Source organism: Daucus carota, chromosome 2 (genome assembly GCF_001625215.2).
Source record: "Daucus carota subsp. sativus chromosome 2, DH1 v3.0, whole genome shotgun sequence".
Classification (NCBI taxonomy): Eukaryota; Viridiplantae; Streptophyta; class Magnoliopsida; order Apiales; family Apiaceae; genus Daucus; species Daucus carota.
The window spans coordinates 19978973-20051061 of NC_030382.2; the positions used below are offsets into that span (position 1 = coordinate 19978973).

Consider the following 72089-nt stretch of genomic DNA (forward strand, 5'->3'; position numbering starts at 1 on the left):
TTAGGAGAGGCCTCTGGATTGGATACTTCTCATCTTTTGAGATGAGGTCCTTGAACACCCTTTTATGAAGCCTAAAGGGCTTGATCTCATCATCAACAGCAAAATCCACCTCACCAACAGTGGCATTAAACAGTAATTGACAAAATCCTGAGAAATATATGATTTGTCTATTTTCATGCATTCTTTCACCAATATTTCTAAGAACTAATCTACCAAAATCAAAATTAGTAGAGTAGATCAGAGAATACCCAATTTGTAGCATATCCATGGGTATAGCATCCCAGTTGGTGCTTTTCTTCTGGAAAGCCCTCGTGATACAGTCAAAGAAGAAGCTCCATTCCCTTCTTAGTCCTGGACGCTTTAATTGTCCCAATTTATCAAGCGATTCACTGTAGCCCAGAGCATTCATCATGCCCCTGAGATTGGTATCTCCATTTGTGATGTAAGCTGCATTCTCTGGCATATTGAATGCTTGACGAACTGTGGCTGGAGTAACAGCATACTCCTCCCCTTCATATTCGAACACAATAGATGGTGATCCATCTGCACCACCATTATCAAATTGCCCTGTCCTCCAAAAAGTGATGATTTGGCTTCCAGAGAGTCTGGCAGGAGCGGTAAGAGCAGTAGCCAGGGCACTCTGTGCCAGGATTTGCTAGATTGGATGATAATCCCTTGGAGCATCTGCTGTGTTAAGAATGGCAGCGTGGTTGTTGGGAACAAATTCCACACCTGCATGAGTAAACGCTGAAGTCGCCATTAGAACAGAGTTTGTAAAGGAAGAAAGGTGTTTGAGAAAGTGTGTAAGAGAAGATTTCAGTTGCAGAGAGAAAAGCTTAAGAGTTTGTTGAGAGAGTGTGTGTAAAGATGAAGTGTATAAGTGAATAACAAGCAATAAAATCTGATTTGATAAACTCTTCAGATTTTGTTTAGCTGTACACGCTTGGACTTTTGTTCAGCTGTACACCTGTCAGATTTTAACTGGTATATGAGTGTTAGTGGCATGGAGAAAAGAAAATAGTAATCATGAGCGCAGTAAAACTTGTGCAGTTATAAATGCTGATTACACGTTCTCCTATTAAAAAGTTTTACATGTAAGCCCACTAACAATACAGCCGTTTGGAACACTCTCTTCACATTCTCTGAATATTTAAACTCCTGAGATGTACAAGATTTAAAAAAAATCAAGATCAAATCCCTCGAATTTTAAACTCTGAGATTTAAAACAAAGAAAATAAATTTCTAAGTACCTCAGAATAAGACATAATGTTTAGAAAATTCATCAAAAATCAGATTTTGTCATAAAATCCATAGCTCAATAATGTGCTTGTGAAATAATGTGTGTGATTTAACATATTAAATCAGAGACTAAAGAATTTCATAATTTCCTAAGAATAAGGAAGACAAATATAATCTGTTCAAACTCTCAAGACATAGAGAAGTGACATACTCTGATGAAGAATTATGCAATTAAATACCCCCTATATATATATATATATATATATATATATATATATATATATATTTTTAATATAAGGACGCTTCTCAGTGCAAATGAGGCACGACCTTTAAATATAATATTGCATCAGTATTTCTCCAGTAATCAGAGATTGTGACTGGTCACCATAGATTGTAAAATCTTAGCAATTACTTAATACCAGCAAATGTTTGGGTCTTCCCAGTCACTGTCATATAGACATCTACGATCTCAAAGGAGTACCATGCTTATCATCTGGGGTGTATTGGCTTAGATATAAAGTCAACAGAGTTTATAACCACTGTGCATCTCTAATTTAATGAGAGAAAATTCAAATTAATCAGTCTCACTTATAATTAAGATATGTGAAGTAAAAGAGTCTCAATGATATTAACATGCTTCTTGTGTAATACAGTTGCACAAAATTGAGATCAAGATTGAAGAACTTAACTGAGATTCATGATTACTAATTCAGATCATGCTTCATAGTATCTTCACAGGTTATTTTTCTCAAAGAAATAAAATGAGATCATTTATCAAGATTCAGAGTTTACAAACATCAGAGAATATCGTCAGAGAATGACAATCAGTGTATAACAAACAGAGTATATCATCAGAGAATGTCATCAGAGTTTAACAATCAGAGTATACCATGGCAAATTTGTGAGCAATACATATGGTAATTTGACAGTTTAAACTTGAAAGATCTGACCATTATGTTTACTCAGTTCCTGATATCATTCCTAGCTCATTCACCAGCCTAGTAAAGGTTGCTTCACATAGTGGTTTGGTGAATATGTCTGCTAGCTGCTGTTCAGTGGGAACAAAGTGAAGTTCAATGGTTCCTTCCAGCACATGCTCCCTTATAAAATGATATCTTATACTGATGTGCTTTGTCAGAGAATGTTGAACTGGGTTTCCTGTCATAGCAATAGCACTTTGGTTATCACAATAAATAGGAATTTTAGAAAAGGATAACCCATAGTCCAACAATTGATTCTTCATCCAAAGAATTTGAGCACATCAGCTGCCTGCAGCTATATACTCTAACTCTGCTGTTGATGTTGATATTGACTTTTGCTTCTTGCTGTACCAAGAAACAAGTCTTCCACCCAGAAATTGACAGCTCCCACTTGTGCTTTTCCTGTCAATTTTGCAACCTGCAAAATCTGCATCAGAGTATCCAATTAGACTAAAATCTGATTCTCTAGGATACCATAATCCCAATGATGTGGTTCCCTTGAGATATCTGAATATCCTCTTTACTGCAATCAGATGAGGCTCTTTTGGATCTGCCTGAAATCTTGCACATAGACATGTGATATACATTATGTCTGGTCTACTTGCAGTCAGATAAAGCAAAGATCCAATCATTCCTCTATAGTTTGTGATATCCACTGATGCACCAGTATCTTTGTCTAGCTTGGTTGTTGTTGCCATAGGAGTAGTTGCAGCTGAACTGTCTTGCATACCAAATTTCTTCAAGAGATTTCTGGTATACTTGGCTTGATTGATAAAAATCCCATCTTCAGTCTGTTTAACTTGTAAACCCAGAAAATAACTGAGTTCCCCCATCATGCTCATTTGGTACCTAGACTGCATGAGCTTGGCAAATCTTTGACAGAGTTTAGCATTAGTGGAACCAAAAATGATATCATCAACATAGACTTGAACTAAAAGCAGATCATTACCATGATTCAAATAAAACAAGGTTTTGTCTATGGTACCTCTAGTGAATCCACTTTCAATAAGAAATTGAGCTAGAGTTTCATACCATGCCCTTGGAGCCTGCTTTAGTCCATAGAGAGCTTTGTCCAATCTGTAGACATAGTCTGGATGCTTTGGATCCACAAATCCTGGAGGTTGTTCAACATATACCTCTTCATCCAGTTTCCCATTAAGAAAAGCACTCTTGACATCCATCTGGAATACCTTGAATTTCTTGTGCGCAGCATAGGCCAGAAAGATTCTAATTGCCTCCAATCTTGCAACTGGAGCAAATGTCTCATCATAATCAATACCTTCCTGTTGTGAATACCCTTTTGCCACAAGTCTTGCTTTATTCCTTGTAATGACACCTTCACTATCAGTTTTGTTTCTGAAAACCCATTTTGTACCAACTATGGATCTATCTTTAGGTCTTGGTACTAGGGTCCAGACTTTATTTCTCTCAAACTCATTTAGCTCTTCTTGCATTGCTTGAATCCAGTCAGCATCTTGAAGAGCTTCCTCCACCTTTTTAGGTTCTGTTTGTGACAAAAAGCAATGATGTAAACACTCATTTGCTGTAGCTGTCCTTGTTTGCACACCTGCTTCTGGATTTCCAATTATCAAATCAGGTGTATGAGATTTTGTCCACTTCCTAGCATGTGGAAGTTGGCTACTTTCATCATTGGATCCTCCCCCCTGATCCATGCTCTCTTGATTCTGTTGATCTTTCTCTGTAGCCCCCCCTGAATTTGTGCTATCAGAGTTTGAATCAGTATTCTCTGATGAGTTTGAGTCAGCATTCTCTGATGAGTTTGAGTCTTGGGTAGAGTCTGAAACATTCTGATGCTCCCCCTCAACATATGCTTCATCATCACGAACTTGTAAATTTTCACCAGAGTTTGCTGTATTTTGCTCACAGTCAGAGTTTGACTGTTCATCAGAGTTTGTCGAATTAGAGAATATTTCTTCATTTTCAAAATGCAGTTCTTCATGATCATCCATATCTGCTAAACCCATAATTCTCTTGTCATCAAATGACACATGTATGGATTCCATGATCACCTTGGTTCTTAGATTATAGACTCTGAAGGCCTTTGTTGTCAGAGGATAACCTACAAAAATGCCTTCATCAGCTTTTAAATCAAACTTGGTAAGCTGTTCTGGATGAGTCTTCAATACAAAGCATTTGCACCCAAATACATGAAAGTACTTCAGATTTGGCTTCTTTTTCTTCACCATCTCATATGGGGTCTTGCCATGCTTATTAATCAGTGTTGCATTTTGAGTGAAACAAGCTGTTTGAACAGCTTCTGCCCAGAAATAAGTAGGTAATTTAGCCTCATCAAGCATAGTTCTGGCAGCTTCTATTAGAGTCCTGTTTTTCCTTTCAACTACACCATTTTGCTGTGATGTTCCAGGTGCAGAAAATTGTTGCACTACACCTCTTTCTTTGCAGAACTCTTCCATTGTTGAATTTCTGAACTCAGTTCCATTATCACTTCTAATGATCTTTACTTTGTCTTCAGATCCATGGTCCAGTTGCTTCACATGATCCATCAGATGCAAATCTGTTTCATCTTTAGAGTGAAGAAAATATACCCAAGCGTATCTAGTATACTCATCAACAATGACAAGAGCATATTTCTTCCTTGCAATGGATGGTACATTAACTGGTCCAAATAGATCAACATGTAGAAGATGATATGGCTTCTTTATTGAGAATTCAGTCTTACTCTTGAAGGATGTCTTTCTCTGCTTGGCCTTTTGACATGAATCACATAGACCATCTGAAGTGAGTAGTGATTCAGGGAGTCCTCTCACAAGCTTTTTCTTTATAAGCTCATTTATGGAGTTGAAATTGAGATGTGAGAGCTTCTTGTGCCACTTCCAACTTTCTTCTGCAGAGATTCTTGTAGATAAGCAAATTGCTTTTCCTTCAGAGTTTGTAGGCAAGTTGATTTCATAAGTGTTTCCATGTCTGTGAGCAATCACTGCCACCTTGCCTGTTGACTTGCTTACTATCTCACTGTGTTCTTCATATAAATCAACATGATATCCTCTGTCACAGATCTGACTGACAGAGAGTAAATTGTGTTTTAGCCCTTGAACAAGAGCTACATTTGAGATGATGACATTTCCAAGATTGATGTTGCCATATCCCAGAGTCCTTCCTATGTTGCCATCTCCATAAGAAACACTTGGGCCAGCTTTCTCCACAAACTCTGACAGCAGGGCCTTATTTCCAGTCATGTGTCCTGAACATCCACTGTCCAAGACTAGGATATTCTTCCTGTTGCCCTGCAATCACAAAGACCACTAATTGTTAGTTTTAAGGACCCAGACTTGCTTGGATCCCTTGGCCTTATTAAGTTTGTTAGCTTTTGCAGCGGAATTATTATTATCAGAGTTTGAGCTAACAGACTTTGGAACAGAGTTTGTACTAGAAACAGATTTTGTACTTGCAGAGTTTTTATTAACCTTTTGCAAAGAAGGTTTCAATTGATAATAATCATAATACAAACTATGATATTCTTTGAAAGTATAAATAGAATGCCATAAACTACCACAATGAAAACATGGATCTTGTGGTTTATATCTAATACTACTTTTTCTAACTCCAGACTTTGTAGGTAAGGAGTTAATGTCCTTGTTCTTCCTGCAAAAATTAGCAAGATGATTAGTATTTCCACAGTTATAGCATGTCTTCCTAGGTGCATTTGGAATAGGCATGTAGTTATTACTCTTGTCTATTCCAACCTTGCCATTTCTATTTTTCCTAGGCTCCTTGTCTTTGTTATCAGACTTTACCTCTTTAAACTTATGCTTAAGCTGTTTCTGAGTCATCAGTCCTATGTTAACCTGTTTGGGCTTATCAGATTTTAAATTGTTGTTAATCTCTGATTCTGGTCTACTCTGTTTAGACTTAGAGGATTCAGCAACAAATTTAACAGGTTTAACCTTAGGTTTTTCAGTTTTAACAAACTCTGTTTTTGATGACTCAGCTTCTGAGTTATCAGTGTAACCTAGTCCCTTCTTCCAGTTTCCACTACCTAAGATATCCTGAGTAGTTTTGCCTGAATTAGTCCATGTCTTAATAATATCCCTTTCCTTAGCAAGTTCTGATTGAAGAGATGCATACCTCTTTAATAGTTCATCTTTGACAATGACAGCATCATCTCTCTCTTTCTGAACTTCTAACATCTGAACTAATTCTTTTTCTAGATAATCATTCCTTTTCTTTACACTTAGAGTTTCAGATTTTAATCTTTCATTCTCTAAAGTCTGATCTCTAAAGCTGATATGCAAAGTTTTAAGGAACAATCTTAACTCAGTTATATCTTCAGTATCGAAGGCAAGAGTAGAATGAGGTACCTTAGCAGTAGATTCAGAGTTGTTGTCAGTGTTTGCCATCAGAGCATAATTGATTTCTTCCTCTGAATCAGATGTATCTGTCCAGTTTCCTTTCTTGGTGATAAAGGCTTTTTCCTTTTCTTTTTTGGCTTTCTTGCATTCAGATGCAAAGTGACCCTTTTCACCACAGTTGAAACAGGTATACTTGTCAGCTTTTCCAGCTTTTCCTTCCTTGCCCTCATTCTTCCTGAAGTTCTTCTTATCATAAACTCTGTCAGAGTTTCTGTCTTTCCTTGAGAAACTTTTGCCTTTGTTGAACTTTTTGTAAGCCAACTTCTTGAAGCTTTTCACCATCAATGCTGCTAACTGCACCATCTCATCATCACTGTCTTCAGAGTCTGAGGGAACATCAGAGTTTGAGTCATCAGAGTTTGATGACTCAATGTCAGACTTTGTGACATGAGCTTTTCCTTTGCTCTTAGCAGCTTCCTCTTGAACTTTTAGAGCAACAGACTTTGATTTGCCTCCATGACGTTTGCTCCTCTGCTCCATCTCAAGTTCATGAGTCTTCAGTCTTCCAAAAACATCATCAAGAGACATTTCTCCAAGATCAAGATTGTCTCTTATTGTAGTGACTTTCAAATCCCATTTTTCAGGAAGATCCAGAAGGAATTTGAGGTTTGAGTCTTCAAGATCATATTCCTTGTTCACCAGAGATAAGTCATTCAACAGTTTGACAAATCTGTCATACAGATCTGTCAAGGACTCACCAGATTTTGAGTCAAAGTGCTCATACTCCTGTGTAAGGATGGTTTTTCTGTTCTTCTTGATGGCTTGAGTTCCCTGACATCTGGTTTCCAGAGCATCCCAGATTTGTTTAGCAGTTTTGCACCCAATCACCCTATTAGACATTGCATTAGCAAGGGCACTGTGCAGAAGGTGTTTCACCTTTGAGTCTTTACCAATTGACAAGATGTCCTCAGGGGTATAATCTTTCTTGTCTTTTGGAACCATCTTCTGAGGTTCATCTCCAAGCCCAACAGAGAGCTTGGTGGGCATATGTGGTCCATCATAGATCCTGTCAAGGTATTCTGGATCGACAGAGTCTAGAAATATAATCATTCTCTCTTTCCAGACTGGATATTCAGATGCCTTAAGGACTGGAACTCTAAAAGACGAAGCTTGTGATTTTTCAGACATGATTGTGATTAAGATCTCACTGTAGTTATCTTAACAGAGCTGGCTCTGATACCACTTGTTAGGTCCTATAAACTTACTATATTAGTTTATATAATGAACACAATCAATCACATAGAATGACAATATAAGAGATTGAAAGCAGTAAACTCTTATTCACAAAGCTTAATCGGTTACAAAAACTCTCTCAGTGATTTATATATTATCACTAAGAGATGCTAGGGTTCTGTGAAATATACTCGATAACTCAACTCCTATAGAGTAACCCTAATCTGTGTCTATATATACACAGTTACAAAATCAATCTCTGATTTGATATCCTATAAATCAGCTATGTATTCTATCAATCAAAGATTGCTACTGTTTTCTGTTTGGTTTCCATAGTCAGCAAATCACTCCTCCGCTTCTATCCTTCCTTGAAGTATATCCGCTTCTGAGCTCTTTCCACGTGTAAACTCTGACGAGTCTTGACTATGTAAACTCTGATCAGACTTTATTAAACTCTGATCAGCTTCCAGCTTAAACTCTGATCACTCCTGTTCTAAAACAAACTTTAAGAACATTAGTAATCATCAATTATATCTAACAATAACCATGATAGTATGCATGTGGACTTCGAAGAAATAACATAGGGCGATGCATCTAGATTAAAATCCTCAAAGAAAATTCTAAGTGGGAGAGGGAGTTAATATTGTATTAAATCCCATGGTCTCCATCATTGTTTGTATGTAATTTAACATATAAGGCGAATATAAATTATGTATACGTCACCCATCGTGGCATGTAATTTATGGTGTCTAGAATGTTATAGTTATTACTGGAACAAACTTCTTAAATTAATACGAATAGGTACGGATTTTCTTTATCTCTGATTTGGGGCGATTTCGAAGGCTTATGGGTATTAAGTGAGACCGATGTGAGTCCTCCACTGCCTAGAAGTCAAACCAGACACGAATATTGAATTGAAGTATTCTATTTGAGAAATATTGGAAGGTATACATGCTGCCCATCGTGGCGTACCAAGTTCCATAGGTTTCGGGTAATTTAAGATTTGATGATGGTATACACTTAGCTATGAAAAATAATATAGACCACCCCAACGTGGCTTATTGTTTAGTAATAGGACCGAAGTAACGTTTAAACAAATTTAGGTGGTATACATGTCACCCATCGTGACGTACCAGAAACTTATGGTGTTTAAACGTTAGTGCATTTAATTTTAATAATTGTTAGAGGAACCAATAGGACTTAATTTTTTATGCACCCTTCTTTATGTGTAATGTGATTTTTTCATGCATGATTCTCAGGATATAATGGGGTTTAATCCACTGTTCACCATACTTAAGGATAACAAACTTACCGGACCTAACTATATTGAATGGAAACGTAATTTGGACATTGTGTTGACTGCTGAGGAGTACAAGTTTTGCACTTATGAACCCAAGCCTGAGCAGCCCGCTGCTGATGCTCCTGATGAGGAGAAAGAGTATTATAAGCGGTGGACAAAGGCTGATGAGATGTCGCGATGTTACATTCTGGCAGCAATGTCAGGTGTTTTGCAGCATCAGCATCAGGCTATGGCCACTGCTTCGGATATGCTCTTTAATCTCAAAGAACTTTTTGGAGATCAGAATAGGGCTGCTAGGCAAGTAGCCATGAAGGCTTTAATGAACACTCAGATGGCTGAAGGTACACCTGTAAGGGATCATGTTCTCAAGATGATGTCACATCTGAATGAGATAGAGATCCTTGGTGCAGAGCTTGACGGGGAAACCCAGATTGACATTATCCTTATGAGCTTGCCCAAGAGTTTTGAGCAGTTCCGCTTGAATTACAACATGAACAAGAGGCAATATAGTCTTGCGGAACTGCTGACAGAACTTCAGGCAGCTGAAGGATTATTTCGCCAGAGTGTTCAAGTGAATGTGGCTGAGAAAGGTTCTTCCTCTAAGCCGAAAGGCAATAAGAAGAAGAAAAAGGCTCAGACACAGAAAGCTGTGAAGGCAGTGGGAGTTCAAGGTGGTGTGAAAAAGCCTAAGGGGAAGTGCTACCGGTGCAAGCAGTCGGGTCACTGGAAAAAGGATTGTCCTCTTCCTAAGAAGACAAACGATACTGGTATGTCTCTTTCTCTAGTTACAGAAATATTTGTAGCGGCTATATCTACGAGCACTTGGTGTGTAGATACTGGAGCCACTGATCATGTTTGTAACTCTATGCAGGGGTTCCAGCAATCCAGAATGCTTAGAGATGGTGAGATCTACGTGTTCATGGGAGATGCTACGAAAGTAGCAGTAGTTGCAGTAGGAGTTATTCATTTATCTTTTGGTTCTGATAGGATTTTGGTTTTGAACAATTGTCTTTATGTACCTTCTTTTAGAAGGAATTTGATTTCGGTTTCTAAACTTGCTATGGATGGTTATAATGTTTGTTTGGATCATAATGTTTCTATTATGATGAATAAACGGATTATATGTTCTGGTACATTGCAAGACAATTTGTATATAATTAATCCTAGTCAACCCGCACTGCAACTACAACATAGGGTATTGAATAACACATCTTCTACCTCTAATAAAAGAAAGGAACCTTCTAGTTTGAACCAAACATATCTTTGGCACTTGAGATTAGGTCATATTAACTTGAGGAGGATTCAAAGACTGGTAGTAGACGGGCCTTTAGGCTCATTGGCAGTGGAGCCATTTCCAGTTTGTGAATCCTGCTTGGAAGGTAAAATGACCAATAGGCCTTTTAAGGCAAAGGGGAATAGAGCCAAAGAAGTGTTAGGATTGGTTCACTCTGATTTATGTGGACCTATGAATATCCAAGCAAGAGGTGGTTATGAGTATTTCGTCACTTTTATTGACGATTATTCTAGATATGGATACGTTTATTTGTTGCGCCGTAAGTCTGAGTGCTTTGAGAAATTCAAAGAGTACAAAGCTAAAACGGAGAAGCGACATAATAAAAGTATCAAGTCACTACGATCTGATCGTGGTGGCGAATACTTGCTTGGGGAATTCAGGGAATATTTATCAGAGAATGGGATAGAATCCCAGTTGACTGCACCAGGCACACCCCAGCAGAACGGTGTAGCAGAGAGAAGGAACCGGACTCTTTTAGAGAGTGTTAGATCGATGATGAGTTATTCGGATTTACCCAAGTCCTTTTGGGGACATGCCTTAGAGACAGCAGCTTATCTTCTGAACTTAGTACCTTCTAAGTCGGTTCCTAAAACCCCTTTAGAATTGTGGACCGGGGATAAACCGAGTCTGAGACACATTCGGATATGGGGTTGTCCAGCACATGTGCTGAACAAGAACGCGACTAAGCTAGAATCTCGTACAGAAGTAAAGGTGTTTGTAGGCTACCCCATGGGAACAAAAGGTTATTTATTTTATAGTCCTAAGGATCGGGATGTCACTGTTAGCACCAATGCAAGATTCTTAGAGGAAGACTATATAATGAATCACAAACCCAAGAGTAGTATCGTTTTAGAGGAACTAGTGGGAGGGACGAATAATGAACCTGTAGTACAAGTAGAACAACCACAGCAGACTGTGCAACCGGTCACTAATACCGCACCAGTTCCTCGTCGTAGTGGGAGGGTTGTTCGACAGCCCGACAGATTCATGTTTTTGGGAGAGTCTTCGGACTTGGTCTCTGGTGAACATGATGATGATCCCCGGACATACGAAGAGGCAATACAGGACAAAGATGCAAGTCTTTGGCAAAAGGCAATGGATTCTGAGAGGGAATCAATGTATTCTAATCAGGTCTGGGAGCTCGTGGAACCACCCAAAGGTGTAAAACCTATTGGATGTAAGTGGGTCTACAAGAAAAAGAGGGGATCAGACAAAAAGGTGAAAGCCTGGAAAGCAAGACTTGTTGCGAAAGGGTATACTCAGAAAGTAGGTATCGATTATGAGGAAACCTTTTCGCCAGTAGTCATGCTTAAGTCAATCCGTATTCTTTTATCAATAGCAGCTCATCTCGATTATGAGATTTGGCAAATGGATGTCAAGACAGCTTTCCTTAATGGAAATCTTGAGGAAACCATCTATATGCAGCAACCAGAGGGATTCATTAAAGAAGGCCAAGAGCATCTTGTTTGTAAGCTGAAGAGGTCTATTTATGGACTTAAACAAGCTTCTAGGTATTGGAACATTCGCTTTGATCAGGCAGTCCAGTCATATGGATTTGATCAATGTCCAAGCGAAGCATGCATGTATAAGAGATGTGAGGGAAATGCAGTGGTTTTTCTAGTGCTTTATGTTGATGACATTTTACTCATTGGAAACAATGTTAAGATGTTGTCTTCAATAAAGGCATGGTTGTTCAAACAATTTGAAATGAAGGACTTAGGTGAAGCAGCATACATCCTTGGGATCAAACTTATAAGGGATCGCAAGAAAAGGATGTTGGCTTTATCTCAGGAGCCCTACATAGATGACGTATTAGCTCGTTTTAACATGCAGGACTCCAAGAAGGGTAATTTACCCTTCAGACATGGAGTTACTCTATCAAAGAGGCAGTGTCCTTCGACACCTAAGGAGATAGAGAACATGAAGGCAGTTCCTTATGCTTCGGCATGTGGGAGCCTAATGTATGCAATGTTATGTATGAGGCCTGATATCTGCTTTGCCGTAGGCATGGTTAGCAGATACCAGTCAAACCCAGGAAAAGAACATTGGAGTGCTGTAAAAGCAATACTCAAGTACCTGCGAAGGACTAAGGAGTATATGCTGGTTTACAAGTCCTCTGATTTATTGCCTCTGGGATATACCGATTCGGATTTCCAGACGGATAAGGATAAGAGAAAGTCCACCTCGGGATGTGTTTTTACTTTGGGAGGTGGAGCCGTAATATGGAGGAGTGTGAAGCAGAAATGCATCGCAGACTCAACCATGGAGGCCGAATATGTGGCAGCCTCTGAGGCAGCCAAAGAGGCTATATGGTTCCGAAACTTCCTGCTGGATTTGGATGTGGTTCCTAATCTGCCACAGCAAATCACGATTTATTGTGATAACACTGGTGCTGTGGCGAATACCAAGGAACCACGGGCCCATAAGGCAGCGAAACACATAGAGCGTAAGTATCACCTCATACGACAGTTCGTTAAGCGAGGAGATATCATTGTGGCTGACATAGCATCGAAGGATAACCGGGCAGATCCTTTCACGAAGAGCTTACCAGCTAAGGCTTTTCAGGAGCACGTGGAAGCGATAGGAGTCAGATACTTGGTCACATAGTTATTATAGTTGGTAGTGGATTGCTTGTAATAGACACTGATATACTTAAAGAATATCTTGAGTATAAGTGAGAGATTGTTAGGGTTATACTGAAATATTCATTTGAAGTATATAACAATTATTTGAGAATCTTGAATGCATGTTTTCACATTGTCTGTATATTATATATTGTAGACAATCTAGTATCAAATGGGATAGCAGAAGATTAGATTGTCAGATTCCTTATATAATATAATAAAGGTTCACAGTCGAGGTGGTGTTAGACAAACCACTGGAACGGCTGAAGTATTATTTGGAAATAGTTTATCTTGACTATTGAATAATACTTATATACTTTGTGTATATTGAACGGGATCAAAATAGTAGAATAATTGTTTCTTTAATTCTGACAATAAAGAACTAAGATTCTATGATGTTATTAATGCTTAAGTTCTTAATCCGGATATAGTGATTGACACTTGTATTTAATGCACATGCCTTGACTCATAAATTAAGTAATTTATTTTAAATTACGAATTTATGTATTGGGCAATGACATTATATACAGAGTGGGATATTGACTATAGAAGGAAACCGTGTCCGAAAAATATATTCGGGTGATGATGTCCTCTTGAAAGCTCATAAAGATAATTATGCTTTAGTCCTGCAGGCAGATTTGTTCTTGCATAATTATAAGGTTGAGTGGATGATCAAGGATAAAAGATATTAATTAAATTAATTGTCAGAAATTAATTTAATTAATGGACATGCGATATCTTAAACATGGGGAATTTATAAGCAATTAATATGGGAGCCGAATTAAATAATTAATTTACGGAATTAGGAAAGGTAGTGCAAATATTAGTTCTTTAGTGGATAGAATTAATATTTAATGACATTGGGCCTGGCCCGGAATGTCATTGGAAGGCCTGACCTAATGATCCATGATCCCTGCTGTAGCCTATATATATTCTCGTTCTCCTAAAGCTGAAAGACACACCAAAATGAATTAATCCTAGAGTCAGAGAGAGGCAGACGTTTTTCTCAAGGAGACAGCTAGGGTTTTGGGTTTTCGGAGCTTTAAGGAGAGGCACACCTTGGGAGATCGAAGGCCACACTTCGTCCAAGGAGAATCAAGGAATACAGTAGAAGATGTGGATTTGAATCGCTTGCGCCGTAGCGATTAAGGTTAATATTCTGTTCGAACTTTTAATTAGTATCATAAAACGCAGGACCAAGGTCCGTTTGTTCCTACAATAATTACATCTATTCCTTTTCCACTTAAGTCACCTACATTCTCCATCCTAGTTTTTCAGCTCCAGCCATAGTTGCTCCTTTTATCTTTCTCCCTTTTTTTTTCCTAGCCTGCAATGGAAAACATCTGGGAAGTGCCGGATAAGGAATTCGTGAAAATCAATGTTCACTACATTCTGTCTCCGGATCTCTTGCCAAACGGTAACATTGTTGGAGTTGGCGTGATCATTAGATATGAGTACGGAGAGAAACTATGGACAACTATGGGTTCGATGAATGCTCTGGCGGAGGAGGAAGCTATCATGGCAGTCCTGTAGGCGGCATGTATTGAGTGTCAGAAGAAGAAGTGGGATCTTACCCACATTGAAACAGTTATCGCAATGTCTTCGCCACGATGAGGCTTCAAGAACACCTTATTTTACAGGACCACCAGTTGGAAGTCTTTCGTCTTTCAACTATGTCCATGCCAACAACTAAAAAAAGGGGAAGACTGATAGGAGCATATCCTGTGGGCCTCATTACATGAACTCATCTGCAAGTTACTTGGTAGACTATGGCATGAAGAATTTGAAGGTCTTTGCTGAACCTCTAGGTTTTTTCGGCGACCTGCAGTTTTATCTTTGACAGAGACATGGGGATGGTGTTACCCTACCCCATCTCTGAGGTGGTTGCAAACTTCAGGGACGGAGAAATAATTGATGACTCTCCCTCAAGACACACTCTAAAAAGAAAGCGCCTTGAATATGATATGGGATGTTGTGGCTTTGAGGAGCCTGATCTCTGGCCTTTCCTCAACCATGAGTTGCACAGTAAATTGCTCTATGCTCTTGCATACCCTCCGATGTGGCCAGACAAGCCGACAAATGACTTTTCATCCTCTAAAAATGGTCTGGCTAATGGAAAGTGTAAAGAAAAACTCTATCAAGAGTATGCTTTCTGTGACAATGGGACCTTATCCATGGATGCTGTTAAGTTTCTAGACGAGGGTTTTCTCTTCATTAGGTTTCTAAGTATTTTGGTTATGAGGTGGTAGATCTTGAAGCACCCATAGGTAAAGGGTTATTTGTGAAGGATATTCTCCACCATGCTACTCAAGGATCCCTGCAAGACAAAATCCCTTCTGTTGTCCTCGAGCTCACAGACATGCCGTCAAAGGATATTCCCAAGGAGTTTATGCAAGTGGATGCAGTGCTGGATGCTACGGGTCTACTAAAGCTTGGACACTCCTCAGTCTCAAGTGCAGAAGTAAAAAAGCTCCGTCGAGGAGCTATTATCTAACCTCCCTTTGATCGCTTTTGGCCCTGAAAGGCGTATGTAATATATTCTAGACATTTTCATGCGAAGAACTGTTTTCTGTGTCTAGTTAGTCAGATGTTTTGTCTGGGCATTTCTTGCGTAATGCTTATAAGATGGTTAGCTGGGTTCGCATGCAGGTCATGTGCCTTTTTTTATGGATGTTTACATCCTTTGTAAGCTTTCCCCAGATCAATTATCAACTTTCTACTTATCATAAGAAACTTCTCTCTGTTGTAATAAAACTCACAGTATTTACTTAAAAAAATTTAAAATATGTTGGTTTGCTTATTTATCCCAGCGAGTCACCAAAGTAGAAGTGGACAATGTCCCGTGACTCAAACACACACAATATATTTGACATATTTTGATTCAGTATATCATTATTAACTAATAAAATTAATTAAAAATCATTAAAACTACTACTCCCTCCATCCTATTGTTGTTTGATCTTGTTTGACTAGCGCTGCTTGACTCATTTTCAACCAAATAAAAAGAGTTAGTGGCTATTAAATGAATGTAGTTTATCAATGTGTGATTGTAACAATTTTAAAATGCTACAAAATAGAAGGTTCATTCTTTTTGAGACAGTAAAAAAAAAGTAGTTCGCATAAAATGAGCCGCGGGGAGTATTATTTAGAAAAATCCGAAATCAAATTTGTTTAACAATCATATTCATATCTAGGGGTGTGAAACGGATATTTAGGATACAGACTATTTGTATCCGTATCTGGATCTGAATCCGAAAATTCATATCTGTATCCAGATCCGGATCCGAATCTGGAAATTAATATCCGTACTCAGATAAGAAATTTTTTAAAGGATAATATCCGAATCCGAATCTGACGGATACTGTCCGGATACAGATAATATCTAGATCCGTATCCGAATTTTTTTAAAAAAATTATTTTTATATTATAAATTCAAAAAAAATTAAAAAATAGTAAAAATTAAAAATTAAAAAATTGAGTTAAGAATTAAAGTGGTTAAAGACAATTTATATTTATTCAAAAATTAATTTATATTTTTCTTTCAAAATAAATTTTTTATCTTCAAAATATTAAATTCAAATGAAATTATGACATATATCTATCAGGTCCTGGTTCCCGGCAACTGGTTGCCGGGGAAGGTTTATATAACATACATATCTAGGGGGGTCGGATCTATATTTCAAGGGTCCAGATTTAACCATTTTTTTTTGCCATCCGCTATAATTTTGCGCGGATTGGACTTCTTCCTTTCCACATGGAAATTTTCCGCGAAAAGGAAGAACTTCGATCCGCGGAAAATTATAGCGGATGGCAAAAAAAAAGTTTGAATCTGCACCGTTCAAGTTCAGATCTAACGATTCTGAAGCTGTGTGTTGGTTAAGGGTTATATGATATATGGGGGCTGTGGAACAAAACCCATATCTATAATCTTTCACAATTATATAAAAGTTATATAAATATATTATTTTATGAATACATTATACATATATAAACATACACACCATAATACACATTCCATATATATATATAGTCCTACTCCCATAGAAACTAAATAGAAACCAATACGATTAAGTAAAATGATGCGGGTTTTGAGACCGGGGATGGACCCCGAGATGAGCCTAGACGGGGTCTAAGTGGGGCCTAATGGGGCCGGGTCGAGGCCTAGTGGGACAATGATGGGGCCAAGGTGTGGCTCTTTAAGACTGTCATGAGCCTGTCCAGGGCTATGAGGAGCCTTGGCGAGGCCCTAACGGGCCCGGGGTTGATTGAGTGGTGGTGAGGGTGGGCCCTAGGTGGGTGATGACATATAGGGGGTGGGTGATGACATATATGGGGTGGGTGAGGTCATTTAGATATAGCTTTTCTCGATTTTCATTTTAGTTTTTAGATTAGTGGTTTCTATTTGAACAATTGCCTTTATATATATATATATATATATATATATATATATATATAGGCTCATGATCAAATAGAATCCACTCTTAAAATAAAAACTAGAAAAGCAATACAAGTTAGTGATATTCTCAGTACAATTTAGTGATATTCTCTGTAGGATTTACTGATCTGTGCTGCAGGAGTTAGGGAAAACTTGCAGGAACTGCCCAGAATCTCTGGATATGTTCCTAAAACTGCTAAGAATCTCCAGATATGTTCACGTTTTCGATTCAGATGGTGGTGAAGGTGGTGGAGATGGTGGAGGTGAAGGTGGAGCTGGAGGAAGGATGATTGTCGCGGAGGTCTGGGCGGCTTGAAGTAGGGGGTTGGAGCGTTGCTGGAATAGTGGCGGCTCCGCCGCATTTTGAAGTTGAGTCGAGGTGGGGAAAGAAGTATGAACGGGGCTGAAGGAGGTTGAAGCAGCGACCAATATCGGGCCAGTGAAGATGGAGGTGGAGATTGTGTTGTTAGAAAAATAATGGAGGTGGAGATGGATGTGGTGGTTATAGAGGGGGCGGGCGACATACAGGTGGTGGTGGTTATGGAGGAGGCGACGACGGAGGTGGTGGCAGTGGCGGATGTGGATGTGGGGTTGGTGAAGATGGAGGTGGAGATGGGGTTGTTTAAGAATTTATTGGTATTTGCTTTACGATTTAGTGATATTCCAGCTTGGTTTTTAGTTTCTAGAATAAGGAGTTTTCTATTGGAGTATGACTATATATATGTGGGTTGCACTCCACACAGAACACTTTAAAAAAAGAACAACACTGAACACTATCGTAGCACTTTATTGCACTTTATTTTTCACAAATAATGATTTGTTAAGATTATAATTATATAGTTAAACACCATTTAAACTTAATATATGAAATCTAACATTCAAATTCATCCACGTTATTACTATGAAATATTATAGAATCCAGAACAGAATCCAAAATAGAATCCAGAATAGAATCATATATATAATTTTTTGCACGAATAATTTTACATAGCATCATGGTATATTTAACCCAAATTTATTGTTAAACATGACGGATTCTATTATTATTCATAATAAAAAGTTAATCAACTTAAAATTTGAAAAAAATTTTAAGTTTTAGATGAGATTCCATATTTGATTCTAAAGTGTTCTGTGTTGTTCTTTTTTTAAGAGTGTTCTTTTTTTAGCAATGCCCCATATATATATATATAATATTTATACAACATATATATTTAATTTCGGATCGGATATTATCGGATACGAATATGCCTATATCCGTATCCATATCTGAAATTGCCGAATTCGGATGCGGATAATATCCGATTTATTTCGGATACAGATATTATACGAATACGGATTTTTCAAACGCATGTCAGATCTTTCGGACTTTTTTAACAGTCTTATCATATGTTTTTTAACAGTATATTCATATGTGCATGAGGAACATAAGGCGGGTATGGCCGGGCGCGGGGACCCCATGAGATTGTTGACCTTAGTTATGTCTTTTTGGTCCGGCCTATGTATGAACGTTAATCACTTCAGTTTATCAGATTTTGTAATGTGTTCATGTATTAACAATTATTTTTTATTTAAATCGCGGTTTTTTTATCTATCTCTATTTAATTAATAATAATGGCTATGTTTACTTATGATGATGACACGAATCAAAATGCTCTGTCTATAGTTGTTATGTATTAGAAAAACTCTAAGTTTATAATCAGGTTTCCGTAAATTATGGTTGTATATATATTTTAGAAAATTATATTAAGAATATATGTTTATATGTTAGCAAATAACCAGTTTTAGAGAGACAGAAAAAATAGTTTGATAGTAATAACTTAAAAAGTTACAGACGCACATTTGTAACATAATTGAAAAGTATAGTAAAAGAAATTACAACTTACAATTTGCTTATGACTCATTTAATTGTATATATTAGACACAGCTTATTTGTATTTGCCTAATAAATATAAATCATCTATAAATTGATTTCGAAAAATGAAAAATATTTATATATATTCTAATTGCTTATCGTTAGTTCTTTTTTTTTTTTTTTGAAAATCTTATCGCTATTTTTAGTTTAACCTCATAAAATATAAACAAGTCCTTACAAGATACCTTATAGTATATTATTATATATTATTAGTTTAATATGACATATAATAAAATTATTAGTAAATTTATTGGTTAAAGTAATTATGTTTATAGATAACTCAGATAGGCCAAAGCAATAATGAACGTTCGTTATAAGTTTGCAAAAGTGGTCAGGGGCAGGTATATTGTCAGGTGTGTGTAGACCCACAGGAATCTTTGGACATTGATGTATCTCTTTTTCTTTCTTTTTGATTCCATGAATTTACTAAAACTACAATTTCCTAATTTTTTTGTGATTTTTGTCTTTTGAAAATATTTGCTAAAATACTACTCTTTCGGTCCTCTTATATATGTCCATTTTGGTTTTCAAGAAGCCAAATTGACCGATTTTTGACTAAACATTCCCAAGTATTTATATATTATTTTTAAAATCTAAAAGTTGCATATTAAAATAGACTAAATATACTTTCTACTGGTATAATTTTTGTTATATTTTTCAATTATATGACACATGTAAATTTCAATCAAAGTATAATTAATTTGATTGTTCAAAAGTCAAAATGGACACGTACAAAAGAACGGAGGAAGTAATTTTTTAGAAAATATTTGCAATTATACGTTTTGCAACCACATGCAACTACGGTTAATTGGTGACGCAGGGGTTACAAGTATGATTGCATCTGGACATTTGGTTGCATAAAATATCTTTACAAATATTTTCAAAAGTTTGGTATTTTTGCGAAATATTTGAAAAAGATGTAGTATTTTTGCAAGAAAAGTTGTGGACTTGAGTTTTAATGAGATAACCCCTTGAAATAACGCCATCCTATTGAAGCCAAATAAATATGAGAAAATTCTTATCTCAATTCTAATAAAGTTTTAATATTATTATTCGGTACATAATTTTTGGGAAATTTATCAAGTATACTAAATTTTGGATTTTAATTTTAAATACCTTCTCCAAAATCTTTAAAATATACTACGTATCTTTTATAACATATAATCAATTAAATTGTCAAAATACTACCTTCACCTTATTCCTCTACAGTCTTTGTTTCCTTGCATACAAAACAACACACACAACTACATATACACGTACGTCACTCCTTCCATCGAACTCCTTCGCCGCTACCGATGAATTTTCCGACGATCAATTGATCCGGTAAGTTGTGCTGGAGGAGGAACAATCTGTTAATCTCCTTAAGCCGGTCATCACATTACGCTCTTTAAAACCAAGTTCGGAAAGTATTACAGTGATGAGAAAGAACATGACTATAGATTCTCCGTGTTTAAAGCGAATCTACAACGAGCGAAGAGGAATCAATTGCATGATCTGTCGGCGGAGCACGATATGATGCAGTTTTCCGATCTGACGCCAACCGAGTTCAAACTACCTTAAATTGAAGACTCCAGAGTTTCTAGAAAGTGGTTAGAAAGCTCCGAGTCTTCCGACGAATAATTTGTCTCGGGATTTTGAATGAAGAGATAAATTGAATATGTGGCAAGAGAAGGGGTCTTGATCGACGTTTGGTATTATGGGAAGAGGAAGATGGAAGAAGATGGACTTTGGTTGCTTTTAGGCGATTTTTGATTTGCTTTTAGTTAATTTCATGGATACTTTTGTGATATTAGTATCGTCCCCGTAGGGACACTCATTTTTCGTCATTTGCAATCACTTGCAAATTATTATTCAAATATATATAATTTTCAAAAAAAATTACAAAATTGCATTTCTTATTGCACATATGCATGCTAGAAGTTGTAGATATGGCTGCATATGTAATCACCGTATTTTTACAAATATTTTTTAGAACATATTATTTTTGCAATTTGTTCTAAAAGGTGATGGTATTTTTGTAAAATTCTTTTAAACTTGGTATTTATGAAAAAAGCCCTAATTTTTATAACCATAATAAATATGAAAAAAATTATCTTCTCAGTTATTATAAATCTTTAATATTGTTATGAAGTATGGAGTTTTTCAAGAAATTTAAGGATTATGAAAAATAGAAAATAGATATAGAATGATGAGATATTAATATCAGTACATAAAAATGTTAAAACGAATAAAATATTTGAAAATTGAGAAAAATTAGAGAAATAAAGATGAGCGGAGGTAATCAACGAACACTAAAAAAAACACGGCAAAAAAGGGTTGGTTACGACAAAAAACGGTCGGTTTTACGCCTATAACCGACTAATTGCGGGGGTCGGTTTTAACCTGGTCGGTTATGAAACATTGGTCATGTTTAAGGCCTAAAACCGACCACCTAGGTGGTCGGTTTTCTCAGCTGCAAAAACTCGCTGGTCCGGGTCCTACACTGCCATCTGGAGCCACGTGGACGCAACTACCACGTGTTTAAGTATAACCGACCATGATTGGTCAGTTATAATGTTTGACTAAACTTGGTCAATATTTTCAGAGCACATTATAACCGACCGTTTGTGGTCGGTTAAAATAGTTTGACCAGAGTAGTCAATTTTTTTAAGCGCAATAAACCGACCGAAGTTGGTCGGTTATAACCGTTTGACCAAAAGAAGGAGTTTTTGGATCGTATGAAAATCGACCAAAAATGTGTTCCGCTTTAAATATTAGTCGGGTTTAGAGCAGAACGTCTCTCAGGTGTGTAAAATCGACCACTCATAACCGACTGCCTCTGTGGTCAGTTTTATAGAATAACCCCCACCTGTTGGTCGGGTTTAGAGCAGAACGCTTTGCAGGGGTTAAAACCGACCAGTCATAACCGACCGACGACAATCGGTTTTTTGCTTTGTCATATGGTCATAGTGGTCGGTTTTGTTTTTAGCGGTCGGTTTTCTGTATTTTTTATGGTAACCTTGGTCGTTATGTCTCTGGTCGGTCGGTTTTCTGGAATATGCAATGGTAATAACGGTCGGTTTCGTCTGTTGTCGGTCGGTTTTCTAGGATTTCTTCAAAAAAAAAGGATGCTGCTGTTTTTATTTATTGCCATTACCTGCGACCAACAACCAACAAACCAACTAACCAACCTAATTAACTAAAACTAGAAGAACAATAAAAATTACCATATACATTAACATCAACACAAACCATTACCATTAACTACCAAATGTAAACATCAAATTACATAATCCAGTTTAAGGGCAAACCAAAAGCCCGTGAAAGTCATTAACCAACATTCAAAATCCAAAAAACATATATACCAAAATGAAAACTAATCTAGTAAGATGCGGGACTCCTCCGGCTTCAGCACCACCGCCTTCCTCCTCCGACAGCTCCTCTGGATCAGTATAATCCTTCTCCACTGCGAGTTTGTGTTCCTTTTCCTAATTGCACATGTAATGGACAATGACAACCAATAAGACAATAGGCATAATCGATGAATACAAGTAGATAACAAATATAAATTCGTACCTCTTCAACATTCCTTTCTATTTTGATGAGTATATCCACGACCATTGATCCCACAATGTGTATAATCGCCCCACCAATCATAGAATTACCCCAACATGGTAGTCCTTCTTAGGCTTTTTGCCTTCGGAAACTCCAGTAGCTTACAACCACCATTCCAAGGGCTCGTCTCTATCCTTGTTTATGTAACCGACACCGGCATGCTTTGTAGAATAGAAGCATATCGTGTCTATAGAGAAATGTACATCAATTAGTACATTAAACAACTTGAAAAGTAAAATGGACTTTAAAACTTTAAAAAAAATAGAAGTCAATAATTTAATTACCGCTGTGGCCATCGCAGCCGGCATGGTATACACGGGGTGGTCTGGATCACTTCCAACCCTTGTATGCGTCCGGTTGCATACTTCGAGGCGAGTCGGATTCTTTCCTCGTTCTTTCCTTTTCATTACTTCCAAAAATAATTTAAATCATCAATAATATATTTATGTGAATTAAATTTTAATTAAGAAAGTAAGGTGTGTATGACAAATATTTATATATACCTCTTTTACTTTATTAAAAGACCAGGCACTGGCACTATGTAACCGCTTGACGTTGTTGCGGTTCATAGATCCAATGGATGTGTTGATCCGGTGGGGGTCTAAACCTTCACTTAGATCTGTTATACACAAGGGGGAGTTTCTCTCTTTTTTTACCAACCCCTTGCTCTGTGCTCCCTTCTTCCTATTTTTAGGCGCTAGGTCATGCCTTCCGCGTGTTTCTCTTGCTGGGCTGTGGGCTTCTTCTTGGGCTTGGTGGACATGGGCTCTGCATCCTCTGGGCTTGTGGCCCAACATTTGACCCCCCTCAAACGAGTTTAGCAGATCTTTTAGATGTGCGGTTCGTGCTATCTGGCTCTGTTTGTTTTGTTGTTTTTTTTTGTTTTCCTTTTGTAGGAAAGGTAGATAAAGGGGAGGAGATAAAAATTAAAAAAAGAAAAGAATTGGGCTTGTGTTTTGAAATTTGGACGATTTTTATGTTCACACGCTTCTACGTCTCGAACCCTGTGTACACCTTGGGACTATAAGGCTATTGTGTTACCTTTCTTGTCACTTGTTGCTTTGTCTCCTCGGCGTCTGATTTCTTAGGTAATTTCATTCTCCTTCTTTATTCTTTTTCCATATCTTCTGGTGAATCTGGAGAACTTGTTTCATAATTCTCCTTGTCTTTTTAAGGTTTACTGGTGTAAGCCATGGTGTTACGAAAAGTGACTGTCGATCTGTCTTCTTCCTCTCGGACTGTTAGTGAGGGGATAAAGATTTCTAATGCGTCTAATGAATCGTTATCTCTAGATGGTGGTCTTGAATAGTTGGACAAACTTGATTCTTCGGTTGTTGACCCTTCTCGTGACAAGCCGGTCGATGTTGTTTCCTCTGTCGAGGAAGCGCCAGAGTTGTTTTTATCGAAGGCCTGTTTGAATTGGGAAAGTTGTGTGGTTGAGGGTTCAACGGAGACTGGGTTGCTGAAAAAGTGTGTAGTCCTTGGTACTACCTACACTCATCATCTTCCTTTTGAGGGGGATCGGATTTGGAGGTCTCCCAAGGCTAGGTGGCATGCAGTTCTATCTGTATTTTTTGATTTTTGTTTGAGGATTCCAATGCACCCCTTCCTTCCTCTGTTGTTTGATGCTCTAGGCTGTGGTTTTGCGCAATTAACCCCTAATAGTTTCGCGCAAGTGATGGGGATTATAGCCCGTTGTCGTGAACTTAATGCCTTGCCCTCTCTAGAGTTGTTGTTTGCAATTTTCGTGTCAAGAGCCTTGGGGGACAAATTTACCTTGACAAGAAAATTGGTCGCACTCGACTTGTTCGGGTCTCGTGGTCAAATTCTGGATGGCAAGCCAATTGGTCGTATTTGGAAGGTGTGGAGTTTGTGGATATGGAGCCGTGGACCGTGGTTCCTCGATCTCGAATGGAGGCTTTAAGCAACTTGCCCCATTCCTTCTCTATATTGTTCTTAAATAAGTTTCATGGGAAAATGGAATTATATAGTATTCATGACTTTTCTGATGCTGCGTTTTTAGATGATCATAGTCGTAAGATTTAGAATATGAATCCTTGCTTTCTTACTTGAATTGTACTTGTCTTGACTTATTTTGTTATGTTTGCTTCTTTTGTGATTTGTAGTTGCTGGGAAACCGTTACGTGACTTGCTAAGACGACATTCGAAAATGCCTAGTGAGGCTATTTTGCCGATGCTTGCTCAGCGTGGTGCTTCTTCCATGATCAACCGGTCTGCTGAAGGTGTTACCGAGGCTGGAGCGGATGAAACCTCTCGTGCTGCGGAGCCTGACCTTGAAATTAGAGAGGATCAAGTTGGGATGAAAGAAGAGCCTGGGATCGTCACTCGGGAGAAATCTAAGAAGCGCCTTCGCAAAGACGGGGCACCCCGTCGCTATCATCATTTTAGGAAGTCTAAAGAGACTCCCTCTACTTCTGGCGGTGGATCTTCTTTAAAAACTGCCATGGATCGTTCGGCCGAGGTCGAGCATTTGGGTGGGAAGGTTATACTTGATAAGAAGGAGTTTCTTAAGGACTTCAAGGGCCACTTGGACCAGGTATGATGTTGTTCTTGGATTTTTGTTACCGTGTTGTTTCCTTGAGTTACTGTCTTTGGGCTTACTGGTTTGTTGTTGTTTTCCTTCTCTTCTTTTGCAGTTACCTCAAGGTTTTAACCGTGTGATGTCGATGGTTGAACATGTAAAAGATGATGTTGAACTGCGAAGCTTGCGTCAGGAGATTGCCGATTTGAAGAAGGCTCTTCATGATTCTACTGTGCGCGTCGATTCCTTAGAAAAGGACAAGGAGAAAGATGAGAGGATGTAGCTGCCTTGAAGGAGAATGTGATATCAAGTGATAAAAGAGCTCTCCAAGCCCTTGTGATTTCTTATCAGAAGATTGAGGCCAATCTGAATGCTGCTGTGGAGAAATCTCAGAAGGATCATATTGATGAAGCGGGCCGCTTGAAGTCTGATTTAGAGATTGCTCACGAGGAGTTGCGCTTAAGCCATGAGGTTAACTTGAAGTCTTTCGAAGATGGTTATCAGGCATGCTGGGCTCGCGTTAATCGTCATGGTTACGCCATGAGTGACCATACCTTTGTGATGTATTGTCAGGAGCTTGCTCGAGAAAGAGATGGAGCTGCGTCTTCAACTCGTGTGGCCGTGAAGGACTCGTAGATTTCGTACGTTTAAGTACTTAAGAATTGCCTGGGGAATGTCCTATAGGCCAATGTAATGTCTGAACTTGTGTTGTGTTTCGTTGGTAGACTTCTGTTGCTTGAACTTGTTATTTTGTTGTGCTCCTGTTCTGGAGTTTTGCCTGACTTTTAACTTGGGATTTATTATCAATAATAGTAATGCAAGTATGCGTTTGATGCATGAGCTTTTTGTTGTTTGTTAATTTGTTGTAAAAAAGAAATTTTTATAAGTGAGAATAAAAGCAAAAAATATGAACATGCATGAGCGTTTTAAAAGATGTTTGGAAGTTGTGATAGAACAAATATGTGTATGCTTGTAACTATTTTTAACGAAATAAAATGAAATTTCTAAATCCTCGAGAATTTGGTACAATAGATGCATGTCTAGACACATATTGTTTTTCTGGAGAAACAAAAGAGAGTGCTTAAACAAAAGACAATGTTCGTAGGAACTTAGGGAATAGGAATAAAGTAGTGGTATTTATGCTACTGATAATAACGCTTGAGGTGAATGGCATTCCAAGTGTTGAGAACTAGAGAACCATCTGGGTAGTTGAGGCGATAGGTCCCTGGACGGACTACCTGAGAAATTTTGTGAGGACCCTCCCATTAGCTGAATAGTTTTTTTGCTTGGTTGGCATTGACACTGATGATTCTCTAAGGACCCAGTCATTGACCTAGAAATGCCTTCTTTTGACCTTGGAGTTATAGTAGCTGGCCACTTTTTGATGGTAAAGAGTATTTCGTAGCTGAGCTTGGTCCCTGACCTCTTCGATTAGATCGTTGTTCAATTTCAAGCCTTCCTCAGAACTTTCTAGAGAGAAGTTTTCAATCCTAGGTGAGCCCATGCTTATCTCGACCGGTAGAAGCGCTTTTGTGCCATAGGCCATCCTGAAAGGGGTCTGCCTGTGGGAGTTCTAGGAGTGGTCCTGTGGCTCCATAGGACGTTATGTAGCTCATCGACCCAGTTTGTTTTTGCGTCTAAGAGTCGTTTTTTGATGCCCTGAAGGATCGCCTTGTTTGTGATTTCGACCTGTCCATTGGCCTGTGGGTATGCTACAGATGCCTTGAGGTGATTGCTTTTAAGTTGGTCCAGTGCCTCCTCAAATGTTTTTGCTGTGAATTGAGATCTATTATCTGTGACAATGATCCTTGGGACTCCAAACCTGAAGACAATGTATTCCATGAAAAACTGTACCACTTCAACTTCTCTAATTTGGGCCAAGGCTTTGGCTTCGACCCATTTTGTGCTGTAATCTATGGCTACAATTATGAATTGCTTCTGTCCTGTACACTTGGGCAGAGGACCTACTAGGTCCATGCCCCACATGAAGAACGGGCATGGGGCCTGGACAGGACTAAACTAAACTGCGTGCCTATGGTTCATTTGTCCATATAATTGGCATGGTCCGCACTTTTTGAAAATTCTTCGCAGTCTTTCCTCATGGTGGGCCAAAAGACTCCATGCCTTATTAGCTTCAGGGCCATGTTTTTTCCAGCTGTGTGCTCTCCACAGATGCCCGAGTGACTCTCTGTCTTGGCGATTTTCGCTTTTTTTTGTCCGAATGCATTTCAAGAGTGGTTCTTCTAGAGCCCTACAGTATAACTGGTCATTTTTGATACAGTATTTTCTTGATTTGAAATCTATTTTGTGTTCCTCATTCTTGTTTTCACACACGAGTTCTCCTTTGATGTATTGTATGATAGGACGACGCTAGTCGTCCTCTTGTTGCTCTATGCATAAAATTACGATTTTTGTTATGGAGGCCTGCTCTAATTCCCTGAAATAGACTAGGTCTGTGACTTTTGTCGTGGATGTTGTGATGAGCTTGGATAAAGCATCGTCCCTTGGTTCGCCGACCGGTCGATGCTATTAACGGTCCTAGAGACAAAAGATTTTAGCAGGTCCTTGGTTTTTTGAAGGTAGGCCTTCATTCGTTCATTTGCGGCTTTGTATTGGCCTAAGATCTGATTGACCACCAACTGGGAGTCGCTAAAAATATCAATGACCTTAACCTCTAAGTGTTGTGTGAGTTTAAGGCTTGCAATTAGTGCCTCATATTCTGATTGATTGTTTGTTGCTGAGAATTGGAAGGGGATGGCTTGTTGGACCTTGAACCCTTCAGGGCTTGTGAGAATGACTCCTGCCCCGCCTATGGAAGATTTGTCTATGAATAAGGTCCAATTTTTATCACTGAGTGATTGGGCCTGAGAACTGTTTTGGTTGGTTGTGAAGCTACACTCTGCCATGAAGTTGGAAACGGCCTGTGATTTGACTTTGTTCTGAGGCAGATACTCTAGATGGAATTGGCTAAGCTCAATGGTCCATGAGGCCAATCGTCCGGACATATCTAGCTTATGTAGGATTCTTCTCAGCGGTTGATTGGTCATTACTGAGATTTGTCGTCCTTGAAAATATTGCCTAAGTTTGCGACTTTCCATGATCGAAGCAAAGATCAAATTTTCAATTTGTGTGAACCGAGTTTCGACATCTTTGAGCATGTGGCTAATGTAGTAGACCGCTTTTATTTCATTTCCTACCTCCTTGACCAGGACTGCAGCGACCGTTGAGTCTGAGGCCGATAAATACAGCTTTAATGGCTCGCATGGTAGTGCTTTTGTTAGAATTGGAGGATTTTGCAGGAAGTCCTTTATGTTTCTAAAACTTTCCTCACAATCTTGGTTCCACGAGAATTTGTTGGACTTGGCTGCCACCTTTATTGCTTCATAAAGCGGAAGAGCCCTTTTTGAGGATTGGGGTATGAACCGTCTTAAAGCTGCTATGCAGCCCGTGAGCGTTTGAAGTTCTTTGATTGTCTTGGGTGTCGTCATTTCTTTAATAGCCGAAATCTGGGCTGGGTCTGCCTCTATTCCTCTATGAGTTAGGAGGAATCCCAAGAATTTCCCTCTTGCCAGACCGAAGGAGCATTTTGTGGGGTTGAGTCTCATTGAGTGTTCTCGTATGAGGGCGAATGTTTCCCTTAGGTCCTTTGTATGCTCGCTTTTGTGTAAGGACTTGAATATCATGCCGTCCACATATATTTGCATATTTCTCCCCACCTGTGGAGCGAAGATTGTGTCCATGGTTCGTTGGAATGTGGCCCCTGCGTTCAAGAGACCGAATGGGACCACTTTATATGCAAAAACCCCTCTGTGAGTTATGAAAGCCGTGCTTTCTTGGTCCTCTAGGGCCATCTTGATTTGGTTATATCCTGAAAAAACATCCATAAATGACAGTAGCTCATGGCCCAATGTGGCATCGATCAATTGGTCTATATTAGGTAGTGGATAGAAATCTTTCGGACAAGCTCGGTTGAGATCAGAATAGTCAATGAACATTCACAATTTGCCATTGCTTTTCTTGACCAGAACAGCGTTGGCGATCCATGTGAGGAATTAGACTTCCTTAATAAAGCCTGCCTCTAGTAATATATCAAACTCGGCATCAATGGCCAACTGTTTTTCCGGAGAGAATATTCTTTTCTTTGGCCAGATCGGTTTTTATTTGGGGATGATATTGAGTTTGTGGAGAGCTATTGCTTCTAGGATACCGGGCATATATTTTGAGGACCAAGCAAAGATGTCTGCATACTTCGGATGAGGTCCATTAGCTCTTGTTTGACTGTGGATTCTAGGCCTGAGCCAATGGTGATGAGTTTCCCTGGATTTGATGGATTTAACTCAAATTGTTCTGTTGGACCGACTGGTTCGCAGACCGATTCTCGTGGAATATCCATAGTTTCTTTTTCTTCTATTTTAACTTCGTCCTCCATTGATTCATTTTGTATTTGGTTTACTATTCCGTTGTCATGTTTTCTTGTTTTGAATCTAGGGGTCACGTTGTTATCATAGCACTGTTTTGAGGTTTCCTGATCTTCTTTGATCTCCCCAAGCCCAAATTCGGTTGGGAATTTCATTTTTAAGTGGGGTATTGACGTGATAGCTTTTAATGTGGATAATGTGGTTCTGCCCAGGATTGCATTGTAGCTGCATGACGCGCTAACCACATGAAACTTGACGATGTGCCACACTTGTTGCGGTGGTGAGCCAACGCGGATCGGTAGGTTGATGGTTCCCAGGACCTTTACCTCGTTTCCTGTGAACCCGTATAAGGGAGAATTTCTTGCATCGCTTAGTTTTCGATCGCCAACGTCCATTATGGAGAACGCCCCATGAAACTGAACATCTACAGAACTGCCATCGTCAACCAGGACCTTTTTGACTGTATTGGTCCCCATCTTGAGTGTGACCACCAAGGCGTCGTGGTGGGACCGTTCTATTCAATCTGAGTAGTCATTGTCCGAGAAAGATATGACAAGTGATCGACTTTTTCTCGACCTTTTAGTATCTACTTGAAAGACTGGCTTGTTTTGGTCTGAGGGTTTCTCTGGGACATATCCTCCCGAGGTGACATCAATCAATTTGTCTGAGTTTTTGAGACCCTCTTTAGCTGGATCTTCTCTTTGAACGAAATGAGTGAATTCAGCGCTTTGAATTTTATTTTCTATTGTGTGTTTGAGTTAATAAAATTTTTCAGTTAAGTGGCCCGTGTCCTCATGATAGTCGCAATACTTTGAGCTAGGAGGCCTGTTAGGGTTCATTGGTCTAGGTGGCTTGTAATTGGGGTCTGCTTTTAGAACCGCCAGTATGGAAGCTATGTCCATGTTTAACTTGGAGAACTCCTTTTCCTCCCTATAGGGGACGAGGGGGCCAGGACCTGGTGGATTGATGGGACTCCTGGACCGTGGAGTTCTTGTGTGCGGGGGTCTGTTTGCTTGCCTCAGACTTGCCCTTTCGTTGTCCTGGTCCTGAGTCTGGTTTCTTATAAGACCATTGACCCTTTGGAGGTGAGCCTCTTTCCCCTCGCTTGGACCGTGGAGATGTAATCTGTATGCTCCCAACCGCCTCTTGAAGGGTTAGCCTTCGCTCAAAGATGTCAATTGCGGCCTTTATGGTTCGAGCACTTTTTTCAAAGAATTCTTCTAGCAATTGGCCATGCCTTAATTTGTCTATTCCTGCCGCTAGATAATTGACTGCTAGCTCCTCAACCAAGTTAGGAATGTTTTCCATTTCAGCTCGAAACCGGTCTAAGAAATCATGATGAGGTTCAGAGGACCTTTGTCTTACAGTTATTAATGAAGCAGTGATTTTTCTTCCTCTTTTGTTGATGGAAAATTTGGTTCGAAATTTGTTTTTCATAGTGGTCCATGAATCGATGGATCGTGGAGGTAGATTGTTATACCATATCAGGGCTGTTCCCTAAAGACATGTACCAAATAACCGGCACCTTGCCACCTCAGAATGTCTGCAGATGGACATTCGTCCATTAAATAAATTAATGAAATCCGATGGGTCCGTGCATCCATCGAACAGTTCAACAGATGGGATTTTTATATTTCTGTCAATTTTAGCATTCTCAATGTTAGTTGACAAGGGATTTCCCAGAGGTACATCAAACCCTCCTGGTTGAGACTTCATGTGTTCCTTCATCAGGGTGAATTCTTTTCGAAACCTAGCCATTTCTGAGCTCTTTGGCTCTTCGTTTCGGAGGCCCCTGAGTTCTCTTCTTTCCTGTCCTCATAGGTTGATTTTCGCTTGTGTCGTTTGGAGCTGAAGGACCCTTCTGAGTCCTCATGGTAGGTATGCTTGCTATTAGCTGAAGTTTTCCATGAGGGCTCAAAGTCCTCAGTTTGATATTCTGACGAAGGATCCTTTCCTCCATGAAACCCCAGTCCTGCTTCTAAACGAGCTATTTCCTGTTTCTGTCTCAATTTCGCCTCGAGGAGCCGCCTCATGTTATCCAACTTTCTGACCTCCTCTTCGATGGTGAGAGGAAGTTGTTGCTGTTGAGCCCTATTTCTGGCCTTGATTTTCTCTAGATGGAGCCTGGCATCACTATTAAGGACTTTCTTTCCTTGCGGTGTTGTAACCAGCATACTCGTGCCTCGTTTCCGGTAACCTCCGGCCGGTTCTGATTGGGTCGGTAGTACGTCCACCATCTCCAGATCCTCCTCATCGTCCTCGAACAGGCATCGAGGCTCAAGAGTGTGCTGAGGCTGAATGATACGCGAGAGGATGATGCGAGTATCACTTGTTTTTAGATCTGTAGCTTTTCTAGATATGCTTGGTTTGTCCTCCATCTCTAGATCTGTAGTTTTTTAGGATTAGTAGTCTAATTAGTAGCCTGATTAGAGCCTCCTTCTAGCGCCAATGTTGATCCGGTGGGGCTCTAAACCCTCACTTAGATCTGTTATACACAAGGGGGGTTTCTCTCTATTTTTAACAACCCCTTGCTCTGTGCTCCCTTCTTCCTATTTGTAGGCGCTAGGTCATGCCTTCCGCGTGTTTCTCTTGCTGGGCTGTGGGCTTCTTCTTGGCCCTGGTGGACATGGGCTCTGAATCCTCTGGGCTTGTGGCCCAACAGGATGATCTATGCAAGTGCCCTTCATTCTTTTCCCAATAATTTAATAAATCCTTCCAAAAAGGTTCGGACCAATATTGAGGTTTTAAACTCAATTTTGAAGCTACGCTTTCCTTTGATTTTTGTTAAATGTTTTTCTTGAGCTCATTCATTGTCCTCTTTATTACATTCTTAATATGCTTCTCGATTATTTTTGTTGCTTCGGACCGGCTTTGTCCCTTTTGTTGCTTGGAATATTCCTACAATTATAATAAAGACAAGATAAATAAACATACATATGGTTAGACTATTTACTTAATCCAACTCCGATCAATATTTCTCATCTACACACACACACACACACACAGATATATATATATATATATATATATATATATATATATATATATATATATATAGAGTCATGCTCTAGAGAGAACTTTATTTAGTGTGAGATATGAGATTTAATCACAACCATTAGTTTTAAAGGACAAGATAGCAGTGGTTTTTTTTATAATTAAGTGGAACAACAGGGGTGTTTAGGTAAATTTCCACAATTATAATACACCCGTTATACACACAGTAAATACACAACTACTTTTGCACGAACCAACGATCGTTGCTCAGACACAGCTCCACCATTGTTGCTACACTAATCCCAAGACAGAGCTCCGACGATTTGAAACAACCTGCATTCTTCGAGCGGTTAATCACCTGCGATTCTACTTTCCGACTCTTTTGAGGTAATAATCACCAACACTTAGACTCTTTTTGGGGGACAACGAGCTAAAATAGGGTTTGAGTTTTGAATTCTGATTTTATACTAATTTTTGATTGAAACTAGTTGTAACATCTTGTCATTGTTAGGTTTCAATTGATTTTACGTTTTACCTAAAGTTCTAATGGAAGATACACCCGGAGGTATGTAAAATTATTCGTTGTAATCTACTGATTTGGTGATTAAGTTTGTTGAATTATGTCTTAGTCAATCTAACGAGGATTTTAACAAATTTCGAACTGATTTTGTTCTTTATTTAGAGATTTAGGGGTATGTGTGATTTTGTGGTGATTTTATTCTTTATCTAGAGATATTGTGATAATTAGTTACTTAAAAATACTAAATAAGAGTATGTGTAAGTGTTTTTTCCTGTGTGTTGATAATTTATTAGATGTGTGATTTTGTGGTGATTTTATTCTTTATATAGAGGCTGATTATTTGTTAGATGTGTGATTATGTGGTGATTTTATTCTTTATATAGAGGCTGATAATTTATTAGATGTGTGATTATGTGGTGATTTTATTCTAAATAATTTTTGACTTAAAAATACTAAATAATAGTATGTTTAAGTGATTTTATCCTTTGTATTGCAATATTGCTTGTCCTACTGTTTTTGTTCTCAGTCTTTAGTTCTGGTTTTTGGAAAAATTTGGTTCAGAGTTGCGTTGGTTTGTATTATTGTTTTGCTGTGTTTTCACGCTGTACTCATGTGTCAGAGATTTTGTATGCAAGATTAGGTTTCCTTTTCTCCTGCTAGTGTAGTCACCAAGTCTGTTCTATCGAGTTTAAGTCAATCGAGTCAGAGCCTGCATTAGTCTCCTGCTTTGCTTTAAACTGGTTTTCTGAGTTGTAGTGATTTGTTTAGATGAGTTTAGGTAGTTGAGTTTGTTTTCAAGTAACTAAATTCTGTGTGTTGAGGTCGTGATTGTTTTTTTTCTACTGAATCCCCGAGTCCTTGCCTTGTTTTGTTTCTGCAACGAATCCGAGTTTTGAGTCTATTTGTGAACCTGTGGTCGGGTTAGGCCAACCAAGTGTTATTGTAGTTTGAAATAATAGTCCGAACTGTATATATTTTTGTGAACATGTTAATTTTCTATTGTCCTGACTTATTTTGTAATTTAAATCTATGAATTTGTTTCAAATTCTGCCACTTAATCATGGAACTAAATAACAGTGTTTAAGTGATTTTATACTTTCCAGAGCTGAGATTATAACAGTAGCATGGCAAGCTGATATTGTTCACTTTCCAGAGCTGCAATCTATTTATGCAAAACTATGTAGTCTTGTATTGATTATGTAGTGCTCATCTGACATTATGTTTTAAGTATTGATTTTATGTTATTTATTGTTACAGGCACTCAAAGACGACATAGCGCGCGTGTTATCCTCCAAAAGCTAAGAAGAAATATAAGCGACGATGTCATAACTATTGATGTGGAAAGCAATGAAAAGGGGGGTAAAGAGAGTGTGATTAAGAGAAATACTAGAAGTAACAAGGAGGTGATCATTCAACAACAAAAGAAAGACTCAACAGGAGGTATTTAAATCCAAGATTCATTGATGCATTCTAGATTTTTGCATTTAGTATTGAGTATTGACGTTACTGCTGAGCATTTTTGTTTAATAATTAATTTATGGTGCAGTGAAAAATGTTGCTGAAACTACCTCTGACGATGATTTTCAAACTCCACCTCGAAAATCGTTGAAAACAGTTGTGCAAAAGAGATTGCCTAACAAAGTTGACGAACGACCGAAAAAAAAGCAAAAAGAGAACAATGATAAAGGTAAAAACAAAGGAGGCCAGAAACAGAAAATAGAGCAGAGGGACAAGATTATAAGCAAGGTACGATTATTTTACACTCCAAGTGTCAATCCTGTTGTATATTCTAATCGTTTATTTTACAATAGTCACTAGTATAATGTTGCACATTCACATTCATATTCATTATTTTTGTAACTTCTACAGGAAGATGAAATAGCAAAGATTAGAAACTCTCCTAGACTTTTATGTGATATGATTTCTGCATTATCTGACGAACAAGAGGAGTGGGTGAAGAGTGCAGGGTTCGGGAGTTTAGTAGACTTTGAATTGTGGGAGATACCTCAGAGATTGGCCTATAAAGTCCTAGAGGCTTTCGATGAAAAAAAATGCATGTTAGTACTCCAAAGCGGCAAAATAAAGATAATTGATCATCTTGTGCATGAGATACTTGGACTCCCTTGTCGTGGACATGAAGTTAAGCTGGCGCAAGGTGATTCGAGGTATGATAGACTGCTGGAGTGGAGAGAACAGTTCTCAGTTTCTGAAGGACAGAGCCTGATTAAAGCAAGTGATGTGGTGGAAAAGATGAGGCAGAGTGGGGCAGTTGATGACCTATTTAAGATCAACTTTCTAGTGGTGATGGCAAATGTTCTAATCAGATCAAACACAAACAACTTTGTGGCCCAGTCCATAATTTTGTTTGATGATGATCTTGATAATTGTGCAAAATATAACTGGGCTTCATATTTGATACGGAGTTTGGTGATTACAAAGCAAAGGTGGAAGCGCACATCATCACTTTTCTATACCGGACCAATGATATTTCTACTTGTAAGTTAACTTTTAATTGCCTTCTGCTTGTTTATTTATATGGGTGTGTACTATTATAATCACTTGTTATGCTACTTATATTGCAGATTTTGTATGTTGACCGAGTTGTGTTCAACATAAACACAAAAGTACCAAGGAAACAACCAGCTTTTAGAGGTTGGACAAAGGAGAAACTAAAAGAAAGGGAAGTCATGGAATTGGAACCAGGTGCTTTTGGTTCTGGGACAATACTTAGAGATGCAACTCCTCAACAATCAAACCAAACACATAAATCTGCGAAGGAACGGGTAAACACACTTCCATATCTCACGAGTTTGCTAAATTTTTGCCATAATACCAGTTTACTCGAGTTATGTTCTTCAAACTATTTTCTACTCGGACGTGGGCATTGTTTTTCACACCCATGATTGGTTTCTAACTTTTTGCCATAATTGGTTTCTAACAACTCATAATTTCACATAATAGGTGGAAGATGATAGACAAGCTGAAATTGAAGAAATTTTTGCAGAACAAAATAATAATGGAAATGATCATCCTGGTGTAGATAATCATCCGTGTGGAAATGATCAGCCGGGTGGAGATGATCAGCCAGATGACATAACAGAGGTACAACTCATATTTTTAATCACCCCATAATCACCACATATATGTGATGATTATGTGGTGCTTTAAGTTTATGCACCATAAACTATCTGAACCACTGATCAAATTTTGCACAGTCACCCTATTTTAATAAAACTACAGTAAATGATAGTGGAATGTAGATATTGCTTGTTTTGGTTTTTGTAAATGAAAGAGTAGTAGTATGTGTAAGTCAGAGAATTGATAGTGGTTTAAGAGAAATTAGTGATTGTTAGTTGAGGTTGATTCTAGATTGTGACTTTCATAATAGAGGTACAACTCACATTATAATCACCATATAATCATCACATATATGTGATGATTATGGGGTGATTTTTATTTATACACCATAACCCTGTTCAAACTGAAAGGGAAATTGAATTTCATATTTCTATACTCTATTTTTATTATATTCAGTAGCTTACCATTTCCAAAATCATTATTTAATCACCACAAAATTATCTATATTTGTAAGACTTTATTGTACAGTCTTATCACTTATTGTATGTAATGTTTTTTATCAGGATTGGTGGGAAACACTTAATGTGAAGGCTGCTTTATTAATGGATGCAAACATCCAACTGATGGAAGCAAAAAATAAATATGATGCTGAGTTGGCTATTGCAAAGAACTTATATCCAGATGACGAGAGGATTGCTGATATGGAGGCAAAGGTGAACACTGCAATGGAGACGAACAAAAATTGGATGGAAAGCGCAAGTAATCTTGAAGATTTGGTCGATGATGAACATGTCTCACTAGGGGAAGTTAGAGATGAGCCAATAGAGCAAGTTGATTTACCTCCCGATGCTGATGATCATCTTGACATCATTGCTTGGTTGAAATCCCCAGAAGGAATAAAAGAGTTTGAAAAAGACTTTGACGACTTCGATTACCCGTCGTTCTCATTGGGCATAAGTCAGATTTGCCAACAAGTGCAAGAGGAGCATGGAGAGCTTGAAACAAGAAAAGAGCAAATGGAACCTGAAAAGAAAACAAAGAGGGACATCAAAGTGGGACCAGCTTACCGGTCGCCATATGTGCAGCGAAACACAAATATCATCTCCCATTACTCAAGACAAGAAATTGCTGTCTACAGGTGGATGATTCAAGAAGGCAAAGATGAGCTGTAAGTTCTTTAAATCACCTCTTATCACTCACTAAATAATTGCATCCCAACTCTTATACTACTGAACATATATATATTTCAGGGAAAATATTTTTGTGTGTAAAGAACAAAAATTCCTCCGAAAAGTGATTAGAACACTCAGGCCTGGGAAAAAATTGTCATATTCAGTTATAGATATATGGTCAATTTTGATGAACGATAGGGAAAACTATAAGTCCCCAGATTCCCCAATGCGCCTCTATTTCGACATTGGTTTTTCGGTAAATTCTTTCTCTATTGTAATTATTAATACTGTAATTTAGTAAAACAAAATTCATATTTATAATGTACTAATTTCTTGACCTCATATTTTTCAGATAGGACCATTGGATGAGAAGAATAGTGAAGAGGCTCAATATCAGATGTTTAAAAGTGAAATGGAGCACTTCTTTAATAGATATCCAAATATCAGATTTGAAGGAAGTGATTTGGTAAAAATGCTTATTTGCCTACTAAACTATAAAAAAATTGTTTAGTTAAATAATAGATGATTATATGATTAGGATTATTTATGCATGATATTTCCAAAACTTCATGACTTGCAGCTGTTCTTCCCAGTCTATGCAAATAGACATTTTTACTTGGTCTGCTTCAACTTAATGAAGCAAGCATTCGAAGTTATAGACAACATCCGCCAGGGGAAAAATGCAGGAAAATATTATGGGCCAAGAATTAGACTTTTGGTACGTTTTTTGTTTTTGCAACCACATAGCTAATAATCATCACTATAATTGCATTATACATTTTGTTTTTTGATCATGTTCGAACTGCTCAGTGTACCCTATATATATCAACTATGCTTTTGACTGATAGATGATTGAGTAGACAACAGAAGCAAAATCGGCTGTTTTAGTTTAAATTATAGGATTTATAATTTAAATCACCACATAATCATCACATATGTGGTGATTATGTGGTGGTTAAAAGTATTTAAATAAATTATAGGATTTATAATTTAAATCACCACATAATCATCACATAATCGGCTTTCTGTAATCCTGAGAAAATGGGCTTTCAATTGAATGGAAGTGGTAAAGATATGTAACTGAATGAATCACATTTCCTAGCACCTTATTGTCTTACGAGAGCTTGTAGGTTAAAGTATTTAATGACAGTAAATATTTATATTGCAGCGTCGACACTTTGAGAAATACTTGTTGGAGAACAACTTAAGTTTGTTGGCTAATTTGGTGAAAAATTTAAAACCATCTTACTTGGTAATGCCTTGGCAAACAATTCAAAATGACACGGATTGTGGATTGTTTTTGATGAGACACATGGAGACCTACATGGGGGATGCGAAGACCTGGACAAGTGATTTGAAACCCGAAAATGTGAGTAAACTTTAATATGTACTTTAGCATAATCATGCTATATACTGTCATCTCTCTAATTCAAATTGAATATGCCTTTTTTGATTACAGTATGGACAAACAAGACAGTTGGATAAGATTCGTGCAAAGTATTGTCATGCTATTTTGGCTTCTCCGTTGAATGAGATAAGACAAAAAATCCTAGATGAAGCAAAACTTTTATACAACAAGATGGCATCTGAGAGAGTTATGAGTATAGTGATTGAAGCAAGTAAACGCAAGGGTGCACGTGTCCATGGGAAAAAGATGATCAAAGGAAGGGTTTTATTCGATGAAGATTGAAAAAATTATGTAGGCAATAGAATCAAGAATATAACAGGAGTTTTTTGGCAAATGCCGAAACAGTTATGCGCTTTAGTTCTTATTCTTTTTTCAAATGTATGTAAAAGAAACGCGGTATTGGCTTGGATCATATCTAAAGCAGCTGAAAACTGTTACTCCTTATTAACTAATCTAGTGATACATTGCCTCGGAATTTTTATAACTTAGATATCTCATCTATTTTCCAGTCATCAGTGGGAAGACATTTTTATTTGGCAATTGATAGTGTACCAGGTTAATCAAAAAAATATTAAATTAAAATAAGTAGCAAAGACATCATTAACAAATAAAGTTTTAGAAAAGTTCAAAAGGATGTAAAGAAAAATATAATCACATGTTAGGGAATATAAAAATCACCACTAGAGCATAAATAAAATCACCACTGGGGAGTGTCAAATTTTATTTTTTACTTTATAAGTAAGAGTGGGTCACTTATTTGGAAGAAAACTCACCACACATAGAAGAAAAATCACCACTACATCATAAATAAAATTCACTGAATCATAAAATGTGAAATTTTATTTTTTACTTTATAAGTAAGAGTGGGTCACTTATTTGGAAGCAAAATCACCACACATAAAAGCAAAATCACCAGATACATATGAATTAAAGATTCTAACTAAACATCCTGGTATATTGAAAAAAACAGAGGTAAAACAATATAGAATTGACTAGTACTAGTATATACATATTCAGAGCCCAAAAACATTTTAACATCAACTTTCTGCAACTTTCTTCTTAGCAGGGCATGTCCTTTGGTCATGGAAGGTTGAGGAGCATAATTTGCATTTCCTGGCCTTTTTCTTGGCTTGATTTATTGCTTTCTCCCTTTCACCAACAATCCTTTTTAAACCGGATCCTTTGTTTTTACATTGCAATGGAGGCTGGATACTAATGTCTCCAGTAGGCCTTTTGCCTATCAAGTTCGCCATGAAATCTTGCTTTGTAAATCCACCACTCGCATCCCCAAGTTCAGAATTTAAGCCTTGAATTGACTTATTAACCTGCTTAAGTTTATCAAGGTCATTTCCTGCTTTAGTCACACATTTGTGAAAATTAAACCACAAATTTGTCAATTCTTTTGAGATGGCTCCCATGCTTTCCTGATCATCAGATACACCAAACATTTTCAACGAAGCCTTATTTTCAGCATTCTTCATCCAGCGATTAAGAACAAGCCGCCTAGGTATCTTCACCACTTCAAAGTGATTAAGTGCACAGAATGCGTGCCTACATAAAATGCCGCACATAAGAAACTTCTTACAAGAGCAATCAGCATGGCTCTTACTGACTTTTACCTATAAAAGTTAACAAGTAATTGAATAAGATTAGAAAAAACATGAATACTCACCACTGAAAAAAGATACATAATTTCACGGAAATAGAATTATTAAGAAATTACAAAATAATGCACTAAGATTACCTGAAACAGAACATCTTTCATTTTAACATCCTTCATTACATAAGTTTTAATGCCATTTGTTTCTGGCCCAATACTTTGAATTCGCATGTCATCACGAGCTGCCAAGATCTCCTCCTGCACTTTATAAAAAACGGAACGAGTGTACAACTCAGAAGCATCATCTTCAAGATAGAGTTTTGAAACTAGAGCGGGTTTTCCAGATCTACACTCGTGATTCAACCTCTTTGTTTCTGAGCGCTGCTTATCCATTGCACTTTCAAATCGAATGTAAAACTGACACAAACTACTGCCACTTTGATGAAAATGACTGAAGAAAAAGTTTTCACTTTCGGATCTCGATGTCGTCCGAATTAGACCATACATTGGTTTATCACGAAAATATGCAGGGATCCACGACTCTCTCATATCATACATATCTGTCAGCCAACGATTATCTTCTAACTCGAATTCTTTTATAACTGATTTCCACCCTTCCTCAAACTCAGCAGCCTCTATAGTAGAAGACCATATAACATTCTTCATTTTCCCCATAAATTCAGTTTCTTTGCACAAAAAGTTGCCAAGCTGCACATGACGAAAACACACACATTAACAAAACTAAATAGGACAAAAGAATCACCAAATCATATTAAACATAGTATACCTTGGCAGGGAATTTTTCGGTTATATGCCACATGCACAAACGGTGCCTAGTTGCAGGAAAATCATCAGTTTCTTTAAAACAAATGGGTACAGCCTGCTTCATTGCTGGACATTGGTCGGTCACTATACAAACAGGATTCCTACCCATAGCTTTCAATAGTGCTTTAAATGCCCAACTAAAATGTTCAACATCTTCTTTCGAAAGAAGGGTCGAGGCAAACGTCACACATTTGTTATGTTTGTCCACTCCGGTAAATGGAGCAAAAATCATATTGTACCTGCCAAGAATGATTGCATATAACATGGCAGCTAGAAATAATCACCAGGAAGACAATTAAAAATCACCATCTAATAGTATCACAATTTTGCTTTATACTCCGAGTGCTTATGAAATTCATGTTAACTCAAGTAATAAGCAGAATATTGAATAACTCAGATAGTTTCAAATTCACAACACACTATGTTAACAAAAGCACATGTATTAATAAAAAAGATAACTAAACTGATTTTAAAGCACTTGGTAATATATGATAGCAATAATAATGAGTCCTAAACAGCAAACATCAAAAGGTTTGGTCAGGTGACCAAACTTTATAATTGAACTCACTTGTTCGTGTTGAATGTTGCATCAAAAGATACTGCATCGCCATAGAGCTCATAATTTCTTCGCGCCGTAGCATCAGCCCAAAACAGTTTGGTCAGGTGACCATTGTCATCAACCTCATAATCATAGAAAAAAGAGGGATTTGTTTCTTGATTAACTTTAAATTTCTCAATAACCATTTCACCGTCATATTCACCAACAAATCCTTTTAGATCTCTATCAAAATTCCTATAATCTCTTGACGTGGCTCCAACATTCTCATATCCCCCAACCATCTCTTTCATCAATCTAAATGCCTTGCTTGCACCAATATTAACTTTACTCGCATCAAACACAAAATTCATAGAACACGTAGACATTTGACGATTTCCTCTTAAGAACTGCCTACAATCTTCGGAAACCAAGGGGTGATTGTGTGCTTCAACAAAGCGAAAAATAAAATATATATGACCAGGTGCAAATTTTAAAACAAGTTTCGCATGACATCCACACCTACCAGACATAGTCCTCCTCCTCTTACCCAACTGAGTTGTACTTCCCTCAGAACTACTGTTATTTTCACTATTACCAGCCCTACTACAAACCAAATACTTGCTTATTATGGTACCATCATCGTGTTTCTTCTCAGCACTACGACGAATATCAAATCCACACAATCGTGCATACTCCTTATAAAAATCAATACCAGATTCAAGATTTGCAAATGACTTGTTCAAACACGGCTTCAGATTCTCATCATCAACAGTATAAGGAACATAATACTTATGTCCACCAGGACTAACCGTACAACCAGAATCAACTTCTTCGATGTCATTTGAAGAGTAACTGTCCGTCTCCATATCACGTAAATCATCAGCAAATCCAATACCTATAACAAAAGAAAATCAAAGTTAAAGCTAACTGAATTCAGAAAAGGCTAATACATAAAAAAATCACCTCAAATGCAAACAAAAATCACCACATCAAATTATTGAACAAAATCAAAAATCCTATAAATCAAATTATTAGACAACTCAGAGTAAGTGAATTGTACACAAAATCACTACAAATCACAACAGAAAATCACCGAATCAAGTTATCAAAACAGTTTCTAACAACAAATCACCTCATCATATTATCAAAACAATAAAAAAAATCCTATATAATCATGTTGTTATGCAGCTCAGAATACTTTAACTATAAACAATATCACTACACTTTACAACAAAAAATCACCTCATCGAGCAAGTATAAAACTCAGTTACAAAAATACATCTACAGTGACCTTTACACCAAATCAATGCTCAACTAAAACAACACTGTCTTTAAATCACCTAGAATATGCTCCAACACATGCTCAAAAACTGAATTAATGATCTTCGAACAAAATCGAAACATAAACTACACTAAATTATCCAAACTATAAAGAAACTACCTTGATTTGAACTTATCTTGAGCAAATCTTCAGTAATCATGATGAAAGCAACGTAATTGAGGCGGAGTTTGAGCGAAGATAACGAGAGGTAGAGCGATTTTGAGGAGAGAGAGACAGAGGTTAAGTTTAGAGAGAGAACTGCTAACCGAAACTAAATCAGAAAAAAGTGAAAAGAAATGGCTTTTATATTTTTATTATTATTAAAAATCAACGTCTCAGATTTAATGTGGTTTGTAATATTTGTAGGGCTGAGATTAGATCTCATATCTCATATAATTTGGAGTTCTCATGTGAGCACAAGCCTATATATATATATATATATATATATATATATATATATATATATATATATATATAGGCTCTTGCTCAAATGAGAACCTCAACTAATGTGAGATATGAGATCTAATCTCAGCCACACATTTATATCCCCAAATTAAATCACAACCACACAATTATAACCCACCCACACACCCAGCAAACCACCCACTCACTATCCCAGCCCTTTTGCCTTCTCTCTCTCGGTCATCACACTTCCACCAACTCCGGCCGCCATCGCTTCCGCCTCCGAATCGAGCACTTCCGCGACGAAATCATCGCTGCACAGCGGCGCATCACGCCGTCGCCGAACCATCGTGATCCAAATCTGCTCTCTTGAAGTACACATCGAATACTATATACACATACAGGTTGAAATCAACGACTGAAATATTCTACAATGCAAGAGGCTACGAAATCAAATGAATCGCGGGATTGAAGATGATGAGAGAAGGGTTAGATCGAGACGAAATGGAACGCGATTTGGGATCGAAAAACAGACATCAACGTCCGAGCAACGACAAGAAGAGCGGATCTGCCACCTCCTACGCTCGTGTGTTCGTTGGAGATGCTGATCGTGGTGGTGTGATGAGTGGCGGTGTGGTTGCTTATGTAGTGATTTTTGTTTTTACAGTGGTGATTTTCATTTTCTGGTGTTAATTTCTCATTTATTGGTGTTGATATCTCATTTTTTTGGTAGTGATTTTTGTTTTTACGATGGTGATTTTTGTTTTCTGGTGTTGATTTCTCATTTTTTGGTGGTGTTTTTGATTTTTCCGATGGTGATTTTGTTTTGTAGTTGGTGGTTTTTTGGATTTTAGGGTGGTGATGGTGGTTTGTAGATGATGGTGGTGGCGGCGTGGTGATTTTAATTTTCTAGTGTTGATTTTTGATTTCTTGGCGGTGATTTTTAATATTCCGGTGGTGATTTTATGTTTTCGGTGGTGATTTTCTGGTGGTCGCCGAAGGTGGTGGTGTCGTCGGAGGTGGTGGTCGGTGGTGGCTGAAGGTGATAGGTAGTTGAATTAGATGGTGAAATATTAAAATATTAAATGAATGGTGAAAGATGAATATAATGTATTTAAATGAGTGGCTGAGATTAGATCTCATATCTCACCATAATATTGGTTCTCATTGGAGCATGACTCTATATATATATATATAGGCAAGTGATCAAATAGAAACTAATGTTATTCTAGAAACTAGAAACCACTCCCTTGATCACTGTCTATAACTACTAATATCACTCGTTTATACGCTATTTATCACTATTTTATGTAGTTAAATTAGCAATTTTTATTGTTGATAATTGAGAAAATTTACTTATGTTTGCTATTTGGTTATCGATTATTGATGATCAATTATAGTTGTAGGAGGTCTATGATGGTAAAAAAAATGATGAGATGAGGTGGTGGTGGTAAATAATCACTAGTAATGGCAAGTTATGATGACAAGCGGTGGTAGGTCAATCGTGGGTATAGATGACCACGATAGCAGTGGAATGGGTTAAAAATGATGCCCGGAGGTTCCATCAATGTGGTTTGAGTGAAGATGATGATGATATATGTTGTATATATATATATATATATATATTTATATATCTATATTTCTGAGATTTCTTGTATAGGAAATAGTGATTTGTGATGTACAAACGAGTGATATTTGCAGTTAAAAATAGTGATAAAAAATTGGCCAAATACTAGTTTTCAGTTTCTAGGCTAATTTAGTTTCTAGTAGAGTAAGCCCCTATATATATATATACACACACATATGTATGAACATAACATATACATATTACAAATTATCCAAAATTATTATATAAACAACATGCACACGTATTATTCTCAAAAAAATAAATAAAAAAACATGCATACAAATTACAATGTGATCATAAGAGGGTATATAGGCAAAAAGATCATTGAACTCATGACGAAGTTGTAGTTGGGTCACTGAACTCAAAAAGATTACAAATGGATCATAGAACTAGATTTAACTTGCAGTCAACTCACTGAACTAATAAAAGGTAGCATTTAGGTCACTACGCCGTTAAGTATCAGTTGACTTTAACGGAATCCATTAAAAAATATAAAAATTCGATTTAAAAAAAAATCTGAAAACTTAAAAAAAATCTGAAAATTTTGATAGAACTTTAAAAAATATGAAAAAAAGTAAAATTTTCGGAAAAAATCTAAAAATTTTGAAAAAAATTTAAAACATCAAAAAAATCCGGAAATTCAAAAAATATACCTAAAATTTTGTAATTAAAAAAATCAGAATTTTTTCAAAATTTTTATATTTTTCCGAAGTTTTTACATTTTTTTCATATTTTTTAAAAAATTACATTTTTTTAATGCTTTTTTCAAAATTTTCAGGTTTTGTTAATTTTTTAGAATTTTTTTAAAAAATCGAATTTTTATATTTTTTTCAAAGTTTTTTTAAATTTTTTAACGTATTCCGTTAAAGTCAACTGATACTTAACGGCGTAGTGACCTAAATGCAAGCTTTTACTAGTTTAGTGAGTTGACTGCAAGTTAAATCTAATTTTGTGATCCATTTGCAAACTTTTTGAGTTCAGTAACCCAATTGCAAGTTGGTCATGAATTTAGTTATGTTTTTGCCTATTAACCCGATCTGTTGTGCCATAAAATCTCCATGGGCTTATTTTATAGCCCATCATGGTATCTGGGCTTTGTTTGGGCTTACTGAAGTTATTTGATAAATGATATCGGGCTTCACCATGGCTGGGTGAACCATTGGAGGCATACAAGAGGGCATACGGACTTGTGTGGGAAGCATAATGGAGGCTAAGTGCATCCTGGCTTGCAGCTGTCGGGCTGCAGTTAGGGGATGCCGCTGGCAGGGCTTCCGCCGCCTGGGCAGAATGGCAGGCAGACTCCAAGCAGGACTCTTCTTCCTTGTTTCTAGGAGGCCGAATTGGAAGTATATTGGGAGTATACCAACTATCATTTATCTGCAAATTAAGGGATAAATACGTGTATTATGGATATAATTATGATCGGAGAAGATAATTCATGAATAACTCGGATAATCATGGAAGATGAAGGCTTCAAGTGACCTACTTGGAGTGGGATGCTGCTAGATAACTACAAGAGAATCTTGTTTTATCCTAAACTAGAGGGGATAAGAGCTTATCTCTTCAGAGTCCTAAATCGAGAACTACATGGGCTTGATCCCTATAAATATGGTATGTAGGCACCTCGCAGGACGGATTCGGATTCATTTACTCACGAGTTCTACACTCTAAAGAGAGGCACGTGTAACCTTTGTGACGTACATTTTCGGGCGATTGCAGGACGGAATTCCATAATTCCGGCCTCGTTGTTTGGTTCTTTGCAAGCTCAGCCCTTAAACACATTTGTTTTTCTTTAGTTTATGTTAACGGTATCCCCTAAGAGCTAGCCGTGATTATCGTAGTTGTAACGAATATCCCTATAATTGTGCTATACGGTTCTGGGGGTGTTGTATCAATTCCTCTCACAACACTTTTGGCTAGCAAGGTGACTCCCACCAAGCTAAATTGATGTGCCGAAAATATACCTTATAAATCGCAAGCGCACGATCCCGTTTTAGTAATATTAGATTCGTCTACAGAGATTAAATCAATTTTCGCAATTCTTTACTTAAAATCTAGGCGAATTAGAACCAATTTTAAGAGGCTATTTTTTTTCAAAAAAAAAATTAATTTTCATAATTAGTTACTATGATTTAGAATTTGATCTAATTAATCTTAATTAACAAAACTTAGTTACTAAATTGAATTAACCAAAGCTACACTCGGTGGAAAACTAATTGACAAAACTTAGGAAAATAGCACTACGGAGACTTGCATAAACATAACACATAAAACCCAGACTACACATTACAGTAATTAACCACGCGACTCAGACAATTCATCTAGTAAACAAATGAAAACGGTGGCTCAAGAAAATAGGACAGCATGACAGAAACAACTCAGTAGTGAAAACAATTGACTCGATACAAAACCCAGAATTATCTCCCAAACGATGACTCAACTCGGAGCAAAATGCAAGGCAAAACGAATCGGAAAACCAAAGCAAAAAAACAGGACTAAAATCACAGCAATACAAAAACAAAACGAAATCGGAGGACTCTATAACTCGCCTACGACTCAGTAAACTCAAGACCCAACAGAAAACAAACTCAACATCAGCAGGAAATCGACAAAAACTTAAGCACAAGCAGCAAGACTCGACTCTGATATCGCAGATAAACCCAACAGAAAAATGAAGCAGATTCGATTGTTCATACACAGAATTCAAAGCAACAGCACAACACAGTAAAGCAGCTACTCGGAAACTTAGGGACTCGGAACAGCGAACAAAACTACAGGACTGACTCGACTTAGTAAAAAGAAATCTTAAGCACCTGCTACTCGATTCAACCACAGAAAAGACCTACGACTTCAAGCAACTCAAAGGAAGTACTCGGTATAAAACCCAGACACAAAATACTGACTCGGACGGACTCAGTGCAACAGTGGTTGTGTGTGTTTAAAAACTTTAAATTAGAAAACAGGGGAGGGCGTAATCACAAGGAAAAAAAACAAAAGAGCAGCAGTGTGTATATCGGACAAAAAGAAATCTAAGCAGGGGGGTATTTTTTTTATCCAAAAGAAGAAACAGGTGTTGTTGAATCTTTAAAAGAAATACAGTACCGAGTCAACTCAAATTATTGCAACCTTGAAATTGATTAAAGCAACCAAACCCTCGCACAAATTATATTCTGTGTTAGAATTTAGTCGTAATTAACTAATTTAGAAAATCATAAGATATGCACTAATTAGAAGGCTTCTCCCATTCCCAAAAGCCCTTAGGCATATGGTGGTACTAAGAAGAATATGCCACTTGGAACAAGAAAATAGAGACAATATAAGATCAAGCTAAAAGAAGATTTGCATTAAAAATAAAAGTGTTTACAAATGTAGTATGAAAATGAGAGAACAAAAGAAGATCTAGCACTATACTACCAACTAGGTTAAAAAGAAGGTGATTACAAGTAAAGAGGTGGGGGTATTTATAACTAGAAATGTAGGGTTTAGGGGTAGGGTGGCTAAATCTAATCCATCCATGTGTCCCCTTACTTGCCAACTCTCTTTGATTTTCTTCTTTTCTTTTCTTTTTCTTCCCTTTTCTTGCATTTTCTCTTCTTTCTTTATTTATCTACAATTTCCTAAAATAAAATAAATAAGCGATTAATAATACGAAAATAAACAAAAGATAGGCACTTAAATATGCAAAAATTTGGACTAATCATAAATTTTGATGGAGAAGGCGGTAGGAAGGAAGGTGGCAATCCTGAGAAAGAAGCTAACCCCGAGACGAATGTTGGGGAACACTCACAGGCAGCTAGTGTGTTCGACCGCCTTGGAAGGAAACTGACCGAGCAAGACTTATGGCACAGGCTTGGCAACAAGGCCCCTAACGGGGATGAACCTGAAGGCTCGCAACGCAGGGCTCCTCCCAGCCAAAGACAGGAGAAGCCCGCGTCTGAAGCTCGGTCAAAGGACAAAAACCAAAGGTCGTCGAAAGTCATCTCCATTCATGATGATGAGGAAAGCTCAGGGTCGCACAATAACGAGGAAGTAAGCAAGAAGAAAGATCAGCCCCTAGATGGTGACTATGAGGTTGCACTTGATGATGGGGATGATAAGTGCAAGATGGAAGATCCCTAAAAAAGGTGAAGGCTGATAAGAAGTTGAAAGCCGAGCTTACCGTCAAGTCACCCTTCACTAAAACGGTTAGGGAGTCACCCCTGCCGCGTATCTATAGGGGGGTTGGCGAACTGCGATTTAACGGAACCACGGATCCCGTGGAGTATCTTAGCCGGTTTGACACTGAGATGGAGGTCTACCAGATTCCAGACCTCACAAAATGTCGCTTATTGGCTGCAACCCTCAGGGATGACGCTCACCACTGGTTCAAGAGGCATTCTGCTAATTCTATCAGTTCTTGGAGGAAAATGTGTGAGCTGTTTGTGGGATAATTCAGGGCTTCCGTTACTTATGCCCCACTTGCCAACACTCTAGCTAACATCAAGCAGAAGGAGCATGAAACTCTAAGGGAATATTTCAAACGCTTCAACTCAGAGGTGCCCCGTGTCAGGCCAATGTCAAAGGAAACCCTGAAGAATTTCTTGATAGCAGGGGTTAGACCTAGGACAGATTTCTGGAAGGTGTTGCAAGGACGGGAGCCTAAAACCCTAGCTGACTTCTTTGCTAGGGCACTACAAAGTGATTGAGGAATCTCTAGCTAAGTTGAAGAAGGAGTCAAAGTCTGAAAGCCGTAGCAGCTGGAAGAATAAGAGGGATAGGTCCTACAGCCCAGATGGGAGGAACACCTATAAGAGGAACCTCTACACAAGGCCCACTGGTGAGAAATCCTCGAGCCGAGACGGCAAGACCTCACCCATTACTGTGAATACAACCAGCACACAGGGCTTCGACATGTCAAGGCTAACGATGAGGAAGGCCAGGGAACCAAGGTACCATGATACAAGCCTCTGACAGCTTCCATAGATCATATCTTCGAGGTTGGAGAAAAGGCGAGACTCTTCCGAAAGCCCTTTCGAAGTGGACCGCCTGGAAAGAAAGACTAGGGGAAATATTGCGCTTTCCACGACTTGAATGGGCATGACACAGCAGAATGTGTGCATCTCAGGGATCACATAGAAGATCTCATCAGAACTGGATACCTGATAGAGTTTGTGGCTCAAGAGGTTAAGAAGTACAAGGAAAAGAAGGCCGAAAGGGCAAGTGACCAAGAAGCCAACTATAACACTCGGGCTGGCAGTGTATTAATGATCATCGGAGGACACTTCGTGGGAGGCCAGGGGCGCAGTACTATGAAGAGACATGTAGGGAAGCTAGAGGGCCACCGTTAACCAATGTGTGCCATCTGTCCGAGAGGCCTCCCAAAATGTTTAAAGGGGAGACCATGGACATCACCTTTACTGAGGGGGATGCACGCGCGGTACACCATCCTCATAGCGATGCCCTGGTGGTAACAGCCGTGATTGGAAATGTCAATTTGCACAGGCTTCTCGTCGACAACGGAAGCTCTGTCAATATTTTAGCCTACAGCGCATACCAAAGAATGAAAATGGCAGACAAAGACATGATTGCGTACTACAACGAATTGTATGGTTTCACAGGAAATGCTGTCCAAGTTGTTGGAAGGGTGAGGCTGTTAGGGTTATACTGAAATATTCATTTGAAGTATATAACAATTATTTGAGAATCTTGAATGCATGTTTTCACATTGTCTGTATATTATATATTGTAGACAATCTAGTATCAAATGGGATAGCAGAAGATTAGATTGTCAGACTCCTTATATAATATAATAAAGGTTCACAGTCGAGGTGGTGTTAGACAAACCACTGGAACGGCTGAAGTATTATTTGGAAATAGTTTGTCTTGACTATTGAATAATATTTATATACTTTGTGTATAATGAACGGGATCAAAATAGTAGAATAATTGTCTCTTTAATTCTGACAATAAAGAACTAAGATTCTATGATGTTATTAATGCTTAAGTTCTTAATCCGGATATAGTGATTGACACTTGTATTTAATGCACATGCCTTGACTCATAAATTAAGTAATTTATTTTAAATTACGAATTTATGTATTGGGCAATGACATTATATACAGAGTGGGATATTGACTATAGAAGGAAACCGTGTCCGAAAAATATATTCGGGTGATGATGTCCTCTTGAAAGCTCATAAAGATAATTATGCTTTAGTCCTGCATGCAGATTTGTTCTTGCATAATTATAAGGTTGAGTGGATGATCAAGGATAAAAGATATTAATTAAATTAATTGTCAGAAATTAATTTAATTAATGGACATGCGATATCTTAAACATGGGGAATTTATAAGCAATTAATATGGGAGCCGAATTAAATAATTAATTTACGGAATTAGGAAAGGTAGTGCAAATATTAGTTCTTTAGTGGATAGAATTAATATTTAATGACATTGGGCCTGGCCCGGAATGTCATTGGAAGGCCTGACCTAATGATCCATGATCCCTGCTGTAGCCTATATATATTCTCGTTCTCCTAAAGCTGAAAAACACACAAAAACGAATTAATCCTAGAGTCAGAGAGAGGCAGACGTTTTTCTCAAGGAGACAGCTAGGGTTTTGGGTTTTCGGAGCTTTAAGGAGAGGCACACCTTGGGAGATCGAAGGCCACACTTCGTCCAAGGAGAATCAAGGAATACAGTAGAAGACGTGGATTTGAATCGCTTGCGCTGTAGCGATTAAGGTTAATATTCTGTTCGAACTTTTAATTAGTATCATAAAACGCAGGACCAAGGTCCGATTGTTCCTACAGAGGCTCCCAATCACCCTTGGAGTAGAACCCCGGGCTACCACTCAAGTCGCAGAGTTCATGATAAAAAATGAGAACATCTCTTATAACGGGATCCTGGGCAGACCTATCCTAAGAGACATGCGGATCGTAACTTCAATCTACCACTTATCAATGAAGTTCCCAACCCCCAATGGAGTAGGATGTGTGCTAAGATGTCAGGCTGACTCCCGAGAATGCTATAGCAGGGCTTTGAAATCCGCAGTGAAGGCCTGCAAAGAGATCCAATTAATGGACGGAGACATCCCTGAAAGTTGTTACAAGCAAGTGGAGATAGAGGAGGAACACGAAACTAAGGCTCAGGGGAAAGTTCTGATAAAATTTGTGAAAGAGACCTGTAACATGGTGATCGTTGTGCAACACCCGGGGGAAGACCCATACCTTGAAGCCTCAGATGCCGTGCATGGAGGGCTTACTCTCATGGATGCACCCAGTGGAAAATACTGATACAGCTGAAACCCTGGTTGAGGGGATTGTGGAAGATGTTACTGACAATGATTCTGAAGGGGCTAGTCGAAAGCATTCCCAAAATAAAAAGCAAGGAAATAACTGCGAGGCACCCTGTGACTTCAATAGTGCTATGGTAACCAGACACGGCTTCCCGTTCATGAAATCCTGGGTACGCGACCCCAAGTGGGTAGTAATAAAGAGGTTACCGTTGAGATCGACCTCGACCCAAGGATGCCGGAAACTCAGGTGAAGACCGGAGTAGCTGGGGATACCGTGTCTATCTTGGTGGATGAGTCCGACCCCTCTAAGGAATTAAAGATTGGGGAGCAATTGGGGCCGTTCCTAAGGGAAACCCTAGACGCATTCTTAAGGAATAATCTGGACGTCTTCGCTTGGAACCATTCGGATATGATCGGGATTGACCTAGATTTCATGTGCCACCACCTCAATATTGTCCCGGACAGAAAGAGAGTCAGACAGAAGAGAAGGCCAATTAGTGGGGAAAGGGCTACCGCTCTTCAAGAAGAGGTAGACCGACTAGTGAAGGCAGGCCTAGTAAAAGAAGCTTTCTACCCTACATGGCTAGCAAACCCGGTGTTGGTGAAGAAACCTAACGGGAAGTGGAGAACATGCATAGACTTCACTGATCTGAACAAGGTTGCCCTAAGGATAGCTTTCTGCTTCCTCGAATTGACCAATTGGAGGATTCCACCGTGGGGCATGCGCTGTTAAGCTTCATGGACGCTTACTCGGGCTACAACCAAATGCCCATGTTCGAGCCAGATCAGGAACATACATCCTTTATCATTGACAGTGGGCTCCATTGCTATATTGGGATGCCGTTCGGTTTACTAAATGTCGGGGCTACTTATCAGAGGCTGGTCAACAAGATGATTAAGGACCAAATTGGGAAAACCATGGAAGTATATGTGGATGACATGCTAGTCAAATCAAAGGAAGGTTATGATCATGTGACACACTTATCTGAGATGTTTGATATACTACCGGACTATAGGATGAAGTTGAATCCCCAAAAGTGCGTATTCGGGGTTGAATCTAGCAAGTTCCTGGGCTTCATTGTCAATCACAGGGGAATCGAAGCTAACCCTGTGAAGATCAAGGCCTTAATTGAGATGAGGTCGCCTAGGAATGTGAAAGAGGTGCAATGCCTTACAGGCGGGGTTGCCGCCCTAAACCGGTTTATCTCGAAGTCCTCAAACAAATGTATAGAATTCTTTGCATCCATAAAAAAGGGGCACAAATTTGAATGGACGACAGAATGCGAGGCTGCCTTCCTAAAGCTGAAGAAGCAACTTGCGAACCCTCCACTGTTGGCAAAACTAACGGAGGGTGAAGCCTTAATCCTTTACTTAGGGGTTTCTGAGTTCTCAATCAGCGCCGTCCTGATCAAGGAGGAAGAGCAAGCCCAACAGTCGATATATTACGTGAGCAAAAGATTACTCGATGCTGAGACCCGCTACTCGAACATGGAGAAGTTAGCCTACGCATTAATTTTGGCTTCCCGTAAGTTGAGGCCTTACTTACAGCCTCACAAGGTTGAAGTGCGAACATCCTTCCCTCTCATGCAAGTCTTACACAGCCAGAAGCCTCTGGTAGGATCATGAAATGGGTAGTCGAGCTAGGCCAATTTGATATAGAGTGCAAGCCAAGAACTGCTATTAAGGGGCAAGCGTTAGCTGACTTCATCCTAGAATTTCCACCAACTTTTGAAGTTGAAGGGATGGAATGCATATCCGAACCTCTGTCTCTGATAGCCATACCCGAGAATTGTTCCCCTTGGTGGAACTTGTACATCGATGGGGCTGTCAATGGAAATGGGGCCGGGGCTGGCATTATCCTAGTTAGTCCGGAAGGCCATAAGCCGCAAAGCTCCATATTCACTTCAATTTTAAAGCCACCAACAATGACGCGGAGTATGAAGCCCTAATAGCGGGGCTGAAGCTAGCCTTGGAGATGAGGGTGGAAAATATGAATGTTTACAGTGATTCAATGTTGGTAGTCTGGCACATCCGATGAGGCTTCCAAGCTAGGGGTCCCTGTACCGATCTTTACATGCGGTATGCCCAAGAACTAATTGGAAAATTCAGGGAGATCAAGCTAGAGCAGATACCAAGGTCTGAGAACGCAGATGCAGATGCCCTGGCTAAGCTAGGTTCACAGAGGGATGCGCATATGCTTGGGGTGATCCCCCTCGAAATCCAATATCAGCCTAGCATCCCCAAGATTGAAGTCCTAGATGTTGAGGTTGAAGAATCTGACCTTTGGACAACCCCAATTCAGGAATACATTGCCAATGGAACCCTGCCTACAGATAAGGAAGAGGCCAGAAAATTGAGATACAAGGCAGCCCAATATGTAATTTATGATGGAGTTCTTTACAAAAGAGGGTTCAATCGACCCCTCCTTAGATGTGTTGCTGGGATAAGATGTGAGTACATTATGCGCGAGGTGCATGAAGGAATTTGTGGGAATCACTCGGGGGGTGCCTCCCTCGCCCACAAAATTCTCCGTCAAGGCTACTACTGGCCTACCGTCTAGAAAGAAGTTCATGCCTTCGCCAAGGCCTGTGACAGCTGCCAAAGGTTCTCTAATACAAGTAAGAACCCAGCGGTACCCCTAAAGACCTTCACAAGCCCCTGGCCGTTTGCTGTTTGGGGTATAGATCTGATTGGTGAATTACCCAAAGGAAAAGGAGGGGTAAAATATGCAGTTGTGGCTGTAGATTACTTCACTAAATGGGCTGAAGCTGAACCCTTGGCTTCCATCACTGCAAGGAAACTAGTAGACTTCGTCTATCGAGCAATCGTATGTCGATACGGGGTTCCCTAAAAGCTCATATCAGACAATGGGAAACAGTTTGACAACAATGAGATGATAAATTTTTGTGAACATCTTGGCATAAAGAAAGGGTTTTCCGCGGTGTGCCATCCCCAGAGTAACGGTCAAACAGAGGCCGTAAACAAAATCATCAAGCACACCCTGAAAGCCAAACTAGAAGAGAAAAAGGGGTGTCGGCCAGAAGAACTTCCAATGGTGTTGTGGTCTTACAATACCACCCCAAGGTCTACCACTGGCGAAACCCCGTTCACCCTAACATACGGGTGTGAAGCCATGGTTCCCGTGGAAGTTGGAGCAGGGTCCTTTCGAAGAGATAACTATGACCCTGAGAATAATGAAACCAACCACAGGCTCTACCTAGACCTAATTGATGAGGTAAGGGATACGGCTCAGTTGAGAGTTGCTGCATATCAACAGAGGACCCGTAAATATTTTGATAAGAAGGTGAGGGCTCGACCCCTCAAAACGGGAGACCTGTTTCTAAGGAAAATGATGCCTAACATGAGGGTTCCGCTCATGGGGCCTTCGGTGCGAAATGGAAAGGCCCATATATCATCAAAACAGTGCTTTGGGAAGGTACTTATCAACTTACAAACATGGATGGGAGACTCATTCCATGGGCATGGAATGCCCAACACTTAAAAAGGTATTACCAGTAGCTTCACCCGGGTAGTATTTCTTAAGGCTTCGGCTTTGGGGTCAGGACAATAAATGCGGTTTATTAGTTGTAATCGCTATGCTTTTAGAAAAATTATCAGGCTACTATTTGCTTTGTTTGATAGGATGCTCGGGGGGTGGTGTCTTCACACCCCCCAAAATTATGTTATGTCAACTATTTACTATGTGATTCAATAAAAGTTCGCAGCTTTCCGTTATGAAAATTTTGTATATACTTGCTTGCTTACCATGATTGTTAACTGGATGCTTCATGTATGCTTCAAAAAGTAATTAGGGCTTCAATTGCATCTAGTGCTCCACCATAATTGTAATTATACTAAAGAACTCGGGGGGTAGTAGGCATATCATTAATATTACTTGGCTTAAAATTCAAAAATTTAGAAATCAAAAATATTAAAACTTGGGATACATAACTCAACAACATGGCTGCACTAATCGGAAGGAAAGCTTATCAAAGCTTTCAAGATTTCAAGCTCTTCAAGCTTGCGAGGCTGCAGTTGTTGGAAGTAGGGCTTATCAAAGCCCTTCAAGGTTTAAAGCCTATCATGGCTTTCAAGGTTAAAGCCTATCAAGGCTTTCAAGGCTAAAGCTTATCAAAGCTTTCAAGGTTTCAAGCTTTTCAAGCTTGCAAGGCTACAGTTGTTGGAAGTAGGGTTTATCAAAGCCCTTTAAGGTTTAAAGCCTATCAAGGCTTTCAAGGTTAAAGCCTATCAAGGCTTTCAAGGTTAAAACTTATCAAAGATTTTAAGGTTTCAAGCTTTTCAAGCTCGCAAGGATGCAGTTGTTGGAAGTAGGGCTTATCAAAGCCCTTCAAGGTTTAAGGCCTATCAAGGCTTTCAAGGTAATAGCCTATCAAGGCTTTTAAGGTTAAAGCCTATCAAAGCTTTCAAGGTTTCAAGCTTCTCAAGCTTGTAAGGCTGCATTTATTGGAAGTAGGGCTTATCAAAGCACTTCAAGGTTTAAGGCCTATCAAGGCTTTCAAGGTTAAAGCCTATCTTGGCTTTCAAGGTTCAAGCTTATCAAAGCTTTCAAGGTTTTAAGCTTTTCAAGCTTGCAAGGCTGCGTTTATATGAAGTAGGGCTTATCAAAGCCCTTTAAGGTTTAAAGTGAAAGGCATATGTTTAGCCTATTTGTAATTAAAGAGGTACCAACTCAACTCTGATAAGAAAGCAAGTTAAATAGCAAGTACTGTTGAAGGAATCCGTACGAAGAACGTCAAGTGATTTATTGAAATTATATGTCTGAAGAATTTCAGGATGATGCTGCACACCACTGGAAGAAGTTCATTAATATGTTCAAGCCTCAGTGTACAAATAATCTTTTGTAGCACGTCCAGAAGTCCAGAAGGTATAAAGTTTTAATACTTTATTTATTCAGAAGATTCCATACTTTTGTTACTAATGAAGAAGAACTACGAAGACAAAGAATCTACGAACAAGCCACATATCAAATGTTTATTTGATAAAGAATATTTAATTCAGCTAGATACAGATGAACCAGACAGTACATTTGTGTGTCAGCTACTCTAATTAAGTATTCTGCATCAACTACAAGTGGCCGTTCGATCAAGACAAAGATCTACAAAGTTTAATCAAGCCTGAAGTCTCTACATATGAAGATATACAATATTATAAGTATTTATTTAATTATCTCACTATACATAATAATTAAATTGACTATATAATTTATTTATTAAGTTGATTCACCTTCGAATTAATTTAATTTATGAATTTATATATTTAATATAATTAAGTGGGTAATTATTTAATATTTATATATATTAAATCAACTGTTTTTATGCTTAAATAGCTCGGTATGACATTCTCAGAGAATGTCATACCGTGTCAATTGAGCAGGCATTCTCAGAGATATGTTAATATGTCATACCGTGGCTGTTTGTATGAGTAAATCATTCGGTATGACTTTCTCTTGATAAGTCATACCGTTTGCTCTCAACAGACTTCATCTGGCATGACATGGAAATGTCATACCGTGTGTATGCTTCATGTCATTATCTGGTATGACTTTAAAAAGTCATACCGTGTCTGTGTATTAGGCATTCATGGTTGTGTGTATGACTTGAGTTATAATGACTTAACAATGTCATACCGAAGTGATTCCAATGGCTTTTGAGTTGTATGTCATACCGAATGACTTAGTGACCAAGTCTGAAATGTCATACCGTGCCTATGCAGTATGGCATTCCTTATTTATGTCATTCCCTTCTTGTTTTAGGGCATGGCTTTGTGTAACAATGTCATATCTTCCTTTGTAATGTCATTCCTAGGCTTAAAAGTCATTCCTTTCAATGTCATACCTAGTTCAAAGTGCTTGCCTATAAATATGGCTTCACTTCTTCATTTCAAAGTTGTTCATTGCATTGTAAAAGCTTTCAAGTTGTTTGTAACTTGCTATTCGTTAAATCCACAGTTTTCTGTGCTTTGATCACTCGATTGTTTTAATCACTAAGTTAGAATACATCCTGTCGAATTTATTCTACGAACTTTAGTGGACATTAAAACGAACCTTATTAATTATATAACGACTTAAAACATTGTTATATTAATTAATTAAAATCTGATTAACAAGTTTAATTCAAATCAGATTATTCCGCCGCGATTTTTAGTGACGATTGTATTCAACCCCCCCCCCCCTTCTACAATCGTTTCAGGACCTAACAATTGGCATCAGAGCGGTTGATACCATTTTTCCGTATCAGATCCTATACACACTCTGTAACGTCCAAATATTTTTTATTCGAATTAATTTTATTCCAAAAATTAATTCTGATTTAAAATATTTTTCTTTCAAAAATCCAAATCTCATCCAAACACTATTCACTTCAAATCCTTAAATATGAGTACACAAAAGATCAGTAGCATTAAAATCCCACCGTTCAGCAAGGAACACTTTGGCCTATGGAAGAGGCACATGTTCCTATTCCTCCGCACCGCGAACCGAAAATACATCGGGATTTTGGACAAAGGTGTTACTACTCCGATGAATGTCATATTAGCACACGAAGAGGATGGTGTGTTAATACCTCATCAGATCATTCCGAAAGAACTTTCTGAGTACACAGATGAAGAGAGTGAACAGATGAACTTAGATGATGCTCTTCAACTAATATTGGTGGAATCTCTAGATCAAGTAATGTACAATGCTGTTGTTAATTGTACTAATGCCAAGCAAATCTGGGATACGTTAGAGATTATCAATGAAGGCTCAGAGGAAGTTAGGGAAAACAAGAAAGAGATACTGATGGCTCAGTATGAACAGTTTGGGTCTCATCCCAGTGAAGGGATTTCAGAAGTATTTATCAGACTTAATAATTTGATAAATAATTTAAATCTGAATGGGAAATTCTACGACAAGAAAGAGGTCAACATGAAGTTTCTCTTAACCCTTCCCGAACATCTGGAACACAGAATCACTGCCATCAGGGAAAGCAGAGATCTGAATGAGATTTCTCTGGAAAGACTCTACGGAGTTTTGAAAACTTATGAACTGGAGCAAGTTCAGAGTAAACAGAGATATGGCTGGGGTAAAACACGGAACCATTCGAGAGCTCTAGTTGTTGAGTCACCTATACCGGAAGAAAAGAAGGATGTTGTTGTTCCTTCTAAAACCACTCAGGAGTTTGTTGTACCTGAGATGGGTCAGACTGCTTCTTCCAGTGGTGACGAAGAGTTCTATACAATGGAAGAGCTTGAACAGTTAGAAGATCAATCTCTATCACTGTTTGCCAAGAAGTTTGGAAACATGAGATTTCGGAAGAACCCTTCCTATAAATACAAACCTACTGTTAGTAAGTTTCAGAAGGGAGGCTATTCATCTTCTACAAGCAAAGGAGGATACAAGACTGGGATGGTGGACAGAAGCAAGTTCAAATGCTTCAATTGTGGTGAACCTGGACACTTTGCAACTGAATGCAAACAGCCCAAGGTTCAAGGAAAAAGAAAAGATTCGTATGATGAGCTGAAGCAGAAGTATGATGCACTGGTTAGAAAGCATCATGGTACTTCTGGAAGTCAAAGCTTCAAGATCAAATCTTATCTAGCAGAAGGGAAAAGCTGGGATGATACAGATAGTGATGAAGAAGAGCAGATTGGGAATGTTGCTCTCATGGCTAATGCTGGATCATCTTCACCTCCTCCTGCGGGAAGCTTTCAGGTAGATCCTACATGCCCTAAACTTTTTATGCAATTAGGACTCGAAAGAGATGATGCTATTAAAAAGTTGAAAGCTGCCAATCTTAAAATTGATACTTTAGTCTTAGATATTCATGCTTATAAAATGAATGAGATGAAAGTATTAAAACCTAAAATAGAACAATTGACTATGGATTTAGGATTACAATGTGCTAAAGTCAAAGTTCTAGAGAAAGGTGAGATTGCTTTAAGACTTCAGCTAGACGAAGAGAAAGTGAAATGTAAAGCCTTTAAGGATGCCTCCATGATAGTCAAAGAACTTAATGATAAACAAGAGATCAAGAGAACTGTTGGAATAGGCTTTGACTATAACAAATCTGTAGGTAAGGCTAGTAACATTACTCCCTTTAAGAAGAGTGCAAAGGAGAGAGGAATTCCTTTTGTTTTGAAAGATTCCCCTCAACCTTTGTTTAAGGCCTCAGAAGCTGAACCTCTGTTAGAAACTCCTGTTGTCATTAAATATGAACTCAAACAGGAAGACCTTAAAATGAAAGAGAGTAATGAGAAGAAAGATGAGATCCCGACATCACTGAAACCAATCAAAGTGAAAGGCAATGTTAGGTTGCCTAAAGCTGGTTTAGGTGTCAACTCTGAAAGAACCAAATTCAACAAGCCTAATAGTTTTGTGAACAGTAAGAACAGAGATAACAGATGTCATTCTACTGAGAACTTTAAAACTGTTAACAAAGTTAGAGTAGAATCTGTTGACGTTCCTACTGTGATGACTGATATTCCTGTTGCTCCTACATTTGATTCATGTCATAAATTCTGTGGTGTTGATAACTGTATGCTCTGTGCTTTCAATACTATGTCTGCTTATTTTAATAATTTGCATGCTAAAAATGAAAACACGACACCAAGACAACACACAAACCACAAGCATGCTAGATCAAAGACTGCTAGTCCTCCTCGAGTTAGGAAGGAAACTTATGTTCCAAAGTCTAAAACCAATGTTTATAAGGCTTTTGTTAAGGAAGTAAGTTCAGTCAAAAGTGAGCCAAATATCAGCCCAAGAGGCTCTGTTGTATTACCTAATAGAAATCAGTTCTTTAAGACTGCAGGACCCAATCAAGTGTGGGTCCCAAAGACTGTCTAATCAAGTTGTCTTTTGCAGGGTGCCAGTGGAGTTGTTCGTGTTACATGGGTGCTTGATAGTGGAGCGTCAATGCACATGACTGGCAACAAATCCCTGCTGGAGGACATAAGAGAAGGAGCTGGCCCTACAGTCAGTTTTGCTGATAATAGCAAAGGTCGTACTGTGGGATATGACAAGTACAAAATTGGAAGGATCATCATAGAAGATATTGCAATAGTTGAAGGACTTCAACATAATCTCCTAAGTGTCAGTCAATTCTGTGACAAAGGATATTATGTTCATTTTGAAAAAGAGATATGTATCATCAAACATATCAAGGATAAGCGTCCTTCACTATGTGGCATAAGGAAGGGCAATATTTTCGTAGCTGATTTATCTTCAGGACCAGGAAACGAAGTTCACTGTTTCTACGCCAAAGCGTCTGCTGAAGATAGTTGGTTATGGCATAAGAAGCTCTCACACCTCAACTTCAAAACCATGAACTCTTTAGTCAAGAGAGATCTAGTGAGAGGGTTGCCTTCCCTGGAATTCTCAACTGATGATCTTTGTGAAGCTTGTCAGAAAGGAAAAGCGAAGAGAGCATCTCACAAAGGCAAAACCATCAATACCATTACAGATCCACTTCATTTGTTGCATATGGATTTGTTTGGCCCTGTGAATGTTGCATCCATTGATGGAGGAAGATATGCCTTGGTTATTGTGGATGATTTCTCAAAATTTACTTGGGTTTACTTCCTGGCTTCTAAGGATGAAACCCCGTTGACAGTGATTGATCATATAAAGTTAGTTGAATTGGATAAAGGTGTGCCAGTCAAAGCTGTAAGGTCAGACAATGGCACAGAATTCAAGAATCAAACTCTAATTAACTTTTACTCTGAAAAGGGAATTAGAAGGCAGTATTCAGCACCAAGGACTCCTCAGCAGAATGGAGTCGTCGAAAGAAAGAATCGTACACTGATCGAAGCTGCAAGGACGATGATTGCTGAAGCAAAGATTCCACTGTACTTTTGGGCTGAAGCTGTGTCTACTGCCTGCTATACTCAGAATAGAACTTTGATCAACAAGGATCATATGAAAACTCCATTTCATCTGTATAACAACAAGAAGCCTTATGTCAAACATCTTCATGTATTTGGAGCCAAGTGTTATGTTCTCAAGTATGGTGAAGAGAACTTGAACAAGTTTGAGCCAAAGGCATCTGAAGCAATTTTTGTTGGTTATACAAACAATGCTTATAGAGTTTTTGTAATTGATACTCTGTCAGTGAAAGTTAGTGTCAATGTAACATTTGATGACACTAAACTACCAAGTTTACAATCTGCTGATCCATCTGAATCTCTGAGGTTTGACAACTATCCAGATTCTGATTCAGATGATGATGTGCCACCTGAGGTTGCAACAGGTGATGACAACAATGATAATGATCCAGGCAATGGTGGAGGAAATGGCAATAATGCTGGAGATTCCACTAATGCTAGTGGTGGATCATCAAGTCAACCTGGCAACAACTCAGGGGGAGCTGGTGGATCAACTAGTCATACACATCAGCCTAATGATGATACTGCTGAATCATCAAGGACACAACTTCCAAGGGAAAGGATTTGGAGCAGAGATCATCCCTTTGATCTGATTATTGGTGATCCTGATGTTGGTGTAAGGACTAGAAGTGCTACGACAAATGAATGTTTATTTTCTGGATTTCTATCTCAACTAGAACCAAAGAAAATAGAAGAAGCACTTGCTGATCCTGATTGGGTTCTTGCCATGCAAGAAGAACTCAATCAATTTGAGAGACAAGAAGTCTGGGCCCTGGTTCCAAGACCAAAAGGAAAATCTACTATTGGAGCTAGATGGGTCTTCCGTAACAAGTTAGATGGTGATGGCATTGTTGTGAGAAACAAAGCCAGACTGGTTGCAAAAGGTTATTCTCAAGAAGAAGGAATTGATTATGATGAAACCTATGCTCCAGTTGCTCGTCTTGAAGCCATCAGAATATTTCTTGCATTTGCTGCACACTCCAACTTCAAAGTTTATCAGATGGATGTGAAAAGTGCATTTCTGAATGGAAAGCTGGAAGAAGAAGTATATCTGGAACAGCCCCCTGGCTTTGAAAATCCAGAATTTGCTGATTTTGTGTACTTCCTATTCAAAGCTGTCTATGGGCTTAAGCAATCACCAAGGACATGGTATGACACCCTCTCTGAATTTTTAATTGAAAATAAATTTACTAGAGGTGTCATAGACAAAACTCTCTTTTACAAATTGCATGATAATGATATGATATTTGTTCAAATATATGTTGATGATATTATATTTGGTTCTACTAACGACAACTTGTGCAAGAGATTTGCTAAGTTAATGCAGAGTAATTATGAGATGAGTATGATGGGTGAACTGTCCTACTTCCTTGGTCTTCAAGTAAGCCAAAAGGAAGATGGAATATTCATTTGCCAATCAAAGTATGTCAGAGATCTTCTAAGAAAGTACAATCTAGAAGACTCTTCTCCGGCAAAGACACCCATGGCCACTGCCACAAAGCTTGACCAGGATAAATCTGGTAAGAAAGTTGATATCACAAGCTATCGAGGTATGATTGGCTCTTTACTTTATCTTACTGCAAGTAGACCAGATATCATGTTTGCAACATGTTTATGTGCTAGGTTTCAGGCTGATCCTAAGGAATCACATCTTATAGCCGTCAAAAGAATCTTTAGATATCTTAAGGGTACACCTGGTTTAGGTATTTGGTACCCTAAGAATACTGGTTTTGACTTAACCGGCTATACAGATTCTGATTATGCAGGTTGCAGGATTGATAGAAAGAGTACGTCTGGAAGTTGTCAATTTCTAGGACGTCGGTTGGTTTCCTGGTACAGCAAGAAGCAACACTCAGTGTCCACTTCTACTGCTGAAGCTGAGTACATAGCTGCTGGCAGTTGCTGTGCTCAGATTCTCTGGATCAGGAATCAATTAAATGATTATGGTATTGCTGTCGACAAAATTCCAATATTTTGTGACAACACCAGTGCCATAGCCATTTCAAACAATCCAGTGCAACACTCCAGGACAAAGCACATAGATATCAGATATCATTTCATTCGAGAACATGTCATGAATGGTACTGTGGTGTTACATTTCGTACCCACGGCTGATCAGATTGCAGACATCTTCACTAAACCACTTGATGAATCCACTTTCTCTAAGTTGGTTTGTGAGCTAGGGATGTTAAATATGCCATGATTCTCTTTGTATATATTTTATATGAATTTTATATATTATTATATATTTTTGTGTATTTTATGTGTAATTATATCTATATTATTAGATTTTATATAATTGTTTGTAAATTATCTGATAATTTTATGTGTAATTATGCATGTTCATATCTGTTTCCATGATTTTCTAAGTGCTGCATACTCCCCTGTAATATTCTCCATGCATTTAGATAATTGTATGTATTTATTTTGTATTTTTCAAAATTAATTAAGCATAAATATTTGTTTTTAAGTTAATTCATTTTAATGAATTAAAGTTAAATTCTTAAGTATTTATATTTAATTAAAGTTGAATTTTACAAAATATATGTGTAATTTATTATATATTATGTGTATTAGAATTTTGATTATATGTGCAAAAGGTTTTATTGCTTTTAATTAATCAAAATTCATAATATTCTATTTTGTTTTTATAAAAATCTGTTTTAATAGTGCGGTATGACTTTTTCTGACAAAGTCATACCGACTAAAGCTTCTTCAGTACTCGTCAGGACGCGGTATGACTTTTTTAAAGAAAGCCATACCGTATGCTGCTAACTCCCCTTTTCATATCCTCGGTATGACATTCTTTAGAAATGTCATACCGGTTGCACGAGAATGTCTTTCTCAAGTGCACGGTATGACATTTCGAAAGAAAGTCATACCGACCCCCTTAAGTCCGTATGACTTAACATAATAATCTCATACCTTCACTTCACTTCATCTTCCCCATTGTACTCACGCACAGACATCATTCTTGCTCGATTTTTTCAAGTTTTTGTTAAAAACTTGCTGGTTACTGTTTTACAAGCCTAAAAACTTGCTGGTTACTACTTTTAATCAAGAAAACAAGTCGAGGTGCTGTCAAAATTTCGATCCCTTTGAACCGAGTCGCCGAGTTGAACTGAGTCACCGATTTTGAACCGATTTCAAGCGAGTTTGCCCGAGTTTACACCGGTTTCGAGCTACTGTGATTGTGGATTGTTGGTTTAAATCGATTTGTTGGTGATTTGGGTCAACTGTTTCGAAACCCTTTTTGTCTTGTATTTCGAAATTAGGGTTTTGTGAAAGTATTTGGGGCTTTTTGGACAAGTAGGAGATTAAGACATTGTTTGGGACCTTGTTAAGCCATTTTAAGGATTAATTAAATTTTAATTCGATTTTACCCATCTAAATCCAATTATTAATTAATTAATTAATTGATTTGTTAATTATTAATTGAAATTTGTGAGAAATTTGAAAATTATAATTTTATTTGAAAAATTCTCACTTAATTCAATTTTTAATTTTAAAAATGGCCGGTCGCTTTGTAATTGAGGAGACAAACTTGAATGGATTTTTCGACCCCGAGGCCAGTTTGGCTCGATTTAGACCGTGGGTCCGGTTTCTGAATAGCCAGTCGCTCGTCAGCACTGCTATTACAGCTCATGCAGACCTCCAGATACAACCAATTCAGGACTTCTACTCGACAGCCCTGAATACTACTTTGTTGGATAACCATCGGGTTTCTGGAGATATACACGGAGGACGTACGATTACTATCAGCACTGATGATGTGAATAGGATTTTGGGGTTTCCCAGGGAGAATTTTGCTGAACTCCCTACCGAAGCTGAACTCTCCAATTTCTTCGAGACAATCTTATATCAGGGAGAGATCAATTTGCCTAGAATGTTGAAAGGCAATCTGAAGCCTGAGTGGGATCTTTTCTTCGACACTTTGGCTAAAGTGTTTGCTCCGACCACTCGCAAGAACTTTAATGTAATAACCTCGCTGCTTCAGAAGATTGGGTTCAGCATTGTTTATAATCGTCGGATTAACTTTGGAAAGCTTATTCTTCAAGCCATTCTTTCCAAGTTAGGGCCCCTAAGGAACAGATCTGTTGAACAGAACGCAAAGGTTTCCTGTTTCTATCCAAGGTTTATAATGCTGTTTCTGAATGACAAGATGACTGACGCTGAGAAGGAACACTACTCCAACTCTCCTGTGGCACAAGTTCCTCGTGCCTGCACCAAACTTATGACTCAGTTGGATAACAAGAATAAATTTGCCAATGTTCCACTAATCACCACTCCTCACATGCTCCAAATGTTCAATGCTCCTCTTCAACCGTATCAACTTCAAGTGGCTCCTGCACCACAACCTCAGCAGCCTCAACAACAACAACAGCAGCAGCAGCTTCAAGAACCTCAACCCTTGCAGATTCAACAACCTACACAACACCATCAACAACAACTTCTACAACAACAACAACAGCAGCATTCACCTCAACAATCCCAAGAAGCACAATCTTCACACCACTCATCCAATCAATTATCATATCACTCCCCTATCCATCAACAACAACACTCTGACCCTTCATTTGAAGATCAAAATTTGGATTATGATCTCTTCGAGCATCAACCATCTTCATCTGAACCTCTCCCACACCAAACACAATCCCAAATCATCCCACAAACACAATCTACCTCACAACCCCTTCCCTCTGACTCTCCTATCAACCCAGAGTTGCAGTCCTTTCGTCAGGACCTACAGGTAGCTCAGGTACTTTCTAACTTATCATCTAATTTTAATGTTGATACGTCAGATTATGGTTGTGATTTTGTTTGTGACCTTGATTTTGTTTTCCAGCCTACCAGCAATGAACCTGACAACACACAGGTTCATAACCTAGCTGAAGATTCTCTTCAACAAATATTCGTTTCTCCAAACACATCAACCAACACTTCAATGCAACCTGTTCGTAAAGTTGCGAGGAAACAGAGTTCGAGTAGTTTAATGAATAAACCCACAGCTCTGTCTCCCTCAAAGAAGCAAAGGGTGGAAACCTTGGAGACAACTGTAGACTCATCTGTGCCTTCCCAACAAGGCTCAGATTTTGAAATGGCAGATAAGCAGTCTCTGGACCCATTCTCTCTACAGGATGTGGCCATTGAAATTGACCGTCCGGCCGCGGTAACTTGTACAGAGTCAAGCACTGCGCTAGCACTCACGCTAGTGCCAGCCCAAACAGATACACAGGTTACTATGTTTACTGAGTGCACAGATTTTCAAAATCAATGTATTATTTATGAAAACTTTGCTGATCTCCCTTTATTTTCTGATCAGGCGGAACTTGGCAGCGTGCAAGTTAATCTGCCCTCACAGGCATCCAGAGGACAATTTGTTCCTCCACTACCTTTGAACCCATCTCAGGGGACATTGGTAGTATATACAGGTACAGCGGGAAGAGTGAATGAACAGAGTGATGTAAGGCAAACACCGAGCGATACACTTGCACGTGAGGCTAGTGAAACAGCTTTGAGTGTACGTGAGGTGAGCGCACACACTAACCCTGCTCTGTTTGAGGAACAAATGGCAAAGCTAAGAGCTGAGCTTGCCAGAATGATTGCTGAGAACGAGAAGCTCAAGGGTGCACAGTTGGTGACCCTGAAACAGAAAACTGAGGAGAGGCCATCCAGTTCCTACAGGGATGAGCTTAAAGAGGAAATCCATGACTTGGCTGTTGAAATGAGGTCTAATCATGAGCTTTACATGTCCAAATTTGAGACCATCGACAGCAAGTTAGATCAACTCCTCAGAAACTCCAACAAGTCTGATGATCAACCTTCTGGAGAGGATCCCTCAACTAAAGGGGAGAATAGAGACAAAGGTGACAGGGATGATAGAGGCAATAGCTCAAATCAAAGTAACAAAGATAATACCACTTCTGGATCTGCCCCTGACAAAGAAACTCATAAGTCTAAAGGCAAAGAACCGTTACATCAGTCCGACAATGTTTTCAATTCTGATAGTTATGATGACTATCCACAGGATATGGATGATGATGACATCTTCGATGCTACCTATCGTCAAGCAGAAGAAGAAGAAGGTAAATTTGATGAGGGTTATTTGTTTCAGGATGAAGAACCTGTTGACCTAGAACATGAGGAGAATGTCCGGAAGTTCAAAGCTGAAAATGAAGCCAGAAAGCGTAAGCTTCGTGATTTCCAAAAACTTCTAGAGGACAAGTTGATCACAGAAGAACAAATCAAGATCGAGAAACAGAAAATCTATGATGCTGCAATCAAGCAGAAGAATCTTGATATAAGGAGAAAAGAAGGAAAAAGCTGGGACATTGCAAGAAGAATCTTTAATGGACCTCAAAGGGAGCCTTTCGACGACAAAAAGTTCTTATCTCTGATCTATGATCTTAGAGAGGTAAACCCTGACGAGGATGTCTTTATGCATGCTCTTGCTTTAGAATTGTCTTATGTAACTGTGGCAGCTAAGGGATTGCTAGAGGAATGGGAGCTAATTGTCTATACACAGAGGAATGGTTCTTTCAGACTATCTGTCGAATCTCTGAAATCATTCTCTGTATCTGAGCTCTGGGTGCTTCGAAACAAGGTTAGGAGAAGCTCCAATCTGAACGAGCTCCTTCGTGACAAACTGCTGGAACAAGCTGTATTCAATAGTCCTCAGGTTGTCAGGAATCCTTACTGTGTAAAGTTCGTTCACAAGGAGATCTTCAGTACTGTCTATCTCAATGAACAAGCCTTGTCAAAGTATCCCGCTAAGCAACTTGCTCTTACCTCCACTCTGTTAAGAACCAAGGGTTTCGCTTCTAAAGCTAAGTCTGATGCTGATGATGTGATTCTTGCTTACTGCACTCGAAAGAATGTTGGTCAGTACTTTCGAAAGATGAAACATGTTACAAAATCTCAGCCATCAGACTTCCGCGAAGACCCTGTGGATTTGGAAGTGCTACATCAACTGGCTCTGGCAAAGGAACGAAAGAAGCGTGGTGAATCCACTACATCTGAAGTGCCAACCAGGGAAGAACCATCAACTCCTATCTTTCACTCTTCTAATATCGAAGAAGGAGAAGTTGATCTTTAGATTCATTAGGGATTTGTAATATATGTTCAATAAGAACATCCTTTTGTAATCTAATGTAATCTTTTGAATTCTGGTGAATGTTTAATGAAATACCAGAAACTTTTTGCTATTTACAATTCATGTTTAAATCCTTTGTCTTATCAGTTAGTTGAGTTATCCTCTCGATAATTTGCATGTTATGTTAACAAACAAATAGGGGGAGATTGAAAGGCATATGTTTAGCCTATTTGTAATTAAAGAGGTACCAACTCAACTCTGATAAGAAAGCAAGTTAAATAGCAAGTACTGTTGAAGGAATCCGTACGAAGAACGTCAAGTGATTTATTGAAATTATATGTCTGAAGAATTTCAGGATGATGCTGCACACCACTGGAAGAAGTTCATTAATATGTTCAAGCCTCAGTGTACAAATAATCTTTTGTAGCACGTCCAGAAGTCCAGAAGGTATAAAGTTTTAATACTTTATTTATTCAGAAGATTCCATACTTTTGTTACTAATGAAGAAGAACTACGAAGACAAAGAATCTACGAACAAGCCACATATCAAATGTTTATTTGATAAAGAATATTTAATTCAGCTAGATACAGATGAACCAGACAGTACATTTGTGTGTCAGCTACTCTAATTAAGTATTCTGCATCAACTACAAGTGGCCGTTCGATCAAGACAAAGATCTACAAAGTTTAATCAAGCCTGAAGTCTCTGCAGATGAAGATATACAATATTATAAGTATTTATTTAATTATCTCACTATACATAATAATTAAATTGACTATATAATTTATTTATTAAGTTGATTCACCTTCGAATTAATTTAATTTATGAATTTATATATTTAATATAATTAAGTGGGTAATTATTTAATATTTATATATATTAAATCAACTGTTTTTATGCTTAAATAGCTCAGTATGACATTCTCAGAGAATGTCATACCGTGTCAATTGAGCAGGCATTCTCAGAGATATGTTAATATGTCATACCGTGGCTGTTTGTATGAGTAAATCATTCGGTATGACTTTCTCTTGATAAGTCATACCGTTTGCTCTCAACAGACTTCATCTGGCATGACATGGAAATGTCATACCGTGTGTATGCTTCATGTCATTATCTGGTATGACTTTAAAAAGTCATACCGTGTCTGTGTATTAGGCATTCATGGTTGTGTGTATGACTTGAGTTATAATGACTTAACAATGTCATACCGAAGTGATTCCAATGGCTTTTGAGTTGTATGTCATACCGAATGACTTAGTGACCAAGTCTGAAATGTCATACCGTGCCTATGCAGTATGGCATTCCTTATTTATGTCATTCCCTTCTTGTTTTAGGGCATGGCTTTGTGTAACAATGTCATATCTTCCTTTGTAATGTCATTCCTAGGCTTAAAAGTCATTCCTTTCAATGTCATACCTAGTTCAAAGTGCTTGCCTATAAATATGGCTTCACTTCTTCATTTCAAAGTTGTTCATTGCATTGTAAAAGCTTTCAAGTTGTTTGTAACTTGCTATTCGTTAAATCCACAGTTTTCTGTGCTTTGATCACTCGATTGTTTTAATCACTAAGTTAGAATACATCCTGTCGAATTTATTCTACGAACTTTAGTGGACATTAAAACGAACCTTATTAATTATATAACGACTTAAAACATTGTTATATTAATTAATTAAAATCTGATTAACAAGTTTAATTCAAATCAGATTATTCCGCCGCGATTTTTAGTGACGATTGTATTCAACCCCCCCCCCTTCTACAATCGTTTCAGGACCTAACATAAAGCCTATCTAGGCTTTCAAGGTTAAAGCCTATCTAGGCTTTCAAGGTTAAAGCCTATCAAGGCTTTCAAGGTTAAAGCTTATCAAAGCTTTCAAGGTTTCAAGCTTTTCAAGCTTGCAAGGCCACGTTTACGAAGATAGGGCTTATTAAAGCCCCTCGAGGTTTAAAGTTTATCAAGGCTTACTTTGTGGAGTCATCTCAAGGCTTACACTTGGGGGTTACCTTAAGGCTTACGCTCAAGTCTATCCCCCAGGGCTCACGCTTGGAGTTACGCGTAAGGCAACGATGCCAAAATTACGCATAAACTCAGAATTATATCTGGTTATGTGGATTATTGCAAGGAAAGATTAAACACCATTGTCGAAAAGTTACCATTATCACAGCTATATACATTCCCGAGGAAGAAAACAACCCCGAAGAACAAGGTCTTAGAGGTCGCAACCCCAACGAGTTGGACAATACACGTTTACAATATAAGGGCTACCCCTTATATTAGTTCCATTTACCTGCATGGAAGGATTAGATGGCAAATATAGCAATATCAAAAGGAATACAAGGAAATTATACAAGACAGATGAGGAAAATAAAGCAGCTACATAAAAAAATAAATATGTACTGCAAAGGAAATTGCTCCCCACACCAACAGGGAGAGGCCCTTGCAATATTAAAATA

General features: G+C 38.3%; 4 protein-coding genes across 4 annotated transcripts; 2 read left to right on the forward strand and 2 right to left on the reverse strand.

Annotated features, from left to right (window-relative positions):
- Positions 1 to 27931: 27931 nt before the first annotated feature.
- Positions 27932 to 30378, reverse strand: LOC108207175 (uncharacterized). Its single transcript, XM_017377634.1, has 2 exons — positions 29733 to 30378; positions 27932 to 29352 (listed from the first exon to the last, which is right to left on the reverse strand). The coding sequence occupies exons 1-2, from the start codon at positions 30376 to 30378 to the stop codon at positions 27932 to 27934; spliced, it is 2067 nt and encodes a 688-aa protein (XP_017233123.1).
- A 4141-nt stretch (positions 30379 to 34519) lies between these two features.
- Positions 34520 to 36769, forward strand: LOC135150433 (uncharacterized). The gene is made up of 6 exons (XM_064086728.1): positions 34520 to 34856; positions 34963 to 35162; positions 35286 to 35912; positions 35999 to 36199; positions 36378 to 36518; positions 36677 to 36769. Exons 1-6 carry the CDS (start codon positions 34655 to 34657, stop codon positions 36767 to 36769), a joined length of 1464 nt encoding a protein of 487 aa, XP_063942798.1. The 5' UTR covers positions 34520 to 34654.
- Positions 36770 to 37069: 300 nt separating this feature from the next.
- LOC108192712 (uncharacterized) lies at positions 37070 to 39539 on the forward strand. Its single transcript, XM_064086263.1, has 6 exons — positions 37070 to 37662; positions 37745 to 37922; positions 38019 to 38132; positions 38247 to 38384; positions 38835 to 39035; positions 39126 to 39539. Exons 1-6 carry the CDS (start codon positions 37097 to 37099, stop codon positions 39354 to 39356), a joined length of 1428 nt encoding a protein of 475 aa, XP_063942333.1. The 5' UTR covers positions 37070 to 37096; the 3' UTR covers positions 39357 to 39539.
- Positions 39540 to 40111: 572 nt separating this feature from the next.
- Positions 40112 to 44109, reverse strand: LOC108207176 (protein FAR1-RELATED SEQUENCE 5-like). The gene is made up of 5 exons (XM_064086729.1): positions 44010 to 44109; positions 42068 to 42932; positions 41462 to 41738; positions 40819 to 41382; positions 40112 to 40693 (listed from the first exon to the last, which is right to left on the reverse strand). Exons 1-5 carry the CDS (start codon positions 44107 to 44109, stop codon positions 40112 to 40114), a joined length of 2388 nt encoding a protein of 795 aa, XP_063942799.1.
- Between the last annotated feature and the right edge of the window lie 27980 nt (positions 44110 to 72089).

What these genes read in the sequence shown, in the direction of transcription:
- LOC108192712 (XM_064086263.1), top strand. Translation starts at nt 37,097, where the DNA reads ATGGATGCAAACATCCAACTGATGGAAGCAAAAAATAAATATGATGCT. An exon ending in ATTTCGACATTGGTTTTTCG is followed by an intron (nt 37,923 to 38,018) that starts GTAAATTCTTTC and finishes CATATTTTTCAG; the next exon opens with ATAGGACCATTGGATGAGAA. An exon ending in GTGATTTGAAACCCGAAAAT is followed by an intron (nt 39,036 to 39,125) that starts GTGAGTAAACTT and finishes TTTTGATTACAG; the next exon opens with TATGGACAAACAAGACAGTT.
- LOC108207175 (XM_017377634.1), bottom strand. Translation starts at nt 30,378, where the DNA reads ATGGGGACCAATACAGTCAAAAAGGTCCTGGTTGACGATGGCAGTTCT. An exon ending in GCTAATGGACCTCATCCGAA is followed by an intron (nt 29,353 to 29,732) that starts GTATGCAGACAT and finishes ATGTTTTTTCAG; the next exon opens with GATATAACCAAATCAAGATG.
- LOC135150433 (XM_064086728.1), top strand. Translation starts at nt 34,655, where the DNA reads ATGTTATTTATTGTTACAGGCACTCAAAGACGACATAGCGCGCGTGTT. An exon ending in AAAGAAAGACTCAACAGGAG is followed by an intron (nt 34,857 to 34,962) that starts GTATTTAAATCC and finishes TTTATGGTGCAG; the next exon opens with TGAAAAATGTTGCTGAAACT. An exon ending in GGGACAAGATTATAAGCAAG is followed by an intron (nt 35,163 to 35,285) that starts GTACGATTATTT and finishes TAACTTCTACAG; the next exon opens with GAAGATGAAATAGCAAAGAT.
- LOC108207176 (XM_064086729.1), bottom strand. Translation starts at nt 44,109, where the DNA reads ATGGTTCGGCGACGGCGTGATGCGCCGCTGTGCAGCGATGATTTCGTC. An exon ending in GGCGGCCGGAGTTGGTGGAA is followed by an intron (nt 42,933 to 44,009) that starts GTGTGATGACCG and finishes CTTTTGTTATAG; the next exon opens with GTATTGGATTTGCTGATGAT. An exon ending in CCGAAAAATTCCCTGCCAAG is followed by an intron (nt 41,383 to 41,461) that starts GTATACTATGTT and finishes CGTCATGTGCAG; the next exon opens with CTTGGCAACTTTTTGTGCAA.